The 60,948-nt window shown below is 40.3% G+C and overlaps 1 protein-coding gene across 1 annotated transcript; it reads left to right on the top strand.

The window, feature by feature from the left end:
- Positions 1 to 1,222: 1,222 nt before the first annotated feature.
- Positions 1,223 to 32,153, top strand: si:dkey-40c11.2 (drebrin-like protein A). Its single transcript, XM_042421222.1, has 16 exons — positions 1,223 to 1,563; positions 18,370 to 18,425; positions 18,651 to 18,763; positions 19,576 to 19,650; positions 24,926 to 25,069; positions 25,348 to 25,425; positions 25,597 to 25,748; positions 26,668 to 26,722; positions 27,576 to 27,650; positions 27,844 to 27,949; positions 28,144 to 28,683; positions 29,210 to 29,896; positions 30,031 to 30,129; positions 30,258 to 30,391; positions 30,819 to 30,870; positions 30,985 to 32,153. The coding sequence occupies exons 1-16, from the start codon at positions 1,472 to 1,474 to the stop codon at positions 31,119 to 31,121; spliced, it is 2,595 nt and encodes an 864-aa protein (XP_042277156.1). The 5' UTR covers positions 1,223 to 1,471; the 3' UTR covers positions 31,122 to 32,153.
- Positions 32,154 to 60,948: the final 28,795 nt, after the last annotated feature.

The following is a 60,948-nucleotide window of genomic DNA, read 5'->3' as shown; positions in this document are numbered from 1 at the left end:
AGGAATACAAAGGCGAAGACAGAAACTCTTTCCCTTTAAAGGAAGTGGGTATTTTCCTGAGTGATCGCATCTGGTGAGTGTGTCAATCCAATATTCACCAGAGGATTACTTAGCCACTGTGAACTATTTCCAGATCAAATCTTCGTGGTGAAAAGCATGGCACGGAGTATTAACTGTTGATGAATAGTTATCTGAAATGAAATTTCATTAGGTGAAATCCAGCCCGAGTCTGACACATCAGAAAATAAAAACCTGTGACTTTTATCCTCTACATCTGTCGTGGATTATCTAAGAATGGCTGTTAAGTAAATTACAGAGCTCAGGAACGTTCCCATAATCCAAGATCTTAAACCCCCATGCCACTGACCTACAGTCAAATACCATTGTATGTGTGTGTATGTGTGCATAAATGTCTGGAGAGAGTTTGTCTTGAGTATGTGTGCCAGTGGGTGCATGGGTGCACGTGTGAGCGTGTGCATCAATGCATGTCAGTGTTTGTGTGTGTGTGTCACTGTTGGGCAGCCACTGAGCAGACCCCCAGCTGTTCTTAAACACTGAAACAGCCTCCCCTGTTCTTTTTTATGTGCAGCCTGTTTCAGACTCAGTTCCCATGAAATTAGTCCTTCTTAGGCTCCTTCAGAGTTTGCCTGCACTGTAAATGGCTTCTCTGGAGTCTGCCAAGGGCCAGTGGGGGCCGATTCAAAGACAAAACGAGACAAAGAGAGACTGACAGATCCAAAGCTGCCACACTGCCCCTGTAGCCACTCTAAACCACATCAACCACATCATTTCTTATTCTGGATTTCTTTCCATCTGAAGCGTATCCAAAAATAGTTTGGTTTGAATTATTGAAAAGTAATAACTTATTGTGCAACTTATTGGAAAATAAATAATTTTATTGGACTGTTCCATTTGCTTGCAGAATTATGTAAATATTCGTGATGTGGTGCAATACCACCACTACTCTGCTTTGCTTGAGCACAACAAAGTGGCTTTTGGTCACACTGTTGGGCAATTGAATTGCAGGGAAGTTGTCCTATCAAAGACAAAGGTTAAAAAGTGAATACCAGGATAAAGTGGATGCATGAGACATATTTTTATGAGTGGCTGCGCTGCAGGCTGAAGACTTTTCTTCCAAGTGACCCAGCTAGTGAAGTCATTATGCTTTCCACTCTCTCAACGGGAGGTGGGGCTTTTTGGTGAAAACTTATTCTACCCCGCTGCACAAAGACCAGTGTGCAGTCGCAGCAGTCTCCTCCACGCTGTGTGTGCGCAGCGCCTGCACAGATCGCTCCCATTTGGAACTTAAGCCCACATTGCATGAACCTACGTACCTTTACTGCTGTTTTCTCGGCCGTGAACGACCCTCATTATTCCGCTGTGGCTGTTTCAAGCAGATAGTCCGACCCCGAAAACCGTGGGGACCAGTGAAGAGAGAAGCTGCGGGAGTGGTCTGGAAACCTTTGCCATCATGAGCATGCAAACGGTCAACCTTGATACCTACAGCCTGTCGCTGCTCACGGCCAAAGAGGACATCCTCAACACCCGGTCCTCCACTAACTGGTAACACATAGTGCTCTTGAACAAAATTCTCATAACAGATTCATGTCAACATTATAATTGTGCGTTTTTAAAATGAGAACCACGAAGACAAATCGAATCAGAAACTTCCATGAAAGTTTCATGTTGTTTTACTGAATGGGCCATGGCAGTTTGCTTACGACCACAGTGGCTGTTGCGTAATAGACGCTTGATTTCAATTAATCCAGTAAGAGGCACACAGAGCTGGCCAGCACAGGGGTAGCACGCAACCTGGACTATATTTACAAGTTCAGCAGTGACAAACACGCACAGGCTGTTTTAAGTGGCACAGAGATGTATTGGCTCCTTTATCCTCTCGGTGAGCTGATGTGAGGTGTGGATGGTCGTCCATTACGCACGCCAGGCGGCTGGTGTGGCTCAGAGCGCAGCACCTGGCTGGCGGCCCGCTGCCCTCACCCGGTCCTTTCCTTCCATGACTTTGCTATTCTCCCTCCGGAGCTCTGAGGCTTCATTCTTTGTGCTTAGGATCGGGTTTCTGCTGATGTGCTGATCTTTGACAGGGGTTGTCTTTCAGGGAGAGGCTCTTGAATTTGACAGACAGGATAGCACGCATGCATGAGTACAGTAGCGTTCACTCGACTATCAAATAGTACAAAGTAAAATGTTGAGTAACAACTATGATGTGTACAATAGATGTACAATAAATAAAGGTTATGTATATATAATATTTGTATTTATTTAGTACATATTTTCCAGACATTCTGCTGTGTGACGTGTGTTCATGTCGTGCTGTAACTTGACCACCTGACACTTGGCTCATTCTGTCGTCTTGTCACAGGGTTTTGCTGGTCTGTCACTATGGTGACCCGTCCATCTTTTCCAAACATACCAACCTCCAACTCTGTCTGCATGTGTAATTCCCTTTCTTTACTTTTTCCTTCTCTTTTACTGTGTGTGTGGTATTCTCAGCTCGAGCTATAAATGTGTTTTCACTGGCTGTTTTCAGCTAGTAAGGGGAGAATTAGACATGCTATCCCTCTCTTTCCACATTTCCACTCACTTTAATGACCAAAGGTATTGTAAATTACAAGTTATAGCTTAGAGAAGTGGGCCAAGGCCCAAGAACACATGTGTGCTCATGTGTGAGTAGAGGACTGATTATGTCTATCTTTGTTTAATCTTTTTCTGCCTCTCATCTCTCTCTGCCTTTGGGTCTCTCTGCCCCCTTTCTTCCTACCTTCTCCTTGGTTTTCCATGATGCCATATGCAGACTTGGGGAAATGAGCATTCAGAACACCATGAGTTAACCTTGACAAGCTGAAATCTGACATCTTCATGAATAGGGTGGAAAGAACTTCCTCATCCAGGCAGAACATGCTCAGTTTCCTTTCTTTCTTGCATTTGGAAAAATCTCTAAAAGTTTCCATGTTCAGTATCACTATGGAGATTTTGTCCCAACACCTCCACACTGATACTTCCCTGATCCAGCAATTTCTCACTGGAGAGAATTTGCCCAAACTCTCAGTGAAAAACAGATCTGGTTTGTGTTCCTGCCAACCCACTGCCTGTCAAACAATCACACAAACTATCCACCACACACACGTGTATGTTTGTGCTTACAAGAGACGAAAAAGAGAAAAAGAAAGTGGGAGAGCAAAATCCTCTAGCATTCACTGAGCCTGCTTTAGAGGGCTAAATAACACTGCTGGGACTGAACAGGGAAGTGGGAGGGGGACACGATGATGTCATGATTCCCACTGTCAAACCACTGCGAGAGACACCCACCACGTGTGTGTGGAAGAGATTTTATGAGCGTGCGTGTGAGTTTGGGTGTGAACATATTTGTGTCTGGATGTGCATCCTACAGAGACTATTAAAGTGAGTCGGGGGCATTGAGAAGTTTGCAAGGAGAGAGGGGTAAGAGGATTGTTTTGTGGAAAGATCCCGCCCCCACTGTGTGGCCTTGAGGTCCCTGTGTGTATTATCTAATGACCTTGTGTCCTGAATGGGAAACAGACCCTTTGTGGTGAGGCTCTGAAGAAAAGAGGAGCAATTTCAATGCATCCTCCATTCAGACCTCTCTGCTCAACATACAGCCTTGGAGGTCTCTCCTTAGTCTCCCAGACCACTATGGACTACAAAACATCTCAGTCGTGGGCTGGAAATCTGCACTGTTTGCACGTGTTTTGTGTTTGTGTGGCACAAACTCCCAAGGATGTGTGTAATTCTGTGAACAGAAAACACTTCTAAGTCTGTATAGCAGAAATAATTATGATTTATTTCCATAGTTTCTGTCCATTTATACCAAAAGAAATGATTTGATTGTAAGGACACTTCCACAAACTTAATGGAAGTTTGAACTTTAGCATTTTGTCTGAAAGGACAGATACAGATTGGATGTAGTTTTAGCTCACACTCAAAACATTCATGTGTCTTGTGTTTTTACTATTCAATAAAATTCCTCCGATAGTGGTTTTCTTTGCACATTTTACACATTTTCAACCCATCCAGTGAGTCAGTGTAAATAAGAGCCATTTTCCAAAGGAGCATGTAATACTAGAAGTGTCTTTCTGCCAAATAGACTGCAGCACCAGCTTAGAGAAACATGTAAAACAGGGGGAGGAATCAGTTTAGAAAAATGTTTGCAGCATTGTTCCAGTCTTGCATAATATATCAGATGGGAATTTCAATTGAGCTGTTGAGCAGTTTGACCTCTATTCATCAGAAATGGGTGTGGGCTGTATCAAGGCATCTGTGGGACCTTGTGACTTTAGCAACTGCCTAAACACACCTTCTTCATGAGCTTATGTGTCAGGCAATGACACACAAAGTAAATATCTGATTTCATTGTCATAGCAGTGATTCAGTTTAGATAGAGTCTTTAAAGATCAATCAATCAATCTTATCTTCCTTCATTTCCAGTTAAAAGGCTTGTTCTAGATCTAATTTGCATATTTTATTTACATGTTTCAAGTTAGCTGCATCTCCAAAAAAAAAGAGACAACATTATGTACAGTAAAATGTGTTTCGATTACATTACAGATTATATTATTATATTAAGATGTTATAAATTTTCCCAAATTGTCAGAAAAAGATGTTCACAGACATTGTAACATGATAGAATTAACTCATGCATCCTGTTTGAAGATGTTTTCTTTTACTGGCCCAGATATTTACCAGGTATAACAGTTCCTCATTGATTTGTTAGTGCAAGAATTTCTTGAGAAGTTAAGTTGAATTTCCTGTTTCATTTCATTTCTTTCATTACATCAGCTGCAAAGTGATACACGTCTTTCACCAAGTATCCAAGAACTGCTGAATTCATTAATACCTGGATAATTTCTTTTTATCTTCATTTATCATTTCTTTGATTTTGGCAGTCTGTGTGGAACTTTTTTTTATCAGTCTTACTCATTTTCATTTAAGAAGCAACACACTATCTGCTACTTTCCTCTGGTCTCTTGTGAGGGGACTCTCCTGTTGATGATAAATGGAGGAGCCTTTATTTCAGCATAGGCCTGGGGTGTTTGTGTTGCTGCTACTTGCCAGAATTTCCATAGGCTCATGCATGATTAATTGAGACCTAAAGAGTTCCTGTGTCTAAAGTTACGGGCTAGATGGAGTACACCTGTGGGTGTGGGTAGAAGATGGGAGGGTGGAAGGCAAAACGCATGGTGTCCAGTGTATGTGGATGCACATGCCTGACTGCTTCTGCTTGTATTTCCTGACTCCAGAAGGAGATTATATATTTAAGCGTGGCAAGACAGTTATCTTGTTCATAAAGATAAACAACCATTATCTCCATGCTCTTATCAAGCAGTTGCTAAGCGCCTGAACTTAGAAGAACACAGGTTCTGCTTTTTCTTCAGTTCCTTATTTATCCACAAAGACCCACCTGTCAAAAGAGACCCAACATGCTAGCTGTTGACACATGAGCTATTGTGCAATCCTCATCTCTTTAGGTCAAGTTAACTTTCTGCATTGAAACAAATCCTTCTGATCATCTCACTATGGTGTCCCAGATAATGAAAACAAGCAGCCTGGTTCAGGTTTCAGAAGTCTCACATAGTGTCAGTGTCTGTTATCATTCAGGCTGAATGATAACAGGCTGAATGATAACAGGACATGTTTGATTGATCCCTAATATAAATAACGGTATACCGTAAATGAGAAGTCAAAGGGCGGTTATACTGGAGCAATGCCCAGTCCACGCTCTTGCTATCTCTCTCAACCTCTGTTTTTCTCTCTATCTCTGCTTCCTGTGCAATACCTTGCAATAGCTGTCTGTTTGAAATAGATCTCAAATGATTTCCAAGGAAGCATGCAAGTATTTGCAGGATGTTGAGGCATGGAAAATAAGAATTCTGCAGTAGGAAAAGATAGACAGGAAGCGTTTATCTCCCTATTGCTGCTATAAAAATCTTATAACAACATGTATTTCAGGTGTTCACATAACTTTGAATTTGAAGGTTTACATCTTCCTTTATTAGTTGAGAACATTTTTGAATCTCAAAAATGATTGGTATGCACAGACTCTGGTAAAAAAAAGGGGCATGTTTTCGCTTTCAGGATTGGTGTTCATTTTTAACCCTATGAACTCACCAAAGCAGCACTTACAGTAAGAACTAACCAGATGGGCACTTGGACTAAACACAGGAGCAGTTAACCTGACTTACGTTAATCTGACCAGAGTAGTGCATGGGCTACTGAAGTGCCTTGGGTGTGACATTAGGGTAAAATGATGTGAATGAATATGTGAATATGTCTCTCTCACTGTCACACCACTACTTTAGTTACCTTACATTTTGCACACTGTGGGCTGTAGGTTGTGCCTTCTGCAAAAGAGCACCCTGAGCTTGCCAAGCTGCTTGTGTGAACCAGTCTGTGGGTGGCATGTTGGAAGATGATGACAATAATGGCTATAATGGCTGTTATATGTATCTGTGTTTAGATGAACTTAGAGAATGTTTCAAGCAGTAATCACTAAACAACTGCTTACTACTGTCTTAAACATTGTTTAGATGCATCTCGGGTCTAAGATGAAGCTGCAAGGTAATAGTAGGTCTCAGGCATGATGAGACATGACTGCCTGAGGTTATACTGCATGTGTATGTGTGTGTGTGTATTGTGCGTATGTCTTTGTATGGGTTCCAAACTGTTGGGTGCGAGACCACAAATTGACACCGTGTTGAAGTGTGAGTTGTAATTGCCCCAATAGAAGATGCAAAAGGTTGGTAATTAATGTTTCATGACTTGGTGGCACTGCAGTGCTGTTATTCTTCTTGGTGTCAGTTTTCCAAACAGGCAGTTTAACTAGAAGATTATCAACACAAATGAAATACCACCTTAAAAAAAGACATTATATGCAACAAGTATGGCCTCTCTGTTTTCATTTTTAGTAAATGTTGTATTGTTTTTATAGTAAACAATAACTCTTCAAGTATTTTGTCAATTGTACTCACACCTGACCTTTCTATCAAATCCTCCTTTTGTTCATGCAACTGCCTCAGAGCAGCTGACCTTAATCCAGATGCCCTCTGCACATTGTTTCCACTGGAAATCTGTCCTTTTTATGCCTACAGCAGTGGACATAACACATACTTTATTGTTTCGCTTTGCAGTTCAAGATAAAGGCTGAAGCACTTGGAAAATTGGAAAATTCTGGCTGTATCTTTGTGGAACCAGATGGATTTTTCATGCAAATACTATAAAAAATAGAAGCTGGATTGAGGTGAATTGCTTGTTTAATCTAACTAATGGGCCTTGAGTGTAGCAGACAGAGTTGTTTCCAAGGGTGTGTCAGATAGCTGTCTAAAAACATACGTATTTTAGTGTTTCTTCAAACATTGGCAAGAAGATGAATACAGTGCTTGGTGTGTGTGTGTGTGTGTGTGTAGTCCTTAGCACAATTGAGGCACTTTTACAGGATGTCTTAGCAATGATATGATGTCACACAGATTCTTCTACATGTGTTTACAAGTGTCTTTACTGCAGTTTTCCAAAGATATAATCTGTGAAACCAAGCATTTGGCACTTTAATACACTGAAACTCATATTGCAGATATAAGAATGACCCACCTCTGTTCTCATGTTTGGATCACAGTGCTGAAGAAGGAAGATGTCTTATTGCTAAAGAATGACCTCACAGGGAAGATGGTCTTAGAATCAGGCCAAGTTCTAAGGGGTCATTTCTTTGAAGACCTTGTAGGAGTGATGCAAGGTGTGCTGCTTTGCAGTATTGTCAGAAATAAATCAAGTATGTATAAAAAGGCTGTACTTTGTGAAAACAATTTGAGATATGTTTCAAAGACCACCTCTTCACTCTGGTTTATGTTAGTTGTGCATCTTTATTTCGAGGCCATTGAATAAGCCAGAGCCTTGAAAATAAAGAGCCAGAATGAATATTGTGAAAGGAGTAACCAAGTTCATGCTGAAACGTCTCATCATGTTCTGTGTTGCTGTAGCTCGTCTCTTTGTGAGTGTGCCAAGCACAACACCAGCAGTGCCTGACTACCACAAAACCTTTCACAGGCGACAACATATTTATTGTTATTTTTCTCCTAGTTACACTCTTATGAAATCATCAGACGCATGCACTGACACTTTCATACATATTTTATACACACATTGGCACATGCAAACTAGTCTGATAAGGATGCAGCCGTCTTTTGCTCTCTTTCCCATAGTTGTCCTCTCTGAGGTAACATCAGCTGTGTTTGCTGAGTTACCATCAGCACAAAGGAGCCTCATGGTTGTAATCATGACACTCTGAGAGTTAATTGTTAGCATCTTGCAGCAAAGTCACACTGGATGCAGGGTCTCGACTGGGAACTCTAACCTCTTGTTTGTTCACTTGCTAGTGGTGGGATTGAGGTTGAGGGTGGGTGAGGAGAGTCAGGGGGCTCCGTTGTCCTGACGACCCTGGTGGGAAAGCTAGGTTGTTTGTTAAGAGAGACTGAATGAAATGGGGGAGATGAGTGGAGAGGGACTGGGGAGGCTGGGAAGGAGTTGCAAATGAATGGGCAAGAACACTCTTGGTAAGAAATATACTGTAATAATGAGATGAAAAAGGACAACATGTTATAGGAATGAGAAATAAATGCAGAGACCGAAGACAAGTTCAGCAGGGTGGTCCAGATAAAAGGCTATTAAAAGGCAGAATCAGCAAATGATTGAAGTTGGGAGGGGGAGTGATAGAGCTGAGAAAAGGGAAAGATGAGAGGACAGGTGGATGAATGAAGAGGAATGAGAGGGAGATCAAAGCATTAAGAGGAGAGGATGCAGAGAAGACAGGTCAAATGAGGCAGAAGTGGACATGTGATACTTAGGAGAGTTTTGTTTAACTGAAGGAAATGGTTAGAGATAAGATGCCATCTTGTTTTAATGACCCTGTAGAAACTGTGATATCGAGAAGGGAGGGTATTTTTGCGTGTCTGTATCAGTGTGGGACAACATACAGGAAATGCCTGAGGGATCCCAGTAGACCACGACTTTAGAGCGTTTATGATCACCCTCTCCTTTCCTCTCCTCTCCTCTTCTCTCCTCTCCTGTCCTCTCCTCTCCTCTCCTCTCAACCATAAACCTCCCCGCAAGGGTCCTTTTAGGAGTCAGAGCAATTTACCCCATGGAGACCTGCACCATTTCTGCGGTAATACTTCCATAAGGCACTTGCCCCCAATAACCACATACTCTTCTGCCCCCTTGGAAACCTTCCATGCACTCTGGCTGTTTCCCATTGTGTGTAAAATGTGCTCCTGTTAGCCTGCCCATTTATACCTCTCTGCATCCCCTGGTGTTTTTCATCGTTTTCCCCAGTGTGAACTCCAGCCTGAATATATCCCTCCCTCTGGTGCACTCTTTTCATGTGCCTCATCACTCTTTAAACACACACCCTTTTGACACTGAACTCCATGTACATATCATCCACTGATTTCACCAGTGTTTTAGCCCAAAGTCCTGCTATGTTTTTTACTATCATGAGACTTGGTGCAACCTGTTAAGGCTTTAGTTGGCTTTAGCTGCATGTTTGAGTATATTTGTTTGTTTTGCTGCACAACATGTGCGCATGGGGCACCTCCACACTCAAAAGAATGCCAATTCTACATACTCTTTTTATTCAAAGGGGAATAAAATAATAAAAAAATGCTGCATTATCTAATGCCAATGTGCAGTCTGATATAAAGAGATGCACTTATATTTAAAATATAATAGCCATGCACATCTGTCATTTCTATGTTACTGTAAATGTACAAGAATGTAAATTGTTAAAAGTAAATAAATTGGGTGTGATCTACTACTATTATACATTTGTTTTTAATGTCCACTCATGTTTGCAAGTTTGTTTGAGAGCAAGCTGAATTGTATCTTTGAGAGTAAACATACGTGCATCCTCTTTGTTATCAGCTTGTACATACTGTATGTTACACACAACAGGGGAGGTCTAGACTGCTTCCTCTGGCTGGATTGAAAAATGTCATACAGCTTCGAAAGGAAGGATACTGTCTCTGTGAATCTCTTTAAAACCAGTACGACTGAGCTGTTCCAAGTTTCAGTCTATCCAGGGTTTAAAAAGTAGTGCTGTATGCCATGATACAGTGATAAATAATGCTCTCATATTCTGTCTTGAGACAAAATATGCTGAGAGAGACAGACACACACACCTAGACATAGACGTACACTTGCCTCTCTTGGTTGTTAGGATTATATTACACAGAGAGAATTAGTACATGTGCAGCTCTGCTTACACAGTGACTGGCTAATGTTGTCTGTGGATAAACTCACAGCTGTAACACGAGACCAACTGTTGTCCATGCGTGTATGCATGCTACATGCACAACCTCACCAGACTGTGTCATCCCCAGTCTGAGTGTTAATGATCTGTTTTGTCTGTGATGGTGCAAGTTTGTTGTTTGAGGACATTTGGAATTGACATCTGCCATACAGAAGCATATTTTCTGTCTCTCTTTCTCTTTCTCTCATTGTCTATCCCCCGCTCTTTTCCATCCGCCTCAGCACAGAGAGGGCTGTTTTCTCTCACTGGTCCTTGGCAGTGATTTAATTACTTATTTGTTTAGTTTGTCATATTCTAAACTTCTCTGGCTCCGTGTTTTGCTGAGAACAGAATTTTTCTTCCCTCCCCTCCTCCTCCTTTCAGCATTCCACTCTCTCCTTCTGCCCCTCACTTCTTCACCCCCCACTGCCTGATATTTTCTGCACTCAGTTGTTTTGTTTTTTGCTCTTACTTAATTTTTCTACACATTCTGCTCTTTCTTATGATTTTGTTCTCTATCACCTCTGTCATTTCCCCCTCTATTTACTGTTCTCTTCAGGCTAAATAGCTTTAGTGGTCTGTAATAGTCTCCAGAGGAGTCTGCTTGGTCCTCCACCCAGTCAAATATTACACGGATCAGTCAGTGTTACTCATTGGGTGGATCTGAGCATGTGCTCTTATGGGTCATATATACTTCAAATTAGCTTGCACAGCTGTCATGAAAAGGGGCGTTAAACACAATTTATCATCACTATGAGTATTGCACCATCAATACAAATAAAGAGAGCAAAGAAATATCTTCATGGTAACAAAGTATATGGCTACTTTTACTTGTCCTTCTCAAAAATGCATTTAGAAACTCATGCTTTTAGAATCTGTCAAACAGACAAAAAATGGGAAAGGACACAAAAGTCAAGAACTGACATGAGGTCATATTTTGACCCCAGTATGTCTCAACATCCTGGAAGACTGTCTTCAAAAGTATTCGAAGCATGCAAAGCAAGCAGTGGTTTTTGCATTAATTTGTTTGCTCTAGAGTCATTCTCTTTGTGGTATTATTATTGATATTCCATAGTTAAACTTTGCAAAGAAAACAAGATTATCAGCATCTTGTTGCTTTGTTCCTCATTCACATTAATGACAATACGAAACACTGTGTGTGACACTGTTATGCTATAGCTTCAGACACTACTGCCTATTACTCCATTAGTACATCAGCTCAATAGCAGAACTTCAAATTGGACGAGCTTTTCATTTGAATTCTATTAAATAATACTGACTCATGTTTGATCCCACAGCCTACTGCTGTGTGTTGACTGGAATTGTCAGAGCATCAGTCAAAGCTTTTCAACAAAGTTTCTGTTTGTTGCCACTGCCAGTAAGATTAGTGCAGGATTCTGGATTAAGCATGAGTTGAAATGTCACTGAAGCATAATGGGCTTTACAGATGCATTCTTCCTCATGTTTTATAATTTTCATCATAACAGTGAATGGAAAATTCCAGAGTGTGTTTACTTTGAGAAAATGTAAGCCTGTAGTCTCCAGTGATACTGTTATAATATATTTAATCTAATTTTAGACTTAATGGACATGAAGCATTGTATGAACCAAATTCCTTGTTTGTGCGTCCAACTGACAGTTTGTTTGGCTCATGTAAATGTTGATTGGGACCTCAAATGGTTCTGGTACTGGATCAAAGTTTCTGTGCTATGCATTACCATCACATCATAACTCACATGTAGAGCCCTGCCAGAAGGAAGGACTTTTCCTGAGCTAGCTTTACTTTACACATTCATGCATGTGGAATAGACCAGACACTATATTGTGAATAAGTTTGATAGTATGTTTCATAATGAAAATCATGCTTTTACTTATCATTCTGGAATAAAATAGTGACTTAGTGATACACTGCCCTTCTCATGGGGCCTTGCTTGAATCCCATCTCAGTGGGAGAGGGGCACACAAGTATTGTCTTCAGTGGAAATGACAGAAAAAGGATATTACACCTTATTCCTTAAACCACAGTATTGCTTGAGGGTGTTTGGCTTGTTTATATGTGACTTCACCCCACATCATTGCGGGGATCCACAAACAATCCATTTAGCTATTATCTTTGGTTTTTATGCCTCGTGACATAAGCACATCAACAATATTTTCCGATAAGTAATACATTCAAATGTAGATTACATTTTCTCTCTTCAATTTAATTTGTGGCAAGTTGAGGAATATTACTTTACTAATATCATTTTAAGTTGTCCCTCGGGAGCCTTTGGTGCTGTGTTTCAATCCCCTCCTGTTCAGCAGCTCTTATTAAGGGGCCCTAGTGCTTGGCCTGTCAGGATTACTGTGGTTTCAGCCCACTCTCTGCAGGGCACCTGACTGAATTCTCTACAGCAAACCATGTGTTTGAGGGCCATGACTCTCCTCTGTTTGTATGCTTTTTACTTCTCTCTTTCCTTTACAACTTTCCGCTCTGAGACACTACCACTTTCTCTGTCCCCCATGCTCTCTTTCTAACTTTGTCTCTGTTTTCTTACCTGTCATACTTTCTCTCAGCGGATCTAGGTCAGCTCTATGGTGGTCGGTTTAATAAGCACAGAGAGGTGTTCATATAAACACCTTCCCTCTACAGCAGTCTTCATCCTTTTCACATCGACGTTTCATGACTTGATGAGAGGCCAAATACAAAAACACTGCTTGGGTCACTGCGGTCTTAAGTACAGGGGATTAAGATAATAAGATATTAATAAGATGGTCTTCATTCCTTCATGTTTATGGCCAAATTTTGTAGTTTTTTTTTTTTTTTTACCAGGACATGAAACCTCATGCAACAGTTAACTTTGTCATAAGTTTTCAACGTGTGTGTGCTTCCTATCTTTTACCACAGTGCGTGTGGAACGTGTCTGTGGTTTACTATTCCACATTTTTCAGTCATGAGATTTACAGTGATTCCTCACCTTAGAGCGCACAGTACCACTCAGTACCTTTACAAATCAGGCAACTTTAGCTCCATTCCTCTACCCTCTTCTTTGGCTTTAATCTTCTATCAGTCTCTCAGTTTCCATCACTTCCTCTCTCTTACTCACATTTTTCAACTTCTACCTATAAACCCCCAATATCTCCACATGTCTCTGGAGTCCAGACGGATGGAGGAATGTGTGAACCACTGGGGTTGCTGCATGGACATTGTATGAGTAACATGCTGGACCAGGGGGGAAAAATGACTTTTTCAGCAGTTGAGTCTGGCTGGACTTCTTTTGCCCATGTTTGGAGACAGGAAATGAGCGCTGTGTGCTGTGGGGACGTCTCTGAGCTCCCCATTCCAACACAGACAGAGAGGTAGACAGAGAGACAGGCTAAAAATAGCACTGGGAGCCCAGGTCAGCTCTGAGCCAAGAGTAAGGAGTGATGGGGGTTGAGGGAGTGAGGGGAGAAAAAGCATATAATGTAAAATGAACTGAACAGAAAGAAGCTTGTGGACAGGTAGACGTAATGAAAAATACAAATGTGAAAGAACTGAGAGCATGCAATAAGTGTTCAAAAGACTGCCCGAGAATTGGGATGACCACTGGGGATGTGTGTACAGCATTTGCAAGGGGGACCAAGAAGGAAAGGAGAGGAAGAATGAGGTGATGCTGTTAGATGTCTGATGGAGAGCTTTATCTGTGCGCTGAATCCTGGTGAGAGCTAGCAGTCTCTCATCCATTTTCTCATGTCTTCCTCTTCATGTGCACTTTATCATATCGCAACAGCCCGCATAACCACAAATCTCTCATATCTCCCCTGCTGGCAAAGATGGAATGAATAAATGACCTATGAGCCCACAAGATCTTCCTGTCAGAGAGGCACAGAAGGTAGAGAAATGTGGAGTCAAGGAGGAAAAGATGAGGATGAGGTATTACTTCAGTTTGTGAGAGAGGTATATTGTTGTACTGGATTTAAAGTGGGAGGGAAAGAATTATGTGCTCTAAGCGATGGGGGTCAGAATAATGCATTTAGAGTGGTAATGATATGCTGATATAGTTGATATGTCAACAGAATATATGGACAGAGTAGTGATGATGAAATATGAGGAATACGAGAAATGGTTATTGTGTCTCGGGTGTAAATATATGTTCTCATAACACAGATATTTTTGCATTCTTTTACTTAATGTATGTCAAAATGAAACTGGGTAACTAAAAAGAAAGGAAATTTTAAAAAATTACTAAAGACTGTTAAGAAATTGCAATAAAAAAGTAGTGTGTACATTGTGTTCAAGTATTTCCTGCATATTACCACATTCAAATGGCTCAGAGTTTAGCCTGGTGTAGCGGAATGCCTGAATAAGTGAAATCGAGGCCTTCTCCAGCACAGCTCACCATCTGTTTCTGTTATGTTCATCTTGAAATGGTAGAGCGTAGCATGTTTGGAGGTATTACAGGGGCTCTGGCAGTCCAAAACAAACCATCCCTATTGTTACTGGCTCAGGGTTACATTATACAGTGTGTGCACAAGCTTGTGTCTTTGTGTGTGCGTGCATGTGTCTGTGCTCTTTTTGTATACTCTGAGATGAATGCTTGTTTATTTGTTTGTAGCTGAACTGAGTGGCTGGCTGTGGTAATGATGCACAGATTTAATTCCTCATTGTTAAGATTATGACATCATTGCATTTTCTTCTCTTTGCCTTGCCCTCTCCCCTTTTCATGCCCCCCACTCCCCTTAATAATGGCCTCTATCCCAACATTTCTCTTCTCTTCTCTTCTCTTCTCTTCTCTTCTCTTCTCTTCTCTTCTCTTCTCTTCTCTTCTCTACTCTTCTCTTCTCTTCTCTTCTCTTCTCTTCTCTTCTCTTTTCTTCTCTTTGCTTCTCTCCACCATCTGTCCTTCCCTCTCTTAGAGCTGAGGTCATAGCTGGCTGGGTTTGGAGGTGGGTTGGAGTACAGAGATGAGCCTGTTTTTCTCATCAGCCAGTTGGGCTCTTAAGAAACCTACATGTGTTAAGGAGTGGGAGTCTCTGCTCTGTTAGTTAGGGTAGATTTTAGAAGCAGTAATACTATACTAACACTACTACAACAGTACAGTAACAAAGCTAATCAAGTGGTGCAGATAAAAAAAGAGAGACAAGGGCATCCCACTGGTTTACTTTGGGTCAGCTACACAAGAGGGACCCTAAAACTGCTTTGGATCCATTATCTTGCTCAAGGACACTTCAGCTGGGTAAACACTTGTGATGTGAACTTGAACCTTCACCTTCTCTATGGAGGGCTGCATATGCTAGTACCACACTGCTACCATTAATCAATGAGTGGTTTGCCATAGGTTCAAAAATATTTTTTGTTAGGGTTAGTTTTGCAAGTCTTCTCATCAAAGATAATCCATTTATTTCATATCAGCAACAAAGACTTTACATCCTTCGGCACAATCACTGAACCAAAGAAATTATTTAATTCCTTCCTTGAGGCAGACCACAGCAAGATGAATAAAGATGAATTTTGGAGATGCTTTTGTGCAGTAGAGTTTATTAAAGGGATCATGTATGTTACCTTGTGAGGCAGCTGGGTTCGCAAGATCATGACATCATGAGATCACACGAGAATCCATCTTGTCAGGCTTCAAGTTATGCACTTGTGTCTGAACCACTGGTGGTTCGGACCAATCAGCATCCTGTGAGATTCTCGTATGAACACGTGATTGCTTGATCTTGCGAATTCAGCTGCCTTGCAAGGTAAAACGGTGAAAGACAGATGGTTCATCCAAACACCTGCCCTTTTCCAAACAGTTTCCCAGGACGACTTCTCAGATGGTTCTGTGTAACAAACCGTCTGGTGTGTCAGGTTGTCATGTATGGCTCTATTTTTGCTTTACCAAAACAGTTTCACAGATTTCATTTCATAGATTTTGGTTGCTTTTGTAAAATCATTGCATTTGTGAACCCCTTAACCTTGTATCCAAGACAGGGATTAAAGAAAGTCCTAGGAAGAAAAATGTCTGAAAATAGGATCTTCTAAACTCCATCTCAGTAAAAGCTCTGGCAGAACAAAGAGTCTCACACAGCACAGTGTATCATCATGTGCAAGCCTGTTCCTTGTGGGTGGAGAATTTGCACATGCAATTAAGACTCCTTCAGAGACACAGTGACCTTTGACTATGACTTGTTTGTGAATGGTGACCTTTAGGGATGTCTTGAGGACCAAGGATCAGTAAATGTGGATTGGTGTCTAAGCTCTGGATTCTGGTAAGACTAATGATTGAGGGGAGTGTGTTGTTTCTATGCTTACTGTGGCTAGACTAATCCCTGGAAGGATATGTGAATGATCCGGTTGACACAAAGCTCACCTAATGCTGGAGAGCCCTGGAGAATGTTTCCAAGGATTGCCTCATATTCTGACAAAATCTTATATTCTATATTGAAATCATAAAGAATGGGGCATACTTGGTTTCGTTTAATAACCTGATATACAGGAAATAGCATTATTGGCACAGTAGCAAATGAGGGAACAGTAGCGGCCTGCCTCACACCGCAGTGTGCAGCTTGCTCAATAGGGCAAACAATATGGTTATTGTTTTCCTCAGCACACACACACACACACATAAAGATTGACTTTTGTCACTCTTTGTTCTTTGAACTGACAGAGAAAATGTTGTATCAGGATGCTAACTAAGTTAGCTGGCCTTGTTTGTATAGTATTGTAGGCAAAACATTTTTAAACTAACACCTTCACTCTTTTTCTGTGTCTGTTTAGTTGTCACTGTCTCTCACCCCCTTCACCAGACATACACGCACACATACACGCATGCACGCACACACACACACACACACACACACACACACACACACACACACACACACACACACACACCATTCACCTTTGGCCCATTGTAATAGCTGCTCATGGCCTTACGCTCTCACTACCCAGCTCCAGATGTTATTGACACACCCCCAGGAGTCAGAGAGAGAAATTTACACAGACACGCAGTCAGATGCAGAGCCATTCACACACATGTACACACACATACAGACAGTCTTGTAGAGCTCTGACAATTCATCTCTCTGCAGGCCACCTCGTAAAATCACTTACACTCACAAACACGTTTACCCCCAGTTGTGCTTCAAACACACAGATAAATCAGGATTATATTAGTAGCATGTCATGTCAAATAGCATATGGGTATCAGTTTGGGTATCACTCTGAACTAGTGGTATAGGTAACAGCTAATCATGTTTAGGATGATAAATATCAAAGTAAGAATCACATTTGTCCTTGGGTTTGTTTTTATGGTTTATTATGAAGTCACACATTTCTGTCTTGAATAGTCTGTTTGTGACAGAGCTAACATATATATATCAATGTTTACTTATATTTGTCTAAACAATCAAAAGGATTATTCTGCACTTAGCTTGTTCAGTAGTGGAAATGTGTCTCAATGGTCCCATGAAAACACATCAGGAGTTGTTGAGTTGCCACAGTGACCTGCAGTTTGACACATTGAAGGGTGCGGTAGGACAGGTTTTCACCTGCAAATTGTCAAAAACCCTTTATCCCTGAACAGCACCGACTGCATTTATTTCAGATTCACAACATCCATCTGACGCAAACACTATGAACGAAGGTTATTGTGCTTCTGAGTGCCTTCCTGTTACACACTTGTACTGTAAAGGCTTCTGGGTAACAAGGGCAGGAAAGGAAAGACAGGAACAAGTACATGTGTCACAGCTGAAGAGAATTCATTTTTGTCGGTACATTGTCGAGATACTTTGCACTGCAGGGAAGCTTGTTATGATTTAGACAAAGTATGTGCAGTAAAACATCTGGCCATGTGTGTGTGTGTGCCTCTCTGTGTCCACTGTGCACAGTGATAGTCTGAACACATGGTGTACCCAGCTGTCCACATGCTCATGCATGGATTTGAAAGTTATACAGAAATCAAACATGTAGTTGTTTAGTCCAGAATATTCAACCTGTATGCTGTTAAACTTTAACTGTTCCATCACTCACATTAACAAATGTATCTGTCATGTCTTTGTCACCCACATCTCTCAGTACCTGACCTGTATGTATGTCTGTATGTCCACAGGGCATTATTCACATATGCTGGAGCCAGCAACAAGGTCAAACTGGCTGACTCAGGAGGTAAGGTTGACTGTCATATATAGTGTGTTTGTCAGAAATGCACATTTTGAATTCCTAAGCACCGTAAAGAATGAAACTTGTCAGCTTCATAACTTTGGCCTTAGAGGAATTCACATGTCCTCTTGTATTTAGAAATCAATGAAACACTTTCACAGTTTGCTATTGACAAAAAAGTAGCATTTTTGCCCCTCCAACATCTCCCCATTTCTGTCTCTTTTCTAACAGTGGGTGGAGTGGCAGAGTTGGCAGGGAAGTTCCATGTGTCTCAGGCCCAGTATGGACTGTGCAGAGTGGGAAGCGCGGAGACGGGAGGCCACCGGATTGTTATGATCAGCTGGGTAAGAGGCAGACAGGCTCATGGGGTTTAGATCATGTAAGCATGAGTCTATCGTGTTAAAGAAACACACATTCCAGCACAAATTACGAACACACACACACATATGCTTTGTGCATACGTAATATGAAAACGGCAGGCACACACACACAGGCGCTTACAGACCTGCACTTATTTCAAGACAGCAAAGTCATTAGCAGCTTTGCGATAATTGGTTTAACATCTTAAGTGGCCACACACAGAATTATCTATGCACTTATTAACCTGTAGAATTCTTTGGAGAAAAGCCACAGCCACTTGGCTTATTCACATTATATGGTTAGACAGGCTTATTTGGCACTTGACATGTGGGAAAATGTTGTGAAATAGTCTTATTACATCATTGCTGTACGAACGTTTATGAATCACAGGGCAAAAGAACATTTTAACAGTCTTGCTCATTTATAGAGGTCACATATGTGTCAGACAGTAAATGGGCGATTAAAACGACTCAAAAGGTTATTTACATCTACGACATGCTGTAAATAGACCTATACAATCGTAGAAAGCCACATATACACACATGATCATAAATGAGTCTAAGCAACAAATGCTGAGAGATTGGAATGTTAAAACTCACATATTCACATTAATACTTCATCTTTTAGCTCCTATAATATTTGATGTCCTTCATCCAAATGCTCATGTTTTGTGAAACAAGGATAAGACCCTGCTACAGCATTGTGATTGCTATTGTTCCTGCTCCTCTTTTTTTAGTTTGCACAGGACAGAGGTATGACATGAATGTAAGTGTCTACATCCTGTGTTTGTCTGCAGGTCGGCCAAAATGTGGATAAATACCGGAGGACAGAATGTGCCAGCCACATTCCAGCCATCAAAAACTTTTTCAAGGTGCAGTACATCAAGTTGTTTTTAACCACTACTCAGTAACCATTGGATTTGACAGTTGCTAATGTGCATTTCTTGGGGTAGTTTGTTTGGTTTCCCCGCTAAACTGTGCATTAAAGATGACATCATTCCAGCTGCCAATTAGCATTGAGGAGGAGCTGTATCTAAAAGTATTGGAAATATACTACATGGTACTATCTGCTTCCTCATATTCCTTCTACAGACAAAAAGTTCTGTCCTGTTATATTTATTTTATCCATGGACCCCAGACTTTGTACTTTCAAACTCTATATTTACACACTCAAGTTTACTTTGTATTGTTTTCAGAGCTTCCTGTCCTCAGTCCACTTCCTGTCCTATTGCTGTGTTGGTCCTGGTGGCCATTTTGATATCAGGGAGAGATGGCTAACTTTGGGGTTAAAAGCTGCATTGTTTGTGTTGCCACACACATACAAGTGGTGACAGGAGAGACAGGAAGAAGAGGGGTAGGGCTTTTGTGAAGAAAGAGATTCAGAAAGTAATGATGAAGGCTGTGTAAACGTATGTATATTTTTATGATGCAGATGTATGGTTGTGTATATGAGAAACAATCACCGATGTCTCCTCGCCATCTGTGCTCCTCAAACAGGATTTATTTAGCATTTCAATCTAACTAGAAGAAGTTCAGCTGACCCCTAAGTTCACTAGTTTCCATATAAAGGCATTACCCAGTCAACTGCAGAGGAATCTGTGGAATGTTTGTTGTTTTTTTGTCCTTTTTTTTACCAGTCAATGTTGAGTCTGGGATTTTCTGAGCAACTGTTCGAAAGCCCCTTAACTCCTTTGTGAAACTGTGTGTGTGTGTGTGTGTGTGTGTGTGTGTGTGTGTGTATGAGCACCCTTGGGCCTCTGTACATTTTCATATGGGATTTCAAAATTGTCAAGAAATGATTACATGGTCAATATGGTGTGGAGTGAAAAGAAATCTTTCCCCCTTCTCTGAATTGTGGGAGAATTGTAACCTCTAACCTCAGCAAACACACACACTCATACATTAACAGCCAGACCTACATATGTCACCACAATGCAAATAATCAACTACTGTAGAAGGAAGAGAAACAATTTATTTTAAATTAAGACCAAACTTAAATGCCATGTTTTGTGTCTGTTGGTGTTTGACTTTATATTATAAGAACAGAGAAAGAAAGAATGTACAATCAGTTTAACTTTCCATTACTCAGCAGTTCACACTCTTTGCTTGGTTTTATTAGCTGAAGCTAATTCAGAATAAAAAGAGAACATACTGTAGAACCATGCATGAGGGACACTATAGCCAAGCATAAGGATTGCATTTGCAGAAATATTTTGAGTTTAGGGACTATGGTGATGATACATGCACATAACTGTGCTATCACTTCTTGTTTTTCACACTGTGTTAAGGCCATGTGATCGCCATTAATCACCTTTCCCAGCAAGAATGTTGTTCATGAACAATAAAACTCTTTGAAAACATGCTTCATATGCTGACAAAGGATAAGTGAAACATCAAGGGAAGCTTGTAAATAGTCTGTGTCATACCTCTGTCTGGGAAATCATCTGGGCTTAGTGTGTGATAAATTGTTGAAAAATGTTCTCTCATTTCTCACAAGACCTGTTTTTTTATGGTTCAATTTATCAGTCTTGGAGTTTGGCAAAGGATTGGCAAAAATCAGCAGCCCAAGAAGTGACACTGTGTAGAATTTAAAATGACGGTAATACCAATTAATACCAGTGTTTGTATTTGAATAGACCTCATGAATAGCTGATGTTTTAAGGAAAACATTGCTTCTACCACAGGCTCTCACACTGATTCAGTGTCTTCGCTGTTGAAATTGAGTGGTAATATTATGTAAATTTTTTGATTTATAGTCAATTATTTGACTGGTTGATTGGCAGAAAAGTTATTGTCTAGTTCTAAGTAACTAAGTTCTGTAACCATTTATTGTTTAGTAATTTAACAAGCAAAAAGGCAAAACATTTGCTGGTTTTGCTTATTTTCAGAAATATAGCATTTCTGTATTTTATGTCATTGAAATTTTTAATATTTTTGGGGTTTGGTGTAATGGGTGGACCAAAAAAGCAATTTGAAGACACCATCTAGGGCTCAGGGAAAATGTGAAGAGCACAATTTCCTTATATTTTTAATTATTAGTCTATTGTTGGTCATTACTGAAATGTTAGTTAATTAGTAAAAACTTTATCAACAGATAAATTGATAATGAAAATAACTTTTTTCAGCTTTATTTTAGTACTTTATGTGACCATTAGCTATAATAATGCTTGAGCCTGTCTTGAGAGACCATCTATAAGATCGAGCACATTTAATTAAGTAGATTTTTGTGCAAATGCTTGTCTTTTTTTACAGAGGTGAAGATGTAAATGTGAGGCTTGTACTTTAAATAGATTTTTACATTGAATAAAATATACTTTTCCTACCAGTGCACCAGACATTACATAACACAATGTATCTACAAAAACTCATATGGTACATGTTTAAAGGTCACTTCCCCTCATTTTGGTTTGTTTTAAACAAAAATCATATGTGACTGTTTTAACATAGTCTCAGGGCACACTTTGCAACAGTAAGAGGAGAGTGTTGAGGGGAAAAGATGCTAAAATAGAGCATCCCTGAGACATAACCTACAGTATATCACCAACACGCAAAGCAGGGAATTTTTAGTTGTGTGATACTGTATTTGCTGATATATTTAGCAGAAAAATAAATGGATGCTGCAGCTTTAAATAAACCTGATTCTCAGCTCAATTCCTATTTGACCTTGCGATGACCTGTAATCTTTCATTACCTTAGATACAATATTTCTGAATTTCTCTTGGCACTTTGTTTTCTTTCTTTCTTTCTTTCTTTCTTTCTTTCTTTCTTTCTTTCCTTCGCCGTCTCTCTGCTGCATGTCCCGGCTGGCAGTGAGGGGGTTTTGTCAAGGCGAGTCTGCAGCAGCAGATTTGGGCGTGTTACATACTGTACTCCAGTGTGGCATTAAGTTATGAAAACTAAAATATGAATAGGGTGTACATGTTTCCTTTGTTCTACATTTGCATTGTGAAATACATTCAGGTCAGAAGGTGGAGCAGGAGATTTGGATCGCAACAAAGAACAGTACTTCTATTGTAAATAAAGAATAAGCAAAATGTCCGGGTCAAGTCACCGAACCCTGAAGCACTTTAGATCATACACATCTGTCATCTCGCCTTGACACATACTTGAGAACAGAGGCTTTAGTCTTATTTCAATCATCATCACTCTTAATTGCTCCTTCTGTCTTGTTTCAGCTGAAGAACTCACATTACAAGTGTAAATGTCATGACATAATATGCTATTAATGTAACAAGAACATTGCAACTATCTTATAAAGCTATATATTTTTCTCATCTTACTGCTCATGATGAATTTGAATTACTATTTTTTACAGTAAAAGGAAAATAAGTGTTTTCAGAACACTAATATTTTGCTAAAAGCTTGACAAAATCTAAATTCAGTAGTCCACAAGCAAATATTGTGAGAGCAGCAATCAATTGGGGCAAATTTCAACAAGGGACTGTCCCTAGTTGAAGTTACCCCACATCCACCTACTGCTGCTCACTCTGAATGACTCCTGAGTGGAGAGAGACTGCATGAAGCAGTTTAGTTCCAGAGTAGACAGTTTGTGCAAAGTTAAGCCAAATTATATATAGCCAGTAACTGCCAACCTGTCACATCACATTGGGCTATTTTCCTCCCAGAGAGGTTATATTTTTGTGCTAAGAGCGAGTTTCCTTTGCAAAAGTCATCAATGCCACACATCTCATAAAAGAAGTATATATTATATTGCATTTTATGAGAACACGTATATGTTATGAGAAAATTCTGATTGGCATTACATTTACAGTAAAGACACAAGTTAGGTAATGGAGTTGGCACAGGGTGAAAAGGAGGGAAAGAAAATAACAATGAGGGTAAGGTGAGCGACAGAAGACAGTGGAGATTGATTCAATCTCAAACATTTAAGATTTACATCTGTAAATAGATGATAAAAAAGGTGTTTTGATATATGGACATGCTGCAATATGACTTCAAGCCATGTTATGTTAAGAAACGAGTTATGAAAAGGGGATATTTGTGTGTAGTATGCAAAGAAAAGCATATAGACAGTTCTTTTTAATATTCTGAGAGAACACCTGTTCTGTTATCTATTATATGTTTGTCTGCTATCCAACATATGGCTGGTTGGACTATGTGTCAGGGTATCGGTTACACCATTTCTAACAGTTTTTACACCTCCTGTACTTCATGAATTAGACAAGGTTGCAGGGCTTTTGGTCTCAGTAATAGACAAACATAGTGATTTTCCACACTATGCTACTCATATTTTTTGCTTTAGATTGTGGTTCTGTCTGTTATGATTTTAACTGTGTCCCTGGCAGCACTGTGGACTGCCTGTCTGGTTTGTGTGTATGCAGTTGGCAGTGACAGCTAGAGTGATATGGATTATACACTGTACTGACATGTATTATAGGGCACATTGAACGTTCTGCTCAGTGTCAGTGTCAGTGTTGTCACTCAGATAAAGCTGTGGTTTCCTGTTGGAGGCTGACAGACCTGGCCCTCCATCAACAAGCCTGGACTTACTCTCCATGGAAATTATTCTGAGGTTTACAAATGCTTGCATACATACACAGACATGCACCACCAAACACAGGAGTTCAGCCCATGTTTAACACCTCATATGTGTCTCATAGAAAAAGCATCAGTGCAACATTATATTTTGGTCTGTGGTTTGTGACTCTGGTCTGTCAACACTCTTTTTTTTGCAAATCTCTTGAGCAATTTCTCTGTGTCACATGAGGGTCTTTTTCTCCCTCCTTGCACACACTCATGCTTTTGCACCCCTTTTTTCTCTCACTTTCTCTACCTTACCCAACCCCCCCACCCCTCCCCACCTATTTCCCATTTTCCCATCTCCCCCTCTGCTATCTATAACCATCCAAACCAATGCATTCCTGTCCTCTCGCTGAAGCCAGGGAGTATTTTTATTCTCTTACCATCCTCACAATTGAAGCAGTTGCACAATAGTTTGGCTCCAAGTTTGCATAACTCCAAGTCAGACCAAGTGAAAACCACCAGAGGAACTGTGTGTACTTGTGTATGGATTTCTAGCCTTTGTGTGTGTGTGCGTGTGTGTGTGGATACAGTATGTAAGGTTGGATTACATTCACATCTGTTTTGCCATGTCTTTATTTTAATTCCCCGCCCTCCATGTTTCAGGAAGCACATGCCTTCATTAGTGCAGAGACGGTGGAGGATGTGACGGAGGAGAAGATAAGAGCAGAGCTCAGCAAAACCCAGGCCCAGGCTCCTGCACAGTGGGTGAGGAGGAGCTCCAGGTCTGTGGACAAGGAGGACATCGTGGTGAGTCTCCTGCAATACCTCATCTGCCCATCAGATGGAGGCAGAGACTATCATATGCACATTTGTGACACATTTTGAAGGTTGAGACTCTGTTTTTCTGGTGACTTTTTAATTGACTTTTATTTTTACTTCCATTATGTTCATTTAGTCATTTGAATGAAAACAATAAGAAATACTGTGTTTTAAAAAGTTTAAGTATATGGAATATAATAGAATATATTACTGTGTATAATATAAAAAAAATAATCTCTGCCTGGTATTTGTTTATTTTTTTCTAGGGTACAAACTACAGAAAAACTAACGCTGCAATGGAGATGAGACTTATAAACAGAGACTCCTTCTGGGCACGTGCAGAGGTATGCAAAAGTAGCCTTCTCTCTATTTGGCCAGAAAGCTTACTTTGTGACAACAAACATAGTTCTGTTGGGTGCTTACTTCCATTTACAAGAGCTACTGAAGAGAGTTATTGTTTGATATGAAAGTGAACTTAATGTACAATATTTTGTCCTATTATTTCTCTTTGTCAGCGTGAGGAAGAACAGAGGAAAGAAGAGGAGAGGAGACGAGCAGCGGAGGAGAGACGGCGGCTTGAAAGAGAAAGAGTTTTGAAGGACCGAAAGGATGCAGAAGAGAGAGACAGAAAGATGAATGAGAAACTGCAGATGATTGAGGAGCAGAGGTTGGAACAATGCCTCTTTTCTGTCAAGGGCCCTCTAGTGGCTATATTTGGTATTGATCTGGGGCCATATGCACAAAGTGTCTCATATTACCATTAGAAGTCCCCCTAAATAGGGCTGAAAGAGCTTTTAACAAAGCTAAACTAATAGACCAAATGGGGTGGACATAGTTGCTATGGATGACATCATGTGTCTGAATTAATTTACTCACTATGTCTACTGTGATTGGTTGACAGGTGACTGGTCTGTGTCTATAGATATGAAATAAAATACTTATCCATAGATAAGAGTGTAAAAAGGAATTAGATTGGATTAGATTAGATTAAATTAGAAAGATAAAAATAATTTAAATCAAATTAATCTAGATTAAAATTAAAAGTTAAATTAAAGTTAAAAATTAAATCAATCATATTAAAGCAAAAGAAATGGAATAAAATTAAAGATTAAATTGCAATACAAATTAAATTGAATTAAACTTTAAATTAAATAGAAAATTACATTATCAAATAAATTAACTTTCAAATTTCATATTAAATTAAACATTTTAGATATTTTATAAATTGTGTCACAAATTTCATGTATGAAACAAAGAAAAAAAATAATTGACTTGGTTTTGACTGAAGAAATTCTTTGATGGGTATAATTCTACATTTAGTTCATATTCTACAGGTAATTATTGGTGGCCATGAAATCAGCTTTGGTGATTATTAATAAGCTGTCAAACAAATGTTGATGTGAAGAGCACATATTTTTGTTTGAGGAATAATTGTCACAGGCAGCTGAGATATTTCATCCTGTCTGAAAACTGCATTTTCCCAGTGTTCAAGTAGTGGAGAGAGAAACTGTCATCAACAACAAAGTAAACTATCATGTACACTTTAAATCCACTGTATTTAATTTCATTTTTTTTCTGTAATTCAGAAGAAAGCAGGCAGAGCAAGAAGAAGCGTTGCGCAGAAAGGAAAAATTAAGATGGGTGAGTTAAAAGATGTCTATAACTTCCTACAATTTTAGTTTTTGCACATAAAATGATGCAAAGTCCCTCTAGAAAAAAGTGTGAAAGCCATGTTTTTATGGGCTTTTAAATGAAACCTTGTGGCAAAATTGACACATTTTGCTGGCCTCTCTATGGAGTTTGGTCAAGCTGACCTGAACTCAGTAACCCCTGTGTAGGAACTGGATTGGTCATGGGCAAGGTGAGATCTGACTCTGAAACTGTGTTTATTTCTGTCTAATTTATCTTTTGATCCATGTGAGGGTCGCTGTTGTCTGCCACAACATCTGCTAATGCATCCAATCCTAATGGATTTACTGTTACTTAAACAAAGGAAACAGTGGTAGGAAAAGTGGCATGTAACCACTGTTGATTGTTCATTTATAAGAAATATATTAAAGGGATTATGCATTGACTTTGTATCATTTTTACACATAGAGCCATAAATTACCTTGTAACTGCATCCCTGTCACATACTCTGAATGGATGCTGTGCATATAAATTGGTTAATATAGCAACACATGACAGTCTGTGATTTTGTTACTTACATTTATCTGCTAAATGTACAAATGGTCCTCTGTTGACTTCCATTGTTGAATTGTGGAACAGAAAATGTGATGTGTTTTAACTTATACCTTAGCTAATACTCCAGAAGTTGTCACTGTAAGTGCCATTTTTGAAGAAGACACTGCTTGTGCCATTATTACATTGTGTCACCCAGTATTTATGTTCTGCTGGTATTTTTTTTAATGTTAACATAAACAAAAGTATTAAAATGTGTGTGTTACAGTTAGATGTAGTATATGTGATTGCTGCTGTGTTTCTGCACTGACAGGAGCAGCAACAAATGGAGCATGAGGAGGACATGAGGGCTCGTCTTAGAAGGAGTGAATCCATAGAGAAGGCAGCAGTAAGTCCATCTTAGACTACTATATACCAACAAATCAAATGACCAAATATTGCTTTGAACTAGTGCTTTACCAAAGACCTAAATAGGCCACACATGTCTCATTTGATCACTGGATTTTGGTAAATCCTGCTTGAAAACCAAAGTCTGTATAATCCTTGCGTTTATGTATTTATTATTGTCAATTTACCTGTAGGAGGCAGCAGTATTAGTGTCCCAACGCTCCATGAACCCAAGGGAGTTCTTCAGGCAGCTGTCGTCAACATCACAAAGTCCAACCAGCCCTGGATCCTCCCGCACTGGTAGGTACTGGTATATTTGTGTGAGCTTAAATAGGAAGTAATGTTACCACGTATTCACTTGAAGGTCCAGAGGAGCTCATCGAAACACAGAAATCAGCTCTGAATTGCTGCACATACAATTTGATGTTTTTGGATATAAATTGTGTATTCTTCAAGTTTTTGAACCGCTCACAAACTGTTTTGCTTCTCTCCAGGCAAACCATTCAGACGATACCAGCGCAGCCTGACAGACACAGCTTTCATCTTCTCTAAAGCAGAAGAGAGCACGGCATCGTCCCCTCGCAGTTCTCCCCTGGTCTCCCCCTTCTCCCGGGCTCCTCCCTCCCCCTTGTATCGTGCCACATCTCCCCCCGCGAGCCTCGATTTCCGCCCTGTCACCTCTCCACAAAGGCCCAGAGCCCCCATGACACCGCCCACATCACCACTTCGCCCTGCCCCTCCAGTTTCAGCCCTGCCTGTTGTGCCACCACCTAAGCACCAAGTTCAGCCTGCTGATGAGCCCAAAGCTCCATCACCCACAGAACCTTCTGCGCCTCCAGCCTCCCCTAGTCTCTTGGCTTCCTTGTCCCACAGTTTAGAGAAAAATATCCCTTCTCAGTCACATTCGGAGACTTTCCCTCCTTTACCCCCAAATACCCCAACTGAGCCAGAGCCCTCAACTTTCTGCTTCGAGCCTGTCCTGGCTCCACAGGCTCCAACAGCTCCTCTTCCTGAGAGACCACAGCCAAACACAGGTGGGGTGGCACAGGACACAAAGAATTATACTGGGATCTGATATTGATATCTGATAGATTGTCATTACTGTAAAAACAACAAAATGTCCTTTCAGAGTAATAATGAGAGAGAAGAGTACAGATGAGCACATTACTTTCCTTATTACTCATTTATTTGCCAAAGACATTAATCATTTGACATTAAATATTGATTTCAACATTTTTTATTAAAGGCTTAAGTTACTCAGATGCCTTTGCCAAAGTCTACTCCACATACTCCAGACGGTTTAAAGCAGCCAAGGGAGTATGAATCAGAGGCCTGTTATACAGAACTATACTTCTATGGGCCACTCACAATTAAATATTCCTTTTAAGCTCTAAAGTAACCACATACACTATAACTCCTAGTCATCTCAGGGTTGACTGTAATGTACACCCAGAGAACTTTACAATACTACCACAGCCATACACATTCACAACATGTAAGTTTATCAAAATGTACAACTTTGTTTTTTGATTTTTAATATTATAATTTTCCAATCAACAGAGCTACATACAGCCACGCAGATGCACACTGAGCTGGTCTCAGACACTGGCTACAAAGTCCAGGCTGTACTGATAGAAGAGGAGGAGGAGGAAGACGAGGTGGAGGAGAACGAGGAAGATAAGGCCGGAACACAACCGCAGCCTTGTGCCTTCACTACAGAACCAGTCCAGAGAGAAGCGGAGGAGCAGGAGCAGGTGGAGGAGAAGTGCGAGCAGGTGCAGGAGTCATATGAGCAGGTGGAGGAGAAGTACGAGCAGGTGGAGGAGAAGTACGAGCAGGTGGAGGAGAAATACGAGCAGGTGGAGGAGAAGTATGAGCAGGTGAAGGAGACGTACGAGCAGCAGGAGGAGGAGAAGGACGAGCAGCAGGAGGAGGAGAAGGACGAGCAGCAGGAGGAGGAGAAGGACGAGCAGCGGGAGGAGAAGGATGAGCAGCAGGAAGAGGAGAAGGATGAGCAGCAGCAGGAGGAGGAAGAGGAGGAGAAGGAGGAGGAGGGATTAAAACAAGAGGCTGAACCTCCATCACTAGAGGAGCCTGTGGAATTGCTGCAGGAGGAAGAAGAAGAGGCAAAGGACGATAGAGAGCACAACAACCAATCAGAAGACAGGAAGACAGAAGAAGACAGAAGCCAGGCCCCTGCTGAACCTGCTGAGCTTTTAGAGAAAGAGGAAGAACCAGCAGTTACAGGTACCTCTTGTTCTTGGATGTAGTTATGTTGAGATGATCGATGTTCTATAAGGAGTATTGTGTTTGTCAAAAATTTAAAAAATAGATTTTACAGAACACAGTAGCAAAAGCTTACAATCAAATCATTATTTCAGATGCTGAACCAATTTGTCAGGAAATCAAACACGAGACTGTGGTCCTGTCAAGCAACGGGATCACAAATGGAGATGACACACAGGAACAGAATGGCATAGGTTTGACAACAGATCAGTTCAAACAATATTAAAACATTATTGTACAATGATAACACAATACATACAAACATCAATTACTCTGTGCTGGTCAGAATGTGATGAATGCTTTCCACACTGGTCTTTCTCAGAGCGATCTTTGAGCCCATCTGACACTGAACTCAGCTCCCCAGAGCTGGGTGTGTGCTACGATCTCCGTGGCACAGCAGAGGAAGATGACATCAATGAAGATAAGGAACAGGAGATCTCAGAAAATGGACAAGAGGTACTGTATCTACAAACACTAACTGTGCTTGTACTGTCTTGCACAAAGCTAATTACTCCAAAATCAGTCAAGCAATTAAAAAAAAAACAACTCTTTTTAAAAAAATTATTTTCCATTTGAGTTTTTGACTGGGTCCAAAATCTCCAACATCTCTTACACAGTTATTTATTTTATGAACATTATTTATTAATAAAGAAATTATATGCACATTTAAAAGTACAATAAAATATGCTGTGCAGGAAATAATTTATTGAAAACAAGAAAAAATATAGGCTTATCTTTAACATTAAAGTTTATTTGAAGAAAGTTTCTATGAAAGTGATTACATACTTATTTTCCTCTATTCTGCCTTATGATTTAAGTTAAAAAAAGACATTTATTTCATGATTAAAGCCTTTATCTCACTCTATTTTCCTCTGCACTTTAGGTTTTAGCCGAGCGACAAATGTGCGTCCGAGCTCTGTATGACTACCAAGCAGGTAAGCTGCCATTTAGAGGATAATCGCCACGCATGTGCACATAAAGTGCCTCCACTTAGAGTAATTACACTGTGATTAGCGGGTTTTCACCATGTTATCTTGCGGTTCCCACAGAGGACGAATCCGAGATCTCCTTTGAACCTGGTGACATCATCAGGGACGTGGAAACGGTGGACAAAGCCTGGTGGAGAGGGTGGAGCAAAGATGGCCGACAAGGCTTGTTCCCTGCCAATTATGTGGAAACCATATAGGCAGACAGACTCACACTAGCACACACACAGACACACACATACACACACATACACACACTCAGGGACACCTTCACCCCTCATCTTCATGCATGTTTTTACCTTAATCCTCCCACAGAATCTTTGTATTCTCTATTTTGTAGAAAGGATAAAGAAAAAATGTGACTCTATTTTGATGTTCTTTGATAAAAACAAAATATTCTCACAAGTATGCAGAAATTACCCTGCCTCATTTTCTTGGATGAAATAGTCGAGACCTTTTCCTGGACCAAAATAACTTATTTCCTCTTGAGATACTGTAGGAATGTTGGTGGGAGGGATCAGATCACAATGACAAACGATCACAAACTTGCTTTTCTTATAAGAAACACAAACAGATTTTTAGAGTGTATAGTCTTCCTTTTGATCCACACATATAACAAGCCTTCTATTCTGCTCACCGTTTGCTTTGTGTGTTACATTGCTAAAAATTAATTTACTGCTCTTGACTGGTATATATAATCAAGATACATGTATCACCCATCAACATATAATCATATTCCTGTATTTTCCTGAGTTATTTTATAGCACTATATTTTTTACTGACAGCCTCTTTTAATTACCCACTGAAAAACAAAACAGCAGCATAACAAAAGATTAACAAGCTGAGGAAAAAGGCCTGTACCTGTATTTCTCTATCACACTTTGAGACGAGGTTGTATTTTGTTCATGTGGTGATGTCCTTCCATTCATTTTGTGATTATGTCTGATATTGTTTTTTGTTCTAGATTTTAAGAAATTAAAGGATTATGTTGACACACAGATGATATACAAAAAATCTTCCAACTTTAATCTTCTGTAATATCTTAATACATTACACTGTATATAAGAATGTATAGAAAAAAACAAATATCTTCTCTTTTTCTATACTTGGCTTGTATGTTTGTATGTTGTATGCTTATTTGATTACATGTATGTTCTTTGTATTTACTCCAAACTTACAAATATATAGCATCTTTAAACTCAAAAGGTTTTATTAAAATGTTTTCTTTTCTTCATTACTTCTCATATTTACTGTTTTCAATGGCCAAACAGAACAGGTCTCAAATTTTTTTTATTAATACTAGGTGCTATTACTGTAATGGCAACATTTTAGAGATTTTTGAGTGTCCACATTTTTGCTAAGATGAATCCATAACATCTCAAATATGTTGGTTTATGGGCTCAGTCTTGTGTCTGTTAATCTTAGAACTAAAAAAAAACAAAAAACAAAAAAAAGTCTGATTTTCTTCATCTTAATCAGAACACAGTGCTGCTACATAACAACTGTACCCACAGACATTTTGGATTTGGAAGTATTTCTAAAAATCACAAAAACACATTATACATTACATAGTAACTACTTGAAAAATGAAATCGTCATATTTCCCTAAGCCATCAGGTATTAAAGACATACACAAGTTGACTAATTAGCATTAGTTAATGAAGTGATCATGAACAAGTGATTACTGGTCACTGAAAAAGGACAGAATGCATTTAATTTCTCATTAAGTAAGCAGACAGATTCATCTCTATATTTTATTTATGCTTTGATGGACATTGTGCAGTATTGTGGTTTCTTTGTGAGGTTGTTCATCCCAAAAATATTTGTTTTGTTGTATTTATTTAATTTAAGCACTGATTCTTAAATGAATTGTGTAAAGGTTAAAAAAAAAAAAAGTTTTTGAATTGTAATGCTAAATTTGAACCTATAGGTGGAGACATTGCCTTTTCCAATGTGTCACTGGTAACACTATTGAGAGTGTGCCCACTGATTTGAACAGATTCCTGAGAACAAAATGCAAAATATTTTGACAGGCAAAGAGAAGGCTCATTGTTACACACATTTTAGAAGCAGGGTATCCAGACGTTCTCAAAGCTAAAAATTGCTAATGCTGCTACACCTCAAACAGGATTTTCCCCTAGGGTAATAATGATTGATTGAATATGACATTAATATTTCTTAACCACACACCTTTAATATTTATGGAGTTGAGCTAGGTTACGCTGTTGTAGTGCCAGTTCAATAACAGTGTTTGGCAGATGCGCCTCTGTTCTGAAATAGAGAGGTAATGTTTGACATGGGTCTCATCCTGCCTGAACTGATGCCTGTTGACAGACTGAATAAATCTATCCAGGAGACTATTCTGTCGAGGTTATCCCAGGAGGCTAATCATCAGTGAAATGTGTGAAAAGGTGATGAGCCTCTTATGAAATACTAATTGGGTTGCAAGGAGAAGACCGTGAAAAGCTCAAATGAGCAAGATTGAGAGATAGAAAAAAGTCGTTAATTTTAGTTTTAAACAGGTAGATAAAACAAACAACATATATTACACACATATACATCCATATATATATATATATGTGTATATATATATTAAAAAGACAAATACATCTGACTGACAAGAGCCGTGACAGTTTACATACACACACATACACACACACACACACACACACACACACACACACACACACATCTATATATATATTTATATTTTACATTTGTGTATGCGAGAAAGATAAATAGCCGCAAAGTTAGAGATAAAGTGAGAGAGAGAGGACATCTGGACAGAGAATGTGAAGGCAAATTGGTCTCGACAGTTGTGTCCCCCTTCTCCTGCTTCACCATATCCCCGTTCCCATGGTCATCCCCACAACTCAAGAGATCCCTTGTCTCTTCAGATTAAGCAGAGTGATAGGGAGACACTGGCTAATGTGCCAGTCAACTCTCCCTTCCCCTTTGTCTTTAGGCTGTTCCTTCATTCTGTGACCCTCATCAGTAACAAAACCCTTCAACCAGGGTGCTAAACTAACAGAGAAGAGCCCCTTCCCCCTCCCCCTGACTTTCCCTTTATCTCTTACTTAACTGACAGACCCTATCTGACCGGTGGAGGACTGACAAGTGTGGGACGGCCGAGGTGAAGTGGCGGTAGGGAAGTGCCACTCATTGTAGTGTTATCAGCACAAAGGCCAACGACAGAAGCCTAATCTGACCTGGCTGCTGATGGCTTGTGGCTCACTGGCTACATTTCTGCTCTGAAACAGATCCTGGCAGCCCCCGAGATACTTGGAAAGGAGGATAAGCACATGTATGCACATGGGCACGGATGCACACATGAAACACATGTACATGTACACGCAACCGCAGATGCCCACTATTCTTAGCTCTCGTTTCTGATGCAACCTCCTTCTCCTTGCCACTCCTCAATCCCTGCCTGTCATCGTCTAACTAATAGTTTGCTGCAACTTTTTGTTATTAATTATGTGTTTGAGAGAGGTATCAGTTTACAGGAGACAAAAATCTTACCAGAGCAGTCTCATAACTCTGTGTTCAGCCTCTCCTCTTTACTGTACTCTAGCTGCAAGCACCTGTGTGCAAGTGAAAGCAAATGGGACTTGTTTTCTTTTTGGCCCATTGTTCTGTAGAAGCAAGGAAACATGTGAAGAACAGAGTTACCCCGTCTCTCCTCAAGGCTTCAGGTTACCTCACCAGTCTTTGTGCCAGAGGGCTGCCCATTTGGATCTTCTGCACTTGAAAGTGCGATGAAATTTAGGTTTTCGAAGGTTTGGCAGAGCTCAGGTATGCAATGCTATTCTTAAAATACCTTAGGAGCTCCTGTTTAGGTCTTTTCCCTAGCTGGAATAAAGATTGTGTTTGTAAGCACTAGAACATAAGAGAACTCACTGAGAAATTGGGTCTCATTTTCTTTTTGGTTCATTGTTCTGCAGGGGCAACATTTACCACAGGCAACAGTGGATCAAACATTACCCACCCAATAGAAACTCCATTTCAAGCCTTGGTGGTGTATCAAAATGTGAATTCACTACTGATTCTGTTTTCTTTTGACACAATCTCAAGGCTATACATCAGTTATCTGGGAAGAATATTCTCTAAACTATTATGCTTCCTCAACATAAATCTGCTTTAGCTCGGTGATAATTCCATCTGGTATAAGTCTTGATTAAACCTTTGCTTTTAGACATCTCTCTTGTTCTTGACATTGTCATTTTCTGTTTTCCCTTTAAAGATAATCTTCAAAACCGCTGAAGTAGATAACGCCTTGGAAGCTCCTGATGGCTCCAGCCAAGATTTTACTGTCAGCATAGAAACCGGCCCATTAACTTCTGAAGCCCTCTTTGGCAAAGCTCCCTTTCCCCTCCATTGCCATCAAAAAGCTATTTCCCTCGGCCAGTCTCACACAACCCTAACAATGAACAGAGGATTAGAACATCTCTCTATCTTAAAGCAAAGAAAAAAAATCTCTTTTTACCAGTCATTGGTGAAGACTAGTTGGCAGCATTTCCTCCTTGGGATTTTTCCTGACATGATTCCCAAGAGGCGGTTTTTGCTTTTACGATACAATTCCTGTGCTTGCAATCAGCCAACATGTGGCATTGTGATCCAATCATAGGATTTTTTTTCCTTCAGTTTGTAAATGGTTAAGTCTCTCAGTCTATTGTGAAGGAATCTTCAAAGTGGTTGAAAACCACAGGGGAACATTGGTAGTTGTTAATTAATGCAACAGACTCCGTACAAATGCTTTATTTTCCTGACTCTTAAGATGAAAACAAAAATTTGTGCTTTGAATCTAGCAACAGGCACATCCAAATCTCTTACCTCATCTTCAAACCATCATCCTGGACAATGAAATGCTGTTGTTTCTCTGAAAACCATAAGTGATTTTTATTAACTCTGCTGCGGTTCCAGAAGAAATCTCTCTCTCTCTGGTTTAGGTTTATTGGATTTTTGTTCATACCGATCATTTATGTTTCCATTCAGTAAATTGACTTAAAAATGTGTTTTGCTAAAATGATCTTTTCTGGTCTTTATGACTATCATTGAATTTGAAAGAATTGGGAGACATGAGAGAGGCTGTGGTAACGGCTGAAAGGCAACTGAAGCAAAATTGGCTATGATAAATGACGGATAATAGGGTTTAATCTTAAGATTTTCTAAATTGCTTTCAATCCAGTAAATGACTTTAAAGGTTTTGGATAGCTTGTGATTGTACACATTTCATATTTTTTTTTAATAATAAACAGCAGTAATAAAAGAGTAGAGAAATATTGTCAAAATAAATCATGAACTTAAAGGGAACCTTCTGGATTTTTCAACCTGCACCCTATTTTCCCATCATTTTGTGACTAATAGGGACAACAATCTTTGAAATTCATCCAATATTTAGCGAGAGCGCTTCAGCCAGCAGCTTCAGCAAAACAGGCTGCAGTGTAATCCTTTGGGGCAATTGCGCCCCCTCAATTTACATCCACTAAAAGTGCTTGTCTTTGCCACTGACAGGCTCCAGGTTGAAATATCCCGAAGTTTCCTTTTAAGCTGAGTACTAAAATGTTTTCAGAAGTCACCAGTACACATGAAAACGTAGGTAAGGTCATGGAGGTCACTAATTGGGTGAGCCGTGTCTTATCCTAAAAACTAGCAGGGGTAAAAGGTCCCCGTCCTCCTTGTGAATCACTCACCAACTGAGCTTCACACATACTGCCTGTGGCATCACAATCACTGCCAGATGCTGTGACTTTCTCTCAGACAATTCATTTCACAAGTACCTCTGAAGGAGCGATGCCGATGGTGGCATTTGAGGGAGACAAATGTACATAAGCATGTGTGTGTTTGTGAGTGATGGGGATATGCCAGTGGCAGTGTGTGAAAAGGACACATATGAGATCAGATAGAGTTGAGTCTAATGCACAGCCTAGCCCGAGGACACCAAGCGAGGATAATGTGAGACATCTTTTCTCACACCATTTAGGCTAAGCTCATGGGGAAACATTGTTTATTTCTTGGTTGAACTACATAATTTCTGGCTGTACGTGTGGTTTTGAAACACAGAAAACAACATGGCACAATTTTATGTAGATGTGAAAAAAACTAACAACAAAACAACAAAAAAAGAAACAAAAAACCCCCCACATCAACAATAATGACAAAGGCAGACAGGCAAAAAATATGTGTTTTACTAACATGATGTAAAAACAATTCAAATTTTGCTCATCCTATATTAAGACGTGCACAACGACTTTGTGCTTCACACTGTTATTCCAATGATTGTGATGTTAACCGTGCAGATTTATAGTGGATGAGACACCCAGAGCCAGCCCTTGGCAGCCCAGGCACGGTGCCCGACCCAGGGGAGGAGGATGATGGAGAGCAAACAGCTAATAATTAATACCATGATTACACAGGCTGCAACAACACAGGGAGACAAACCTTTACACACCCAGGCAGGGACCTGACCAAGACTGATAGCACAGGAGCATGCAAGTACACACACAGATGCACAAATATACAGACACAGGCATGTGCACACTATAGCTGTCACACACACACATACTAACAGCAACTAGGGGCAGCACTCAGGCAATTAATACCTCAGCATTATCATCTCTTTGTTAATACAAAGATCAATTAGAAAATGTGAAAGCCACGCTGGAGCATTAGAAGAGTAAAAAACAATAATTTAATACTTTTGTCGAGATTTTATATGGTCTGTGCAGAATAGATATTACAGCCTATCTGCAGGTGAATGCAGACTCATGTGTTTTAAGTTCTATTCTATTCTATTCTATTCTATTCTATTCTATTCTATTCCATTCTATTCTATTCTATTCTATTCTATTCTATTCTATTCTATTCTATTCTGTCTGGCTTTCCTGAGATGAACTGCTGGTGTTGACTGTTTCACTGTAAACAGAGCCGGTCCCCTTGTGTCAGTTTGGCTGCTGTCAGACATTTAAAGTAAATAAATCCAGCTTGCTAACCAACCACTAAACCCTACCTGCCATGTGTAGAACTGATACTATGATTCAAAGGCGAAAAAGACCATAAAAATGTGTTTAGGCTGTAACAATACCACCCGGACCCCCCTGTGCGTGTGTGGATGAAACCTCCCATCCTATACAGCCATTACCTAAGCCACACAGTAGGATAACAACATAAAAACGTCACGGTCACCCTCATTAGCAGCCACACTGGAGTTGCTTTGATTTGTACGTGCATGCACGGGGTCCGCGATGGCTTCCATATGGGCACCCTTTCATTTTTTAATATAACCAAGCATCATGTTACTCTGAGATGAGGTGATCCCAATTTCTCCAAAACCTCAAGTATTTTTCTAAATGTGCTCGACATGTCCAGGATTTCCTACCATTTGAAGGGATGCAGGGGTGGTGTGTGTTTTCACTACAGTGTGGCTTTCTTCCCTCATAATGGTGTATATGTGTGTGTGAGTGTGTGTGTGTGCGTGCGCGCGCGTGTGTGTGTCAAATCCAGAGAGGAAGAAAAAGAGAGAGGTTGTGTGCAGTTATGTGTGTGTGTGTGTGTGTGTGTGTGAGACAGAGAGTAAAGAGATGCCAACCATGGAGGGGCCATGCAAGGCCCGGGGCCCACAGCCCTTGGCCACCACTTCCTCCCCCTCCGTGCCACATTGACTCTGTTTCCATTACTACAGTGGAAGGAACAATAAAGAGCTGATGTGTGGATGTGTGGTCTACTAGCACAGCAGAGGCCTGGACAGCCCAGGACAGATTGGACTAAGCTAGTGGGACCTGGAGAGCTTTATATATATGTGTGTGTGTGTGTGTGTCCACGTGTATGTGTACATACTGTATGTGCTCTACCTGACGACAGCTTGTCAGACACAGGAGAGTAGAGGAGAGGATTACTGCAGTAATCATATACTTTTTTGTGCCAATCTAATTTTAACACCTCAGCCTGCTCAGATCAGGTAATAACTCATATTGAATTTTCAGTATTGACCAATGTACCATATAGTTTTTTGTGATTTCTCCTAGAAAGGTCTTGATTATTTTTAAACAATATTAAACTTTTTAAAACTAGATAATGCCGCATAACATTGATATAACATTCCCAGAGATACAAATGGACTTGAGTTTGAAAACACTGATTGTAAATGTGTCAACTGGTACTCATTGTCCTCTTTTGTTTTCTTTGGCAAAATCACATCTATTACCCAAATAGGAAAATACAAATGATTGAAACAAAGCCCCCACTGTACACCCCTGAACATACCTATAGAAGAGCTAAATCATTTTTGACTGAATTAAACACTGACTAAATTAAAGAAGATGAAAAACATTAACATGGATATGATATTTCTGACAGATATTAGCTTACGGTACAGAAAAGAGTTTCTCATCCCTTTGTTTCTTTGTTTGAGAAGATGATGACACATTTGATCCTGTCTCGCAACATCACATGTCAGCCTCCTCATGCCCTGTCACTCTGACAGCTCACAGCCCGCAAGGCAAAGGATCATGGGTGCTGTGTCAGACACAGCAGGGAGGTCGGAGGAAGGCAAGCTAAATGCACGATGTGTGTTTCTGTGTGTGAGTGCATGTGCGTCTGTCTGTGTGTGATGGTATGTGTGACTGCGTGTGTGTGCATGTGTGTCAGTCTGAAGGGATGGATGAATGCCAAAGGCAAGAGCAACACCATGTCAGAGTGCTAGCAGACGATGCCCATTTCAGATACACTAATTCAAACAGTCAGCTCAGCCATGAAACCATTTCCTCCCATGATTCCTCCACTCCCTTCCTTTCTGCTCCATGTGCGTCAGCAGGGTATTGCAAGGTGTAGCAACAGTCATACCTTAGTCTAAGTGAGTTTGTTACCTTTCGTTATCCTAAGTTCATCAGGTTGTAGCTGACCGCAGGAAGGTAGATATGCAGCTTCAAAGTTTTCACCGTTCTTGTTAAAAAGAATTATTAAGTTCAAAGAGTTCTCCACTGATTTAACATTGCAATCCTATTATATTGTCGGAGTTTAAAATAAAAATAGATGCAGCAGAACCAGAGATATTGTTTTTTTGATTGCATGCATTCCTCTCCCAAAACCTGGCGCCTACATCACCCACAATGCAATTCGACCCCATTCACTTGACTATACGGATTTGGATGTTATGCTAGTATCGGTTAATGTTGCCTTGAGCTGCTAGCCACAAGAACCGATGAGGAGCGGTTCCAGAGATCTGGTAACCTCACATCTTTCTAACTCACACCAACAGATTTTTTTCTTTTTCAAACCTGTAATCTTCAGCCCCAATGAGGCAGATTATCAGACAATGAGCAACTCACTCTGGAAATGAAAAAAAAAAATAAAAAAAAATATATATGAGAATATTGAATAAAAGTCTGAATATACTGTATGGGATGACACTTTTTTTTTCAGATATGTGATGTCACACAGTCGTACATACATTGCAACAATGCTTGTAAATAAATGAGAATAAACTAGTAATTTGCAAGTTTTTAATATATATACTATATATTTGCAAAAGCAAGTACATCACCCAGATTATGTTTTCATTATATGTTAGGTCTGCAACTGCAACTGTTTGTGGCAGCTAAAGCATAATTAACATTTTTAAGCTTATGTATTGGTAATTCACAGCGCTTTGTCCTGGTCATGGTTAAATATTGAAAAAGTAAATGGGTTACAAGATGTGTTGACTTTCTCAATGTTTAACCAAAACCATGATCTTTCCTTAACCTAATCTAAAACATTTTATGGCTGAAACCTAAACACATGCAGGGTGCAGCATGTATAGAACACTCCGGTCTCCAATGTCAAAGACCTGTGCTTTGCGCGCTTACAAACCACTCCAACCACCTCTTTATGACTTGCACTATGTGGACAAGAAAAGGTGTTTTCATTCAACATAATTATATTCCTCCAAAACACACTTGATAAAACCATTTAGTATACACAGTAGGAGACAGGGTTGCAATGAGAAATCTGACAGCAATAATCTAATTGTTGCAAAATTAACATTTTTGCCATGGTACATGTAGTTCACTCAAGAGTGCAGTACTTAAATAGAACATTTCTCTACGCCCAGAATGAAGAAATTTCTCTAGTTTTGTCACACGTTTTGCATTAGTGTCAGCAAATAAAATCCAGTCATTAAACTCCTTTGATGGACAGCAAACATCAACATGTTAGAAATGTTTTTGTAATTCACACTTGGGGGAAAAAGAGGACAATGGCACCTTCTGAACTGTGTGCATCTATGCATGAATGTTTGGTGATCCAAGTCAAATAATTTGCATTACCAAATTACAATGCCATGTCCGCCAACAGCGATTGAAACACAGTCCTCAGAAATGTAGTCAACATGTATGAGTTTTGATGGCAATTAATTTTACTTGCTTAGAGTTTTGTTGTAGCATGCTATTTCTTTATCTGAAGCTCAACAGGCTTATCAGTGATGTGAAAGCCCCCTCAGTGGATAACCTATCAAACCTACTGGTCATGACACTCTGAAGTTGATAGGGTGAGTGTGATGGCATTGAATCTCTTGGCTGCTTTTGTATATGTACCCTGCAGAGGGATTTTCCCTTACATTAAAGGGGGTTATCTACACATGATATACTTTTTTTAATGTAATAATAGATGGATAGATTTATCAAATGACTGTCTGCTATATGCAAAGAGAGATTTCTAGCAGAGGTAATGTATGTACAGTAAGTGTAGGGAAATACTAATTTTTGCATTTGCCTTCCAGATGTGTTTTGTTTTCTTTATGAGGGGCCCTAACCTGTAAATATACTTAATATATACACATAGTAATTTACAGCTTCAAAAGAAGTTTCTCTGTCATAACTAGGCATCAGCTGTAGTTCAAAATCCACATTTGTGTAGTTTTACCACTGACTCAGACATTACTTTCTTAGTGTTTACTTGTGATTGTTTCAATGCTGTTCTTCAACCTCAAGTCCAGCTCCCAGCCCATAAGACCATAACTATCACTTACTCTGACCAGCTCCTTACATGGCACACAGTGGTTATTTTACCATGACCTTCTATGAAAACATATTTGCATATATATATTGGCTTAACATTCTGTGTCCTTTTTACATGCACACAAACAGATATACAGCTCTGAATAGCTTTTTCCCAATGTGATGGCTAAACTCATGTGGAAATAAGTCTTCCTCTGTTGACATGATGATGTCTTACTGCCCCAGTGACAAATGTTGAAGTTGAAAATGACAGCATGCTAGCATGAATGTGACAAACGTCATTGCCATGGTAGTGATAGTATTAAATAAATAAATGAGCGGGCGGGTCTACAGCGTAATTGCCCATTAGAGCCTGGAACATTGCACGATTATGAGATCTGTCCAACAAAGACCATTCTGTAGTTTAAACCAGAGAGCAATCATATTACATAGAGGACTAGTATGGAAATTCTGATGGCCTCATGCAAAGATATGAATAGTAGGCCCATAATAGTTGTGGCTTTGCCTGAACGATCCCTTTTGAACCAACAGTTGGTTATAGCATTGCCTTTAAATTGCTTTAGCTGTGCGCCACTGTCACACAAAGAGTCCCACCTACTTTCAGTGTCTTGGTCAAACTATAATGCGTTTCACAGGTGTAGGAGTCTTGGGGTAATTGGTAATGGGTAGCGGCAACAGGGGCCCCCGTACCACCTGGAGGATCACACTGCCCCCGCCAACCACCACCCATTTACTCCCGCAGCACCCACCCTGAATCACACACATATGCACATACACAGTAGTCACAGAAGGATGTTCCTTGGAAGCAGAAAGAGTGAAAACTGGCTCTCGACGTGGATGTATAAATAGTCCTAACACTGCACAACATGTTCTGTTTTGATGTAATTATGATGCAGGAAGAGCCTGGTTTAGCAGGGAGTGCTCTTGGGCAACTGTTGTGGGGTCTTTAACAAGAGACTTGGTAAGGAAAATGGTTGCACCTGGCTAAGCTTGATGTGTTTTGGACCAGGGAGAAAAAGGAAAGAAAAGACAGATACATTAAGAGGTAGAGGGAGTGAGACAGACATAGAGAGAGAGAGAGAGAGTGAGAGACAGAGAAGTCACTCTCTCTAACATACACACACATACACACACGTGCACACACACTGTTGCAGGAACACCTGGACTTGATGAGGGCCAGATGTTCTGGCCAGTTAAGCCTGCTGTAAAGTGGAAAACAAAGAGGATTGAGGGCTAACACAAGCTGGGGCACCGAGCAGACACTTTATCTATAATCTCATTCAAATGAATCATTTAGGCCCCCCACGCCACTCGGTGTCACTTGCCAACATGTTGGATTGATTCAATTTACACAAACCTCCTGAGAACGATCAGCTTGTTAACAAAAGTTGAGGAGACAGACATTTCGTTGGCAGACTTTGCCTCTATTTCAAACAAGTGACTGGAGGACAAAATGAGGTAATGCTTGCTGTTCTCTGAAGGAAGTAAGAGACTGAATGTGATGTGCAAAACTTTGTTCAAGTATCCATAGTGACAGAGCGCTATATCAATTTAATGTGAGCTAGAGTTACATTGCCCTACAGTGCATGATCACAGTTTATGAAACCAAATAGAGAAAGGATTAGAGGCAGAGATATGTATGCTGAACACAAGGGGGAGCACTTATCCTTTCCCTGTGTTTCCCAGGCCTGCCGTCACTTCAGAGCGAAGCAATCTTTTCCAGTCCATTGTTCCCTCTTATAAATCATGAAGTCCTGAGTGTGTGTGTGTGTGTGTGTGTGTGTGTGTGTGTGTGTGTGTGTGTGTGTGTGAAAATATACTGAATTCAGCCTATCAATCTAATCAATCTAGTCACACCCTCCCACACACACTAAATAAATATGGAATATTTTTTAAAAAGCAACACTGTACCTTTACAAACTTTTCCAAATACTGGTCGCTCAGGCTGAATTATAAAAAAACATAAAATGAAAAAACTAATGAAAAAACAAGCACAACTCAAATACTAAAATGAAAGCTGTAACCTTTTCAGTACATGTTAGAGAACAGTAGTAATTCCAAAACACAATGGAGCTCAACACGCTCCCTCTTAACACTTGTTCAGGCCTGTGGCATTGAATGATTTGAATTCTTACTCTGGTGAGTTTCCCCCCTCCGTGAATTAATTAGTCTTTGCCAAAGCGGCCACATTTGTCATTCGAATTTATGCTAATGAGTGCCGAGATCTCGTGGAAGAGCTGATAGGCCGGAGCAGCTGCTCTGTCCTTGCGGGGCCTAACTGTCTCCCCCTTTTTAACTGCTCCATCTCTCTGTCTACTCCTCTGTCTGGCTCCTCATCCCATTTCTCTCTTTCAGGTTTTGTCTGCCTCTCTGCCCCCTCCCCCTCTCCCCTGATCTCTTTCCCCTTAGCTCCTTCTCCCTCTCTCTTGCTCTCTCCTCCTTGTCTCTCCTCCTGTGGCCTTATCATCCCACCTCCTCCTTTTCTCCAACCTCCCGCTGGTCCTGGGCTCCATGACCTGTCAGTGTAGAGGAGACTGCCCGTGTCCCAGGCTGATAAGGCAGCTAATTATCCAACACTTCACACACCAGGGGAAGTGGATCGGCAAACAGCAGACAGCCACACACATACAAAACTATATGGTCTGCAAAAACACTGTCAAACGTATGCATACACCAGTAGGACAGAGCACAACACAAGTTATAAGACAAGATATAGATAGATAAAAACATATAAGAAAGTCAAAATACTGACTTACTTAGATTTTTTTTTAAATAATGGCAAAAAATGTGAACAAAACAAAATAATAAAACTCATGAAATTGGTCAGGACTTAAAAAACTAGATAGAAAAAAATTGGTGTCAACACAAAAAACAAAAAACAAAAAAAAAAAAATGAAAAAGCAAAATATTTGGGTCGTAAATACCCCCACAACCAGAGAAAGACCAGAGAGGCCCCTCCTCTCCACTCCTGCATTATACTGTTGTAACTGAAAGCTGGTCGAAAAGTCAGTGGCATATCTTGGCAGCAATTTTAGGAGCTGAGCACTCCAATCTAGCCTCCCAGGCTCCCCATTTGATGGAGTAGAAATAAGCACTTTGGTGCTCTTTCTGTAATGTTCAAATGCACCATTGGTGGAGGAGAAGTCCGCATTCTGTAATGCTCTATTTTGAAGTTTGCTACAAGTAGTGGCCAAGTGGTTGAGACTGTGTGTTAGAGGACTGTCCAACTGGGCAGTATTATGCATTTTCTCTTTTTGTACTTCTATGTAGCAAATAAAACACTGTCTGACCCAGTATTTTGGTATGGTGGTTTTTGTTAGAGATGTAAGTTATAGAATACAATATAGCATGCAAATAGGACTTCAGTAGTGTCTTACTCCATCAGTAACAACAATTGTGTCCTCTGTTGGCCATTTTCTTTAGAAATTACAGTGACCAACATAGGATGATGAAAAGTTTAACAGAGTTAATGTTAAAAGCATACCTTTTGACTAAGGAAGCAAAGTCAAACTATCATATGGACCAAAATTCATTTACTGTAGAGCTTCTAATTGGCTTAGCATGGAATGCTGAGCAGACAGCATATTTATACTTTTTAAACTTAATCAAATTACATTGGGAACTTTATGTGTTTATCACATCGTTCCCAACACCCTAGAGTGTCTTCAGTAATTTGGCTCAGATACATTCCACCTACTCAAAGAGGAGAGTGAGGACTAATGTCATTTCGAGGGGATTATTGTGATCTTACAACACATCTTTGGGGAGTTAAGCATGTTGTTAAAGAGAGGAAGGGAAGAGCAAGAAAAGTGATAAAACCCACCATAGAGCCTCTGTTTTAACTTTCACATTTTCTCCCTCTCTCTCCTCCGATCTCTCTCATTTTCTCCCTCAGAGCACCAAAAGCCATATTATGTGCTTGTCAAGATGGATAAACCCCTCAGCCAAATGTTCAGATGAAAACAAATAAGTAGGAGACGTTCATGTAATCGCTTCTGCCAGAGAAAGGCTTTAAGAAGAACATAAACACTTTCTGGAAATGTGCCTCGCATGTACTAATTCCCTCACGCTTTTGTTTGAGTCTCATTCAACTTCAGAACCATTTCATACTGCGCCATGATGAGATGTCACCATTGGAGACACGCTTAAAACTACTTTGCAACACGGTTAGCAGCGCTGAACAAAAATATGAGATCATATTACCTTGCTGCTTGTGAAACTGTCATGATTATATTCTGGGAAATTAAGAAAATGATTCTTTAATTGACCTGGCTACGAATACGAATGTGGAGAAGGCAAAAAAAGGGGACTGCTACTACTTTTTAAAAAATGATCAAACTCAGAGTGCCTTATTGTCAGGTCACGGATGCTCTTTGTTTGTAGTAGTGTGTTTTTCTATGGGATGACTGAGCCCTTTTCACATGAGAAAAGTCCCCCAACTGTCACTGCACTCCCACAATCTTTCCAGCCAGCCTCTCTAGTAAAGTTCCCATGGTGGTCCTTGGACAGCTCACAGAGGAGCGTTCCAACTGCCTCAGTCAGATAGGGAGTTTGCTTAGGTTGTCACACCACAGTGTGACTTCAAATTCTGGTGAAGGATTGTGGAGATTAGAATCATTGACATACTGTATGCAAACAGCGAATAAAAATGTCAAAACATTTTTCTCTTGTGTGTGTTTTTAAACATAAATTATAAATAACTCTGTAGTCATGAGTGAGTATGCAGACTTGGTTCAATTCTCAATTCAATAAAGTTAAAAAGATGTTGGTTTGTTAAGAATATCAGATCTGCATGACTAGGGGTAAATAAAATACATTTTAAGATGTTCAGGTAAATATTATGTATGTTAAATTATTATGTAACTTACATGCTTTGTTCCCTTGGCCCCTCTACTTTCTGTGTTGCAAATATTACCCTCTGCAGCAAAGGTAATACAGAAATAACAGGGAGTGAGAGGCAAAGAAAGAGACAGTGAGAGAGGGAAGAGAGAGAGAGAAGATGGCTTGGTGAGATGAGAAAAAAAAATACAGTGACCAAAAGGATGCTGGAAAGTTTAAGAGAAAAGCCTCTCCTCTTGTTAAATATTAAAGTGAGAGGACACGCAACTTTCCTAACATCCTCCCTGAGTTTTTTAACCTCACTCAGTGTACGTGCAGTACATAGAGTCCATTTCTCCTCTGAAGCCTGGCCTTAAACTAAAAGGTCTGTATCTTTGCCTTGCCTCAGTGCTCACAATTAAAGCTTTAAAGCAATGTCTGTTTCAGCTAAATGTCACATCTATATCAACAAATCAAGTAAACCTTACATGACTTTTAACGCTAAATCTACGATCATTCTCTGTTTATATAGTGAAATGGAGCAGCTCGAGAATCGATTTCTCCTCAGCAGTCAGACGTCTAAAAAGAAAAATAAGTCCATGTGATGTGGTTGGAATTTTAAGGAAAACCGTAAAGCCTGGCAATGGGTAAATCCCAAAAACTAACACTAGGCTTGTTAAAAGGGAGCATTGAGAAGTTGGTTCTTTGGACTAGCCTGATTTCAAAGTGATGTAATACACACAGAGCGCAAATAGCAACTGGATGAAGGGCTGTGGCCATGACCTCTGTGTCTAGGGAACTCATTTTCATAGTAACTAAACACCAATGAAATGTCTTCCCTGGAATGAGCCAAGCCAGAGCAGCGACCGTCCAATAAAAGGGATAGGGATACGTAAATATGCTGAACAGGAAATAATATTGGGGATGTAAAATGAAACTGCACAAACCCATACTGATGACCTCTTTAATTTCCTCCAATTCCATTTCATCTGTCACTAATAAATGTATTGAGGATATTGGGGAGGACATACTTGTTGAAATATAAAATATGCTATATGTCTCTGCTTTGTGAATCAGTACAATTTAATAGACCTGATAAAAAGCTTTTGCTTCTCTTTGAGCATTAACTTGGTAGTGCAGAGCAACTACATTCAACCCTCTGGACCTCAGAAGAAAAAGTATGCTGTTTTTCCAATAAAATGACATTATCATGTACTGAAAGCATACCACTTTATGAGCATTTACTATGATTCAATTCAGTTCAATTACTTGTCAATAGGACAGCCAAAAGAACTGAGCTGTGGATGACCACATAAGCCTGGTTTAAGGCCTGAGGCGTGTTAACTGATAAGCAGGCAGAGCATGTCAGGCCTGTGGGCCAGCTGGCAGGGCTCAAGTGTTTGTGTTGTGCTAGTTGGGATGTCAGGGCTAGAGTGGGCTGAAGGGGGCTGGAGGGGCTACAGGAGGACCAGGCCTCCTCCAGACTTGGCTGCTCTAACTAAATGGACCAGATCAATCACATTGGACGGCCCTGTGACAGTGAGTTAAAGTTCTGTGGCACGGCACAGCGTTTTTGGACACAACAGCCCTTTGCAAGGCTAGCTGGCTGGCTGGCAGACGTACATAACCGTTCCTCTTGCTTTCCTTGGGCTCACCAAGCAGATGGCAATGGCAAGGACGGAGGCGGCAAGCCTGCCGTCAATCCCAAACTCCCATCCATACAGAGACAAGTGATGAGAGAGATTAGGTTGTGGTGTGGATGGAGGGTGGACTTGTGTTAGCCAGGTCTGGGCTGAATCACACACAGCTGGGCAGGGCTGGCCTGGCCTGAGGCTGGATCTATGAGGCGTGGCGCTGGATAGTGGTTTGGGGATACAGTGGCAATGGAGGTCCCAGACAGTGGTGCAGTATGGTAACATGTCTGAGGTCTGCCTGGCACAGCTTCTGTCGGAATGTGTGTATGTGTGCGTGTGTGTCTGTGTGTGTGTCTCCCAGGAGGTAGTGCCAGCTCTGTGTTTGGTGGCATCCAGAGATGGGGCAGGCCTTGCTTCATACTGAGACACTCAAAGAGGCAGAGTTGGAGGAAAATATGACCTACATTGCCATAAGGGAGGGAGGATGCTTAGCTTTCACAATTTACACAGAAGCAATCTGGATACTTTATGTGTGCAATAAAAACATGTACAATTTTATCTCAAATACATTTTTATATACATTCCTGTGCAGCCCACAGTTTTACATAAAATATCACCTATAAATGACCTTTCTGTACAGCCTATTATACATCAAGGTGAAAGTGCTGTTTTCATTAGTTTCATCAGTAATGTCATTTTCCAGCACTGGTAAAAGATATATATTATAGAGATTGACCTGATTTTCAATAAAAGTGAAGAAGAAGAAAAGATCCAGTGAACTACATGGTTTACTCAGAGTAAATCATACCATCTAGCAGAATGCAGTTATACCACATGTCCCTTGGTAGGTACCCTGGTGAAGCTTGCAATCCATACAGTTGGGGGGTGCATGTAAGATGCCATGGGCATTTTATTCTTAATCCACATCTGATCTGATTCTTTATTGTGTTACAAAAACAGTAGGGAGGGGTATTGGCTTGTCACAGTGCTTTGTTTACTTGCTGACAATGAATCCTCCCACTTATTTCTATGCAAGTGGCAATGAGTGTTTCTTTCCTGAGAAGCCAAATTTCAAAGCTCCCCCATACAACTCCATTACAGAGGTTTCTGTGAAAATCTGAAGTATTTTCACTATGAAGAGGCTTTGCAGTATTCATTGATTTTGCTGAAATAATGTTGTCAGAATTGATTATAATTATCATTCAATCCATGTGTATCAAGAGAATCTAATCCAGCTATTGAACATCCATCATTTCTTTCAATGAGCAATAAATCTGTTTAAAATCATTAAATGGACTGAAATGAATGGTGTTGCAAAATGATTTAAAACCATGCACATTGGTTATAATATTGAATGCTGGTAATAGTTCTGGCCCTGCAACATAAAAATATAAATTGGCACCTATAACTTATTTCCGTGTTAGTGTTAAAGATAGAAATAGTCTAAAGGAAAGGGCAAAAAATGATTTCAAAAGTACAGCCAATGTAAAGGAGCAACATAATAGCACTTATATAGATTGTTCCTTGGATGTAATTGCAAAGCACATTTAACAGCTTTTTTTGAACTAAGCCTTTATTGTTTTTTATTCTCTCTCTGTGTAGTTTTAAACCTATTTGAGACCCTATGGGAAAGTATTCTACTCATCTCTTCCAATAACCTTGGATGATGACCAGCACAAACCAATGGGCTCTACAACACATTACAAATATTTATCAGAACCATCACAGCGGCCTATGTCTCGCCCATGCTCTGGACACTGTAACTAATTGGAGATCCTTTTTTGTTATCGCTCCTCTCTTGGTGGTTGAAATGTAAACAGGGTGTTATGAAAGTGCCCTTATGGCGTGGAGGGAAGCGAGCGAGGCCACTCTGGCACTTACACGGCATGCCTTATAAATAAGTAATGGTACTGGACGTGTAGCGGTTAGTCATAGAGGAGGAAGGTCTGCGCATCAACCCCACCTCTGTTTGCCTTGTACATATTTCATAAGATTCTGGGGTGGATGGAAGTGGGAGGTTGTGGGGTATATGGGAGGGTGGTTGAAATAAAAGGCAGCTCACACAGACTCCTCTCTGTTCACTGTCATGGGTCTGTTACTATTAATAATACCAAGTGTCCTCTCTCTCTCTCCACTGATACAAGTTCATGGTGTTTTTCTCCTCCCTGCCTTCCTGTATTTGACAACAAAATAGAGCTAGCTGCCATTGTGCCCACTGTAACTCAGGGAGAACACAGCACAGGTTGCACAGTGTTAGTTTTAACAATTAAGTCAAAGTTTCCTTTACAGAGTCCAGATGACCAGTTCCTTGAGCACTCTGATCGAAGTTGGCATGGAAAAGTACACACACGCTTTTATACTTCAGACTAAGAAGTGAAACAGTGAAAGTTGTATAACTATGAATGTGTTCTATGATGTAACTCAGTGTGGTCAATCTCTGTTTAATCTGTTGCATTAGCTTCAGAAACATTTTGAGCTTCAGAACAATCTTTTATCTAGTTAGTCAGCTATGGTTACAGCAGCATGTATCAATTAGAAACTGTGAGGGCAAGTTGATCTGCTTACCTCTCCATTCACAACCATGTAGACTATTAAAAGGAGCTGCAGCTGAATCAGCTTGACAGTTGCTAATGATTCCCCACCAATCAATGACCTTTATGTCTTCATGATGTCATAACGGAGGTCATGTTATCTGAATAGATCGGGATCCTGTTTACTGTTTACTCACTGCTCAAACAACACCTTGAATTATTGATTGGAAGGAAGGAATAAGTCCTTCAGAACAATATTGTCTACATAATGCTTAAGAGAACCCCCCCCCACATAGAACCTCATTAACGAAGTGGCCTTTGTATGGAAAGGAATTTATTAAGCATGAGCCACCAATGAACACAGTTTGACAAGTTCATGTCCAAATATTCCTCTGTAACACACTGACCATAAATCGACATAATTGTAAGATTATTGAATGCCTAACTCTATCTAGATATACAATATCGCTTACATTCCATGTATATTACCCAGAATTGGAAAGATTGTAGTTTCTTTTCCCAGTTTCAAACTTCAGTGCTCTCATGTTGTACCTACCAGCATGATAAATGGCCATGGTGCCAATCAATTGCAGACAAAAGCATGCTCTCATACAAACGTTGATCTTGAAAAATGTTGAGGATAGTAATTCCACCAGAGGAGCAGAGCAGAGGGAGTGTCAAGACACCACATATCTAAAAACCCAACTATAGCAAAAGTGCTCATCTAGGCCACAGCTTCAATATCACAGGCCACTTTCGTACATGCAAGTTTCCTCTTTCCTTCCTTCTTTCTTTTCCTCAGGGCTGACTTTCTAATGAGTCTTTAACCTCCTGGTTACCACCTGCCAGTGTTCTACTGATCAAAGCAAATTCAACCATACATGCTTGGGCAGTATTTTTGCCAGAGGAGCGAGCTTACCTGACTTTCTCAACTGTGTTACACAGGCAAATATTTTTTTTAATAAAAGCACACAATAAGCGAAGAGTACATAACCTGTTGCCAGGTTACAGCTAGCCTGCAAGCACTGCCTCTCAAGGTGGAACAAAGACGGAACAGATAGCTAGCAGAGCCTCAGCAGCACACCTCTAAATATAAAATCTTCAGCTCTTGTCTGTTTGCAGTTCTCTCCCCCCTCTTTGGAGGAGGTTAATGGGAGGCGATGGTCACGCGGTCTGTTGCCACAGGCAAGAAAGCCTCAGGCCACCGCACATCTGACTGCCCTTTGTGTGTGTCTGGGTATGTGTCATTGACCAGTATATGTCCAATATGGGATTTAAACCTACATTTAGAAAACAAAGGAGCCCATTTACTCAACTAATAGAAACTAACTAACACTAACTAAGCTGGAGGCTACTTCACAAATTACACAGATTCTGCACAAACAAGGTGATTATTCCTGCCTAAAGCATCATGGGTCATGTGAGGACAGCCTATTTGAGCATGTACTTCAGTCACTCCGTGCTTAGGCAGATCAAAATAATTTTGTTTGTGTAATGTTAAACTAGAATAGACGATGCATCGTTTTAGGGTTTATCAAAGCTCCCATGTTAGGACATAATGTCACCATAAGTGTTAGTTTAACTACAAGTAAAGTGTTGTGAAACTTAATGTATGCTGTTATTGTACTGCACCTAGCGTTGAGTTATGTGGGTCAGACATTGTGCTCCTGGGGGCCAATTCCAGCCTGCAGCTGAGGGATTTGGCTGAATCAGCATCTCTAGTCCACTCTCTGGGACCAGGATGCAGCGCTTTGTTCCGCTGTGACTAGGCAACCAGCCTCAATGTTATGTGCACACATGCAACTGCCGTGCCTCTCTCTAATTTAAGTCTGGCTATGTCCCACTTTCACCTCATACAGTCAGGACAATATAACTATACTTCATAGTATCTGTCTGCAAAGGTGACTTATGCAAGAAAACAACAGCACATCCAGTTTCATGCCTTAGTTTACTTTATAGTAGTGTATTATTGTATGAATATCCTATTCATCCTGATATTTAGTACTTACATGAACATGCATTGCTCATAATTATGTGACATTTACATTAAATGTCATTTATTTGATCAGTGATTGTAGACACATTGTAAAATAAATACTAGATTATTCTGCTTTTCAAAATGATCAGCCTGGGAAGAAGGAGATCTAAATTTAAATAAGTATGATTCATTCCTGTGGTGAATAAAATCATCTCTCACCTTTTGACTGACTGCCTGGTTTAAATTCCCTTAAGGGCAGTGAAAAGTCAGCCACATTCCTACATTCCTCATTAATTTAGCCCTCAGTTAACCTTAATATTGTAACACACAGTGTTCATGATTTACTGCATATCAGATGCACACTCAAGCCCAGTGACAAAGTATTATCTTTAGCTCTAATTGAAACTGCTTTCTCAAATGTATGACACTAAAATGGAAATGAAATAAACAGAACCATCCAGTTGTGTACAACACAAATGCAAGGTTTTAAATTATGTTTTTGAAATTAAACAGATCACAAAGTTATTTATGAACACATTTTTTCCAGTTGATCCCCCCTACACATATAAAAAGTCTTCTCTATTGCTTCAAAAGCTAAAATCAAACATAAAACGTGGTCCTGAGGATGCAGAGATTTGAAAGGTGCTGACCAGGCAGAGCTCAATTTTTAATGCTGGGGATGACAGTGGACTGAGTTGTTAGGGTGATGCAAATGGATATATTGTGTTCAGTAGTTCGCACTGCCAACCTTGTGATGAATAATAAAGTTTTATTCATTTTCTCTATCTCTGGTTCCATGTGATGAAACCTCTAAGCTTTCTTGGGTGATGTAAAGGCAGGTTGCACAGAAACTGTAGTGCACCCTGTGAGGGACCTGAGGCATTTCCATGAGGCCAGCTTAGAAGCTTATTCATATTAAAACTTAAAACAATAATTCACTAATTAACCTCAACATGTTAAAACCAATAACAGCAGCAGTGTTGGTTCAAAAATAACCTTCCACAAAGTTTTTTGGTCACAAAGATGTTGGACATCCTCTCTGCTTGCTCTCTCTCTGTGATCAGATGGGGCCATATTATACAGATATTACTTTCCTTCAGAAAGGTTACCGTGGATACAATGTTATTACTTAATCGCTCAGCTTGTGGCATTTGGAGCCACTACTGGCTGCCCCTATAATTACTCAATTCCAACAATTCCATCCATTGCTCTTGTTCAGATGTGATTTGAATAATTGTACAGTGAACCATCTCTGAGCCCAATGGAGTGCCTTGGATACTGTTATGGGTCATTGTGATTAAGAGGTAGTGAGTAATTGTGGGAGCTTTTGGAGTCAATTGAGGTTGATAGCATTGGCTGTCACTGGCCATCTGTCTCTCTCACTGAATCAACACATTAGTTATGATGGACATCAGGGAATCGTGGGGTTACATAGTCTGTGGCAGTTATTTGGATTGAGCAATTTAGTGTGCTGAAATTCTATCTAATAGGGGCACTGACATGTGCTGTTATATAGACACTGACTATCTTGGGCCTTTTGGAGGCTTTTCCAGCACACCCACAAAACCATAAACTTGGAAATGATTGTTAATATTATGAACATGATGAACACACCAACTCTTTGGCTCTCTTGGACACATAATACACACATTTACACACAAGACACATGCACAGACAGAGAGAGGAAAACTCACTACATAGATTTGTCAGTTGGATTGTGTGTCTCATAAAGTCTTAGATCACAATGTGATGAAATGAATCAAGACAACAGCAAGCTGCAGCATTTCTTTACACTTCATTTGCAACTGCCGCTCCATCAATGTGCCTTTATGTGCCCCAGAACTCCTTTTTGTGTGGCTTTACTATTTTGTGTTTGTGTGTGCGTCTACAGCTCACATTTCAGCGGCCGCCTGCTCTTACAGTAACTCCTGATGACAATGCCTTGGTACACAAATTACATTCGCATTTTCTTTCAGCCCTCCCCACAGGAATAACAATTTGTTTCACCCAACATAAACACAATGCCATAATAAGGGCTCATTATGAGGCGACCAGATTCATTTTGTCTGTAACAGGAGAAAACGCTCGGGAGATTTAACATGACAGCTCCTTTACATGGATAAACAGTTTTCTTTGATGCATTGTTGAATTTTTACATGTGGTATGTTCCGTTCTCAATAGCATTTCACTGAATTATTGGATGGAAAAAAAAGTATATCCTTCTCCTTTGATGAGAGATGAGAGTCATTAAGCACTTGATTCAGTTCCTATGGTTACATCTTAGATCAGTCTTACACTGAGAAGATGTAGTGGACCAAGTAAATGGTGACATGTATTTTCTGTAATAGATGTATGCACCGTATGTATGGCTGTTGGTTGGGTGAATTATGATAGGATTGTAATGTGACAATGCAGTATCTAAGTAACCCAGATATAGTGAGTGTTAAATGCTCTCGGTAGATTTCAAGGTCTTTAGTCAATGAAAATCAAAGAAACTGGCACTTTCTTTTTGCACCCGCTCTGTGTCTTTGTCTTCCTCTAAGCCCTGGGTAGTCCTCAGCAGACAAGAGCAAGAGGCCGGTTGCTGTTAATGCTCCTCAGTAGCGAATTTATTTTAGCGGGGATACAGTGCATCATGCCAAAGGGAAGACTTCCGGACCCACAATCCGCTTAAGCCCCGACCAAGGGCACAGTGAGTTACGGCTCCCCACAGCATGGTGTCACGGAGAGAAGCATGGAGAAGCAGAGGTCTGGGGAACAGCAAGGCGCGTGGCAATCGATTTCTCCTTGGGGGAATCCAACACAGACACTGTCGTCGCCTTACTGATACCTCTCTTCCACCTCTCTTTCTGCCCTCTGTCTCTGTCTTTTTTCCTCTCTCCCAATCCATTTATTAATCCTCTCTTTCGTCTCTTGTTCTGGCTCTTTCTCACCTTACTCAGACCTACCTACCAGCTTCAGATCTGGAGGGGTTACTCAACAGTATCTGCTTCCTCGAATCCAACAGCGTGAGCTTTGTGACTCTGGCCTGACCCAGCCCTAATTAAACACAATTAGATAAATCCCATGGACTCTAGCATAATCCTCTGGACTGCAGCAGGAGCAAGAGAGAGCACAAGGAGGAGAGATAGAAAGAGGGAGACTTGGCAGGAGAAGGAACAGCACATCCCAGCAGAACAAAGCCAAGCAGAGCGTCTAATGTATCAAACACATGGATTAGCGGTTAGCTGGGAGAGCTGGGGCTGAGCAAGAGCCTGCGGTTTCCAGCTTTCTTGGAGGCTGACTTGGCCCAGTGAGAGACAGGGGGCCCTGGTTAGTCTAGTGGGAGGCCGAAAATCCATCTCTGCACGTGTAAATTGACAACTGTATAAAGATAAGTAAATATATTATAATTCAGTCCAGGAGGATTTATTTTTGTTTGAATAGACAGGTGCCATGATTATTAGTTTTCCACATCCATGTAACCAGAATCCCATGATGAAACATGGAAAAAAGGAAAAACTGAGAAATAAGGTAGGACTGTTTTACTCATGCCATGCTGAACAGAGACACACTTCTTAGTCCACGTTCAGTGAAAAGTGTTATTACAACATTTCTTCTTTTTCAAGTGGGCTATTAGTCCAAGTCAAATATTTTTGGCACATACTTGTTTACATTATTTAAAACTACACCAGACTTTTTAGTTTGGATGGATGAACTGTAATTTCCTCACAAAACTAAACAAAGCAGATGCTTTTGGACAGGCATTTCAGAAACAACGTAGGCTGAACAATTTGATAACAAATTTTTCACACAGAACAGTAACTGTGAGCCTGCTTCATACGATCATCTTCTCACCTCTCCTATTGTGTTACGAAGGCTGCAATATTTTCATAACCGTGGAAAGATAATCTCGCACTTGACTCCCAGTATTGAGTCATTTCAACAGACCCACTTTTGGCCATGTATTATTCACGGGTATTCAAGCCCCACTCTGGCCCAGGGAGGAAGTGCTCTCTCCCAGTCTCCGTCACAGGATATCAGCCTCTAATTCATTATTCAAGATGCTGGAGCAGGGCCACTCAGTCTAACTCACTGAGATGCTGCCTGGACAGGAGAGGATAGTGTGGGCCTACAGAGGCTGGTCTGAGGCCTCCAGTGATTTCTTCCCTCCGCTCTCTAAACAGCCTTTTGCCTTTCAGGATGGACAGATGGCTGGATGAACTGGTGGCTAGATGAGATGAAGGAGTTGCATTCTATCTGGGTTTCAGATCTAGCCACATAATGTATGCTGTGTGGGGCCCCAACAATCACAATTATTTATTCACCTGATGATGGCAACGATGATGCCATTTATGACTCAGATGATAATGATGATGCAGCTGTGACTGCTGCTGCTAAAAATGACAGGGATGATGGCAATGATGATAATACAGCAATGTTAAACAGCGAAAAACTTTATAATCGATGTACACAATCAATTACAATGTTACTGCTATAATAGTACAATACATGTCTTCACTTTTTCTGCAACTGCAAAATTGTGAACTCACTTTTTGTTTTAGGAGGGATATATAGCAGTGATAGCAGTGCTGCAGGTTGTACTGCTATGACAAAAAGAATTTTAAAATACTTTTGTTTTTGTTTTTCATAAAACAGCTGAGGCCATGGCCACACATTCTGTTCTCCTTTACACTGGATGTTGCAAACATATTTTCACACACAAATTCTCACGATCTAATTGATTTGATCTGATTCAAATTTTTCCAAACTCACACTCTGATGGGTTCAACAATAGCAATAATTTGAGAATAGAAGAGCTTTGTTGGTGAACTCATATCAAACACAGAGAAAGTAACAACTAGAAAGGCTGGAGGAGTTCTTTAATGTTGTACTGGAATATCATTATGGAAAGAATTTGTGCATGGAGAGAGGAAACAGAAATTTGCCCATTTACACTACCACTTCGAGCTACATCATCAAACAATCCAGTAAAGTATTATCTGATACATCCTGTACATAATATGGCATAAATTCTTCAGAAAAATAAACACATCATTTTCTTTTCAGAAACAGGCTATAGCAGCATTTTCTGAGATGCAGGAAATCTTCAGCGCATTTAACCTTGTTAAATAATAACACTGTCTGATCTTCCAGTGCATTTTCTAAACGCTACTATTCTCTTTTCTGTATGTTTGTGTTTGTTTGATATTAAACCGATTTTGCACTGTCAAGCAAAAGTGCCATGAAAAAGCAATAATACAGTAGTCAGAGAGACTTGTTGGTAGATAGATGTACATTTTTCTACATCTATACAATATGCATCTTGATACAAATAAGTGATATGGATAACAGATCAATTAAAATCATTAACACCGCCAAAAAGAAAGTTTCCAGCCCAAATTTTTAGTTGTGAGGTAGAGAGAAGTGGCTGAGAGGTCACATGTGAGGGCTTGGAAGAAGATCAATCAGTGTGAATTAGGTCAGTGCCATGGAGGTCTCCGGGGGTGGATGACAGCGGGGAGAGCTTCTGGTTTTGGGTCATCTGTGCCCCTGACACAGCCAGCGACAGACCAGTGGGCAAACAACTGACCACCATCCATTTCCATGCTTCCTTCCTGAGATTTTCCTCTCTTGCTCTCTCTTATAGAGCTTTGCTCCAGTGCATCACCATCATCCTTCATTCATCCTTGGTTTCTCTCACTTCCCTTTCTCATTTCCCTTTCTGCCCTATTATAATCACCCCCTCCATATTTTAATCACTCTCGGCTAAAACCATTAAACCTCCTTTGTCCTTTGTTGGAACAATAAATTAAGTGAATTAAAGAATATATCCGTCCATTTTATTCATTTTTACACATATTTCCAGGTCTGAGTCATGGTGGGGTAGCCTAGATATGTTTTTCCCATCCATGCTCTCAGTTCTTCCTGGGGGATACTGGGGTGTTCCTGCACAGGATAAAAAGAGGGGGTACAGTACACAAAAAGCATTTCATAAATAAAATAACTTAGACTGAATGAATGGCCATCCTTGGCTCAAAGGTGGGTCACATTTTGTCCACTCTAAAATTCTGCTAGACATAAACGTCTGTGTGAGGCGTGGCCTTGTGACTATGTAGCGTGTGATGATGCAGGGGTGATGGGAGGCAGGGGACACTAACCAACATAGTTCATTGGGTAGAACCAGGATAGCGATGTGCATTCCTATGGTGCCGGTAGTCAGAGCTAACCAGCCATGAACAGCTTATGTTGGTCTTACATGTTTCTCTGCTGGAAAGACAGGGAGACGTGCAGCACAGTAGGGGTTGGGAATATTTTTTGATCTGTGCACTGACCGGGCACAGTAGATGGCACTGTTTTCTGCCCTTACAGTGACTCACGAGTCACAAAAACTGACCCATGTGTGTTTTGTACTCTGTAGGGAGTTTGGCATGCAGGGGGTGGAGTCATGGCTGGAGTTGAGCATGAGAAAAAAAAAACCCTCCTAAAAGGTTGACACACCTATAGTACTTAATCCAAAAGGCAGTTCACATCAAAACAAAAAATTAATAACTACAAGCCTGTACCCACACTCATAAGCTACTCTACACAGATTGAGGATGAAATACTGTATATACTTTATGAATAAAAGATGATACTACATTATACTGTGTTACAGATGAGCATGGAAAAAAAGATAAGGGTACTATGTCTGATAATTTAGACATATAAAATTGAATATTTTCAAAAAAATATCCAGTGTAGTGTCATGGGGTTCAGTGGGATATAGTACCAGAAAAAGCCACATTGTGACAGCCTAAAAGATTAATATCTTTTTAAACATTTTTATTACAAATGATACTAGAGAGTACTAGGTTAACCCTCCTTAAGATTTCCCAGCATGCAACAGTTAGAACAATCAATTCAGTGTATCTGAATTTTATTGAACTGATTTGTATCGTTTTACTGATGTAGAATATTCTTAAATGCATATGTCATGGGCATATAGTGGTGGTTATGTCTCTGATTGCTTATGTTTATTCAAACTAAGAATAACTGCCATAGCACCATGATCCCAAAGTGCTATCAAGGAAAGACTTACCACCTGGTGTGACTCAAAACAGTATTGCCTTAAAGCTGCAATACTGCATAGCTTAAGGCAAACTGACCTGCCGTCTATGAAAATACAGGTCAAAGGTGAGGCCAAACTGTTCCGCAGGTCAGTATTTTCACCTTTCTACCAGACAAAACAGCTTCACAGGTCAGTATTTTCAATCTTCTTCCAGAGAAACTGCCTTGCGGGTCAGTATTATTGACCTTCCTGAAAATTGAACACTAAAACTGGATTGGACTGGAGGGTCAATAATACTGACTTGCGAGCTGGTTTCAGCGGGAGGAAGGTAATACATCCTCTGAAGAACTCAGAACTCACCAGGAACTCTGGTTCTCTCTGTTATTTCCCTCCAGTCTCTCACCTTTTCCCCTCTCTGTACGTTCATGAAAAACATTCATAAAGCTCTGCAATATGCACAAATTTTCAACATAAGAGACATTTTTTTCTTGCTCAACTCCAGCCATGACTCCACCCCCTGCATGCCAGATTCCCTACAAACCACAAAACTGACTCGTGGGTCAGTTTATACGACTATTGAGTCACTGGAAGGGCAGTAAACAGCGCCATCTATTGTCTGTGCCCATTCAGTGCCTAAGCACTGACCTGCCACAGGTCAAAAAATATTCTCAAGTCCTCTCCTTCTGTGCTTCAAAGTCACTGGAAGCACGTTTATGCCTCTTCAGGAGAGTTGCTGTGTTGTAACTTGGCTAGCAAATCATCTACAACAGGATCCCCCTGTGTGTTGGGGAGTGCAAGTAAACAGAATAATGTTAGTTGTAACCCTGCTGTTATAATGGTTAACATAACTGTTCAAAAAGTATGAATATTGAGTGAAGCTGAATACAGCACTATTATCTATGGGCCATGTGTTGTTTTTACTGCCACAGACGAAAAAAATCTTGTTCCTGTTCGATGGTGTCTCTCCGCTGGTACATTACATTACCTAAATTAGTTTTGAAACAAAGGAAACCAATCAGGGTTCAGAGACTCAAAACTAATA

Source organism: Thunnus maccoyii, chromosome 9, assembly GCF_910596095.1.
Source record: "Thunnus maccoyii chromosome 9, fThuMac1.1, whole genome shotgun sequence".
NCBI lineage: Eukaryota > Metazoa > Chordata > Actinopteri > Scombriformes > Scombridae > Thunnus > Thunnus maccoyii.
This window is presented reverse-complemented; position numbering and strand designations above follow the sequence as displayed.

Coding starts and splice junctions, on each gene's coding strand:
- si:dkey-40c11.2 (XM_042421222.1), top strand. CDS start 1,472: ATGAGCATGCAAACGGTCAACCTTGATACCTACAGCCTGTCGCTGCTC. Junction 25,070..25,347: donor TGGACAAGGAGGACATCGTG/GTGAGTCTCCTG, acceptor ATTTTTTTCTAG/GGTACAAACTACAGAAAAAC. Junction 30,130..30,257: donor ACAGGAACAGAATGGCATAG/GTTTGACAACAG, acceptor GGTCTTTCTCAG/AGCGATCTTTGAGCCCATCT.